We start from the raw sequence: 72,089 nt of genomic DNA, 5'->3' as shown, positions 1-72,089 counted from the left end.
TGAATAATGTTCTAATGTTGGGAGTTCAAAAAATCATTAGTAGATGTTGATTATTGGACAAGAATAATTTCGGCTGGTTAATTGCACATTTTTATACTTGAATTATTGTATTATTAGTTAGATAGTATTGACATTAAGTGGAGACATTTCAGTGGATTAATGTCTTATTTAAATTCTTTTGGCCCATGACAAACGTTGGAGTTGTATCTCTGTTAACAACTTAAACTGATGATACAGTAGTAAGTGCTTGATCCTTTCTGGTAGATATTAGCGGATTATTGGTATTGGGGGAGGATAGCTCAGCGGATCAACATTCCGCCTAGATCCCTTCAGCTCATAGTGTTTAACTTAGTTATAAAAAGTTAGAATTACACCTCTATTATAATAGCTTAAATTTTTGATACAATGATAAGCAATCTATCCTACGTACATGTCTTATCTTCTATATTTATTCTTTTATTTGTTAATTAATAATCTTATATATCTAGTTTTCAAACATGGTCATCACTAGTTTTCAAACATGGTCATCACTTCTAAGTTCATTAAGAGTACAAGCAAAGTAATTATAAAACATCCAGTAAGCTGAAATCGTATCTAAAATTATATATAAAATCTTAAATTGAAATTTTAATCGAAATTAATTATAAAAAATAATAATTAAAAAAAAACATAAATAAATAATTTAATGTCCAGCAATCATGCTACGACCTCACCTCTAACTCAAGTAGTTTGGCTAAATTTATTCTTTATTATAACAATACAATGGAAGGTAAAATATTTCAAATCTAATAATTCTTAATATAAGCAATAAATAGAATTTTCATATTTTCAATAAAATTCATAAAAAAATCTTCAAAACAAAAGTGAAATGAAAATATATGAAAAAAAAAGTTTCTTAAATTCTTATATAACAAAATAAATATTTAATTATTAAACTACTAATATAATACATAATCATCATTAATATAGATATTTAATCATTCCTCAGTCTTTATTTTTATTTTCTTTTCACTAATTATCAAATTGTGTAATATATATATATATATAAATTTGCAATTGAATTAAATAATAAAAAATAACTTACGTAACTTAATTTGATCTAATAGCTAAAGGTATATAACTAATGTGACAAACATAAATTCGACTAATCTAGTAAACACGTATTTGAGTCTTCAATTCTCTAATTTTCCTATTCAAAATAAAAAAAAAAAAACTTTTCGAATAGCTTTTTACACTTTCCAAATTAATTATAGATTAGTTGTGAAACAATTAGCATAATAAATGATGGATGGTGGTGGAATGCAGTGTCATTATATTCCAAGTTCAACTAACTAATACTATTAGGCAAAGCTCTCAAAATTTAAAAGTGGTCCACCAAAAATTTGCAAGTGACAAACGAGAGATATATTTGGTCAAAATAAACAAAAAGGGAAATGGATATGGCTATAGACATGATGGATATCTATTCCAACAAGAGATAAGATAGGGTTCTTGTCATTATGAGTAGCTTTGGTTGTTAGAGCTTACAAACATTTTAAAAAAAGAAAAAAAAATCATGACCCACTAAGTTAGGTTAAATGGAAATTCCAAAAACTCAGCATTTGATATAATTCAAGATTCAAGCATGTCATAATCTTGTCATTCCTTTGTGTTAGAAATTAGAGAGGAATCATGGGATTTTGCTAAGGGAAGGCAGATCCTCTACCTTGCATAGAAGAAATATATATATATATATATATATAAAACAATGGACTTTATTTTAATTAAATAATACTGAAATTGTTTTTAAGAGAACATTTAAATTTAAATTTAATTAAAATTAAATAAATAAAATAAAAATAAAAAATATATAATTTATATACCTTATATCAATATTTTAAAGAATTTGAAAAAAAATGCAATACTAAAATTATGTTTTATTTTTTTTATAATTCATAAAGTTTAGATGAGAGGAGACTTCCCTATTCAAGTTAAGATATCACTAATATTTTTGAGAGATTATAATTAAATTTATAGATTGCCTATTTAAAAGGACGATTGTTAAGACTCAAACTCTTATCTTAACGGAGCGCTAAATGAATATTATCAATTGATTGGCAAATTATATTTGATTTTAATTTTACTTTTGTATATGATAGGTTGATGATCATAAATTTTCTTATAAAGAAAGAAAAGATAAATGTATATAAAATTGGCAATTTAACACTAATTTGAATGAATGATTAAATTAAGTTTTAATGTATATTAAGATTTAAATGTTAACAAATATTGAAATTATTTTTAAAATTATAAAATTTTGAACTAAAACTTAGTTAAATAAATAAAAAAAAACCTAATCTATTATCTCTTAGCATACCATGAAATGATAAGAAAATTAACTCAATTATGAGTCTAACCCAAGATCATGAATGAATGGCTAATTGTCCAAGAGTTTGTTGGGATAGCACCAACTACAGTCAGAAGATTTGGTGAGACAAGATTGAGATGTTATCAAACTGAGAGAGAAGAAAGCAACAGGTCCAAATTGCTCAAGGATTAACCACTATTCCCAAAAGTCGACCTCAATTATTGCTAAGCTTCAGGTGGGTTTGTCCCCAGGGAGGTTGGTTAGTCCCATCAACAGCTGTAACGGTAAAATAAATATATTAATTAAAAATTAATTAAAGTTTATTTTAATATATATTTTTTACAGAAAAAAAATAATACATAGATTTTTACACCCAGCAATAAATATTATACTTTTTACACACATATTTAAAAATATTTTCACAGTAGTTTGATTTTAACACTGACATTGAAGCTAAAGTTTAAGATGAAATTTGAACATGAAAACTTTCAAATTGAATGAATTTTTTTTATTTAAAATAATTTTTGAAGACAAATTTAATATATTTTAATCATCAAAATATTAGAAAAAATAATTTTTAAATTATTGTGTGACAGTATTTAACGTAATGTTTTTTATAAAAAATATTTTTTTACTCTAAAACTTATTTTCAAACAAAGCTTAAATATAGATTATTTCTTTTTTTTTTCAAAATTTCCACACAATTTTTTTAAACGATCATGTAAAGGCTGAAGAAACTTATTTAGATTCGGATAAAAATCTAAAATATAATTTAAATAGTCTAAAAATCTTTCCAATCAAGATTTTTTAAAAATTTTATTAGAAAATTTATCGCAAGTGATATCTTATGCACCATATATATGCTGCTTGATTTTGCCTTTTAGAACCTCCTACAAAATACTCACTATACGTTTCATTGGAGCCAAGGCTGCAATTTGTCAATTATGAAAGGAAACAAAGCCTATGTATAGGCATATATGTGTTGTTGTTCTCCCATTTATATATACTTATATCAAGTCCAAAACTTCTGTTGGTACTAAAATTTACAAAGATAGAAAGTATATAAAAAAAAAACTGAAAGTATCAAAATTTTTAAGGCCGAAAAAGCCTTTTATATGTAATTGTTAAAGAATTTCCAAACTAAATCTTACTTGGAAAGATATTCTGATCTTACATCTTATCATTTGAATCTTTGAATAATTTAGTTAACATAAATCGAGGAGATATGTCCCTTTTTTTATCTGAATTGAGCCCACATGATCTTATGTGATCTCACAATTTGACTATGAGAGAATTGAGATTGAACCATTTGTCCAATTGAGAACAAGATTTTGTTAAATTTAGAGAGAATTCTCATCAAATTATGTTTTTAATTCATTTTAATTTGAGTTTATATAAGTGATTAAATTACTTTACATAATAAAATAACTAGTCAAATCAATATTTCAATCTAATCGCATATATTTATCCTTTTACGTTTATACTTTCTCAATGTGAGATTTATAATCCCAACATTCCTCCCTCAAGGGCAATCACATGATTGTCACTTGATAATTAGTTTATATTTTTAACCAAATACGGGCTTAATTAAACAGCCTTATGGGCGGCTGAAACCCACGACTCAATTCGGGCTCTGATACCATGTTAAATTTTAGAGAGAATGCTGATTAAATTATAATTTAATTCATTTTATTATATAAGTGATTAGGTTGTGTAACCATTTGTCCAATTGAGAGCAAAATTTTGTTAAATTTTGAGAGAATGCTAGTCAAATTACGTTTTTAATTCATTTTAATTTGAGTTTATATAAGTGATTAAATTGCTTTATTCAATAAAATAACTAGTCAAATCAATGTTTCAATCAACCACATATATTTACCCTTTTACGTTTATACTTTTCCAATGTGGAATTTATAATCCCAACATTCCTCCCTCAAGTGCAATCACATGGTTATCACTTGATAATTTGTTTATATTTTTAACCCAATATGGGCTTAATTAAACAGCCTTATTAGCGGCTGAAACCACAATCCAGTTCGGACTCTGATACCATGTTAAATTTTAGAGAGAATGCTGATTAAATTATAATTTAATTCATTTTATTATATAAGTGATTAGGCTGTTTAAATTATAATTTAATTCATTTTATTATATAAGTGATTATGTTGTTTAATATCAAAATGGCTAATCAAGTCATTGTTGTAATCTAATCATTTATATTTACCATTTTATGTTAATATTTTTTCGATGTGAGATTTATAATCCAAACAGATTTCAGCTTGACAAGATTGATTGTAGTGGCAAAATATAATGACAAAAGTAAAAATAAAATAAAAAAATTGGTTAAACGTTTGAATTGTATGCAATTAAATGGTCCAATGATATGAGGTTTAGATGAATGTAGCTATACTGATTCAATCTCAAGGTTATTTTTCTCTCTCAGCATGCATGTCTTACGACCAACTATTGCTAAAGGATTATAACTAATTGATGCTATCGTCAGCTTCAAGAGTTCAGTTCAATTGTCACATAGATCTATAAAATAAAAGAAGAATGAGGTTGGTAGCCCTTTGGCCAGCCGCTTCAACACTCAAGTTAGCAATGTTAATCGTGAGAGAAAATAATTGAACAATTTTATATTGATTTAGATAAAATGAATGTGTACCTTATTTCTTGTTCTTCTCTGATATTCACAAGCTCTAAAAAATAGTCGTTGCTTTAATCACGAAGGTAATCTCAGATTGATGTTCCAAGATTACCTTTTAATAATTCAGCTTTCCCATCTTTGATGTTGTTTCTTTTTTGTATAGGTTTTGCTTAGCTAACTGGGCAAGCAATAAAATTGTTCTCCTGTCTGGGCCTAGACTGGCTTACCTTTTATTCGGATCGAAGCTATTCGATTTAGGTGGTTAAGCAGCCTTTCGCTCAGTTTTAACTCTTTGAACGAGCGTTGACATTTTGACTGCCGCGTTGGATAATTTGACTCGAGCGTTGACTATCTGACTCGGGCAGTATCACTAACCAATTAGGTAACTAGCTATTCACTTTTATAAGCCCTTTAAATTTCTTGTAATCTTTTGATATGAGATGACTCTTGATAATATATATGTATATATAACTTTAAGTTTTTATATATTTTTATATAATAAATTAAAATAAATAATTTAAAATATATTTTCTATAAGCAAGAGTGATTTTATTAATAAATCGCCAAGAGAACTGAATGAGCAAGTCCAATAACCTAAGGTCAGTGGTGGTATCTAAAAGAATTCATCCTAAAATTTGTACAATTAAGTCTATGAGGTATTGCAAAATCCATTGGTTAGTCTTTATTTTGTTTATGAGTAACAATTGGTTTTTAAATTTCAATTCCGTTAACAAATTAATTCCTGCTGATAACTACTTTTCAATTTGAAACAATTTAGTTCCTAAAATTTTATAAATTTTAGATTCCTTAACTTAATCCATTCCTTCATAAGTGACTTCAAGTTTACCTCATATATCTTCTTTCTTATTTGACAACCTGAAACACGATTATGTTCGGTTATATCAAGAGCATAATGAATAATATTAATAACTTTTGCATTAGCTTGAACTTTTTTCCAATCAGATTCAGTATATTCATGTTCTTCCTTTGGTACTCTTCTATCACCAACAAGTTTGGTGGGAAATTCAAGGCCATACTTAACTATGACCCATGCTTCTATGTCTAGGGATTAAGTGAAGTTTCTCATCCTATTCCAAAAAGAATAATTTGTGCCATTAAAAAGTGATGGTCTAGAGATAGAATAGCATTTAGCCAAGGTTGTAGGCTAAAAATTTATTTGGTATTGTTGCTGGAACTGCTGTTAAGAAAAACACTTTTCAAATATATTAGTGAAAGAGTATAAAAAAATTATTTAAAATTAAATTTGATAAATTTTATAGCCATAAGAATATTTAAATAACAAAATAATTTTTTTTCACTCTTTTTTTCAACAGCATCTGAAATATTTTTTTTACCTGAAAAGTAGTTTTAGCCCTCTAACCTTAATGTTAAACAGACACTAAGTTGTTAGATGAACAAGCCATGAAAGATCTCTCCAAGGTTCTTAAGCCTTAAGCATGAAAAGACAAGCTCTAATATCAATTTGTTGTCTCAAATAAGAGTTAAAAAGGAGAGTGAATTTGGACTTTTCAACTTTTTGGCCCTTACTTGTAGCCTCATAAAAAGTTATGGCTAAGTTCTTTTAAAAATACAATTGATGTAAAAGTTCAAGCTGAATTTAAGAAAAAAACTAAAGCACTTTAATATGCAAAAAAGTACTTGATAATAAAAACAAGCAAGACAACAGTAAGATTATAATAAAATATAGCAATGCAAATAAGTAAAATAAAGTTGCTCAAATAAGAAGAGAGAAAGATAGAGAAGATTGAACACTAGTGATTTTACAGTGCTTCGACTTTTACTAGCCTACATCCACTTCTCAAAGATCCTCTTTTAAAATTACACTCTACCATTTTCTCTTTGCAATGGATAAAGAATAGCTTTTGTAAATCCATAAGATTCACTAGGTACTTGCAACCTTTTGTAAATATTTTTTCAAACACTTCATTGAACACAAGTTTCATAAGGTGCTTGTAACCTCTTGAATGATATAGGAAGAATGTCACTCAATCTTACTCAATTATAATTATAAGCTATAAAGATGACAGAGAGTATATTTGCTAATGAAGATCAATGAAAAATGATTAAGTACAAGAATGAAACCCAATAAATGTTTCTCAGGACATAAGGAATTTTTTACAGGCTTTTTATTGAGTGCAGTGGTAAGGTCCACTGCGCTCCCAAGGAGAGAACTCAGGTTCGATCCTTAAAGAAGACATTGTTGAGAGGAGCAGCTACAAATCTGAAGGGATTAATCTTATATGGACCGTAAAACAGACATAGAGGATACCCTGATGTACCAAAAATAGCCTATAACTCAATTTGACCGTTTGAAGGTCAAGCAAAACTCTCTTTCGCCTTTGTCATCTTACCTAAAATAAAAGATCTTAGCCTTTTGACTTCAATAAGCTTCTAATACTGTCACACCTTACCCCTCTGTAAGGCATAATATGATCCCGTAGTATACCTAATGAATTACCGACTTCGTCTATTGATAACCCATTAAATATACTATAAAGGATTTTAAAAATAATTTTCTTACTTTTTGAAAGTGGTGAGCTTTTATAGCAGGTATTAAAAACATATATTTGAAGTTTAAGAACTAGTTAAAACTTTTGTCCATTTTTATTTTTACGCAAATTTTGAAAAAATTTCGACAGAGTACCGTCTATATTTGGGAAAAACAGTTCTTCAAATACCTGTAAAAATACTTCCAATAATTCATTTCATCAAATCCACCACTACTACAACACAAATCAACATTATTTTCCCAACTCCATAATTCAACACAATTCTCAATTCAATTGTCTTCAAAATAATACTAAATAATTTCATTCATATTTCATTAAAGTAAAATCAATTTACATTCATCAACCCAAAATATACTTGAGAAAATCCAAACTAATATTATTACAAAATCTATACAATTGCTGATGACCAGTTTATACATGTACATACAGTTACATACACAAATATAAATATTACAATCAAGGTATAAAATTATACCCGACAAAATCTCAGGGATGTAGCTCCAAGATCCTCAGTAGTTCACTCTGCTGCTCCTCCAGTCTCTATATCTGCGACAGCAATAACAGCCATCGCTGAGTACTATGACTCAGTAGTGCACAATATACTAAAATAACATTTTATGCATAATTCAAATCACATTTATTCAAATACAGTATTGAAAATGAAAGACAGATACAAAACATGATTTATAAACTTTTAGTCCAAACAATTTCATTTAGGAAGTTTCAAAACGAATTTCATAAAAACACACAGTTATATCATGCCATTCAGAACAATATTCATCTCAATAGCCGAAGGCTTATGAGAAATCACAAGGCTAGCTAGCTCAAACTATGGGTACCCATTCAAATTTCTTCCTCTACTGGCACACACCTCAACACTTCAGCCAGAGAGGGAATCAAAATTCAAAACTAATTCCTCACACTAGTCATGCTAGTGAGGCATTCAAATATATGGTCATGACACTGTGGTTTCAAAACTATCTTAACAATTTATCAAACATTTATTGCCATTTCAAACAAATACAAGTAAACTTTCAACAAATTAAGTCAAAAGCATAATATACATTTCAATCACCATTTTGCAATATAAGTAAATCACAATTCATTTCATGCACTATGCAAACAAATTTTAAAGAATATTTATGTTGTGCACACACCTTATGCGAGTCGCCTCTTGGCCTTGACTCGATGCCTCGGGTTCTTTTTCGGTATTCTTTTCAACTGAAACACACAGTTTTACAGTGTTTCAGTATCATAATTTATCATAAGTCCAAAAATAAATTCAAATCTATCTATTTCTAGCTTTATTATTCTTAACCTGATGTTCTTTAAAATTTGTATTTCTGGGTTACTATTCACAATACTATTCAAGTCAAATTGTTGACTTTCTCATGCTTAATAGGTATAGGGATTTCAATTTCACCCACATACCATATTTTAGTTACCTAATTTGTTGGTTTTGGTTGTTTCCTCAAATTTTAAGTCTCTTAGGTGAAATTTCCAAATTTCAGATTTGGTGTCCTGTTTTACACTATTCCATTAGTCAAGTTGCTATTTAAATTTGACTAAGTTTTTTTCATAGAAGTTGTTCTTTATTGTCTTAACTTTATTTCCCTTTTTGAATCACTCCATTTGGAGTTTTGTAGCCTATGTTATGACCATTTGAACATAGCTGGCTAGATTTGGTGTTACCAAGAATTCTAGACATTTACTGGATAATGGCAGTTTTTGTACACTGACTGCAGGTGAGTTTTTAGACAGGTTATGGTCAAAGTTTGGGTTTATTTTTTTCATGAAAGTTGTAGGGCTATGTCTCAGCTATCGGTATAAAATTCAGATCATTTGGACCTTCCTGGACCATGTTATGGCCATTTACGTAACTACTATTCATTTGGTCATTTTTATACAAGTCAGTGTGCCCAATTCCAGATTTGGCCTAATTTTTCACTAAGTTATGGTCACTTTCTAGGCATGATTCCTAAATAAAAAATGGTCCATTTTGTGTCTAGTTTTATTCTCAATTGCCTCACACCAATTAGGTTGGTAAATTTTTAGTTTTGATCCTTGAAAGGGACCTAGGTCAAGCTGTCTATAGACTGACCCTAACCAATCCGAATTGAAACTTATTTCTAATAATTCACACACATCACAAATGGTTACAATTAACCATTTCTCAACTCAAATAAGGTCAACTAAATCAATTGACCAATTCTCAAATTTTTTCACATGCTCAAAACCCTAATTACATAAAGTTCAATCTAATGCATTCAAAGTGCACATTCATGATCTATACAGCTAATGCACCTCAAATAACCATTCAAATCCACCAAATTCATTCAATCCCAACCCCACCTACTACTGGCTGAATTCCATATTACTCCCCCAATAATTGTTTTGTTTTGATTTTAAGTTAATTTATAAGTTAATTAAACTAGAACATAAACATTTAACTACAATTTCCAAGTTTAGATTACTAACCTTGTTTAGACAAAATTTTCTCTTCTCAAATCTTTAATTCCTTTCTTCTTTTTTTTCTCCTAAGTTACTTAGCAAGGTCCAAAAACAAGATTTAATGGAGGAATTTATGGATTTAGTGATTGGATTTAGGGTTTCTCAAGCTCAAAGTGGGGCTTCAATGGAGTTTGAGAGAGAGAAATGAGAGAGAGATGGGGCGGCTGATATGAGGAAGAAGAAATGAATTTTTTTTCTTCTTATTTTTGTCTTTTAAGTATTAGGATTTATTCCCAAAATTTTAATTTTTTTAAATATTAGATTTATTGCATCATGCTTATGTCATGCATGATGTAAATAAACTTTTTTTTTCTTTTCCTTTTATTTTTTCATTAGTTCTTTAATTTAATTCTTGATCCCGAAATTTTCTTTTCTCCAATTTTATTAGACAGTTAGGACAGAAGTCAGCTCTAGGGGTGAATTGACCAAATTGCCCCTTGCTGGTTTAATCCGATTTGCAAGTTATTCGATATTTCTTTCGGATCCCTGACTTAATTATTTGATTTGCTTAATAATTCTTTTATGTGATTTTCTCTTTTCCACTGTGTTTGCAATAGTCCTGAGGACCGCGGTGTCACATTTTTCGGTTCAAAATTTGAGTTTAGATTGACCTCGCAGTCATTTCCCGAGAAGGTCACCCATCGCTGTGACTCCAGGCTCATTTAACATCTTATACTCTGTTTTTCTTCTTATACTCTGTTTTTCTTCTTTATACTTAACTATTTGGTAATTACTAATTATTTGTGTTCAGGGCTTATCTAGGTGTCTTAGATGTGGTTCTAATCCTCTTACTTGTCCGGACCGACACCGGTCACCGGAACAGTAAAATGTATCAGGCTATGACAATAGGGGTGTTACAATTCTCCCCCCCTTAAAATAAATTTCGTCTCGAAATTTTTACCTGGTATCAGTCTCTGAACAGTTGTGGGTGCTATCTCCTCATGTCCTCCTCTCGTTCCTAAGTAGCCTCCTGGCCCGAATGATGGTTCCACAGCACTTTTACTAACAGTATCTGCTTGTTCTGTAGCTGCTTCACCTCATAAGCCAGAATCTCTATGGGTTCTTCCTCATATGTGAGGTCTGGATTCATTTCAATTTCCTCCACTGGTAGTACATGAGATGGGTCTAATCGATACCTCCTCAACATAGACACATGGAAGACATTATGTATCTTCTCCAACTCTGAAGGTAGTGCCAAACGATATGCCAAAGGACTCACTGTGACACCCTTTGCCCGTGTACAGTACATCCGAGTAAGCAATGTCACATGGTGTATCGGCACACTCTATTTTACCTTAATCAATTTTTGTCATATTTATGAATATAATTTATGAAATATAATTTATTTAAGCCTTTTGTCGAAATTATAATTTATTTGAGGTTCCGAAAATTTTATAGAAAATCGGCTAAAAATGGAGAAAACAGTTCTTCGGAACCTGTGAAAAACACTTCCAACATTCATATCCCATCACTCTCAAACTCCAATATCAAGATCTCAATATTTTTCAACCATTCGTTTCTCAATCATTCATCTCATTTGTTAATCATGTACAAGTCATAAATAGACATTCACTCTTCCATTCACAAATACAATTTTCATTATTTACATGAACATCAAAATATGTTACATACGTTCAATTACATATGAGAAAATAAAACATTAGTTACAAAATACCAAAATGAAACTTAGTGTCTTACCAATGCACTGTAGACGGTGAGGTGACACGGACACTATGCAGAACTGTGAACGGCCTTGCCCAATCTGTGGTCTACTGGGCCCTCTGTCCAAATCTTCAGTACCTACGCGTTGCAAAAGTGACGCGCTAAGCATAAAGCTTAGTGGTGCAATAATAAAATAAAAGAAAATAGCAGAAAATAAATGTGTATTTAATGTATATGCCTTATTTGTTTTGCATTTGTATATCCCTTTTTTTCGTTTTTTTTTCTTTTCGTTAACTTTGTCCACTTTCATTCATTTGGTTGCCCAAGTAACCTATACTGGATGTGGATAACGGTCGTTGGTCATACCATGGGACGAGCGTCAACCACGATGGCTAAAAAGCCATGATATCACATAATCGGGCATAAAAGCCATGAATACGGGCATAAAAGCCATAAATACAGGCACAAAGCCTTTCGCCTTTCGCAGTACTGCTAAAACAATACCCTATTGGCATGCCAAACTATCCAAACCAATCTTGTTAGGTATACTAGGGCATTTGATACTTTAAAATTCTTCAATTTGTAAATTTCAACTTTTGATGTCACTATTCACTTCATTGGTCAACAAAAAGTTGACTTTTGCATAGAAAATAGGTGCATTGGTTTTAACACTCTCAATGTACCACATTTTGCATTTAAAACTTGTTGGAATAAGTCACCAAATCCATTTCCAAGTTTAAACTAAGGGAAGCAGAATTTTCAGTTTTTGTAGCCCAACTTTACTGTTCCATTGGGCACTGTTGCAGTGGGAATTTGAGGAAATGGTAAACATGAAAGTTGTTCCTTATTTTGTCTAGTTGAATTTCTTTTTTTGAATCACTCCATTTGGAGTTTTGTAGCTCCAGTTATGGTCCAAAAACCACAGCTGGCCGGATTTCCATTATGCAGAAATTACCATATCTACAGTAACATAAACAGTGACTGTGATTGCATATTTGAATAGGTTCTGGCCATAATTTGGAGTAGGTTCCTTCATGAAAGTTGTTTGTCTATGTCTTAAATTTTTTCTGTAAAAATTTCAGGTCAATTGACCATATCTACAGTGAGTTATGGCCAAATGAACAGTTACTGTTCATTTGGTCATTGGTATCCAGATTGGGGCCAACTTTTGGTCCTCTTGCTTTGGTCTTTTGGGCATGGTTTCTTCAGAAAAAATGTGCCATTATAAGCCTAGTTTCATGTACAATTGGCCAAACACCAATTGGACCTACACAGCCAAAGATATGGCAGTCCAAGTGGACTGAAATTTTAGTCACTCTACTGTTGTCCTTAGGCAGCCTACACATTCACTTTGCCATGCTATATTTCAGTCCAAATTGTGGTCAACTTACCTAAAATGGTCACTAATTGACCATTAAAATGTTCTCTAACAATTTCCTAAGCCAAGTCAAATTTTCACTCTTAAAACCCTAGCTCAAATTCAAGGGTTACACCAATTACCTTAGTTAGCATACCAATTCATTATACTTGTGTATGTGTACCTTAAACATCATTTCTAATCCACTCTAAGTCCAACAAAACACTCATTTCTATTTCTTCAATAGGGCTGCCGAAATTCATGGCATTCATACACATAATTTTTATTCATTTTAGTTACAATTCCTTACTTATTTCAAGTTCCTTAACATAGAAATAAAGAGCTTTAGGTGTATATATGCACTAACCTCTTATAGGCAGATTTTTCCAAGCCCCAAACTTCACTTTCTTTCTTCTTCTTGGCTGCCAAAAGGTTTTGCAAGGTGCAAGGATAAATTTTTGTGAAAGGTCTCTAGGGTTTTAGGGTGAAATGGAGAGGGAATTTGAGCTTTGGATTGAAAATCAATGGAGGGAGATGGGGAGAGGTCACGTTTTTGAGGATGAAGAAGAAGAAGAGCAGAATTTTTTGGTCTTTCTTTATCTCTGTTATTGATTAATTAAAGGGTTGTTTACATGTGATTGGTGGTGGCTTTTTAAATGACATAATCATATGTCATAAATGAGCCTTTTTCCTCATTTTCTTTTCTTTTCATCACTACTCAATTTCAATTTAATTTTTGGTAATGTTTCTTCATATTTTATGTCATATTAATTATTTACTTAACTGGACAAGTCGGCCAAAAATCACCTCTGAAGGCGAAATGACCAAAATGCCCTCCGTTTGGCTTAACGGGTCAAAATTGTCTGTACCGATTGAAAAATTTTTCTAAATATTTTCTTGGCATTCTAATGTCATAGGAACCTCAATGACCCTTCTCTGGAGTCCCAAAAATTATTTTATGAATTTTTACCCGGGTCTAGGGTTCAAATTCTACCCATCGCATTTGACTTAGTTGTATTTTATTTCTAAAATTTTTACTATATTTTTCTTATTAATATGTGAGTTAATAATGGTCACTCACTTTAGTTTAAATATTTTAGAATGTACGGAGTTGCTACCGGGAGGGTGTTACACTCACTCTCTCCAGAACCTCATATGACCCGATAAAACGAGGACTCAGTTTCCCCTTTCTGCAGAATCTCATAATTTTCTTTCAAGGAAAAACCTTGAGGAATACTTTGTCACCCACTGCATACTCAATATCCCTTCTCTTCAGATCAATATAGGACTTCTGACAGTCTGATGCAGCTTTGAGTCGATCTCTAACCAATCTGATTTTCTCTTCAGTTTGTTGAACAATTTCTGGCCCAATCATCTTTCTTTCACCCACTTCATCCCAACACAATAGAGTTTTACATTTTTAGCCATACAAAGCTTCATATGGAGGCATCCCAATGCTTGATTGGTAGCTGTTATTATAAGCAAACTCAATCAAAGGCAAGTGTGTGTCCCAACTGCCCTCAAACTCAATCACACAAGCCCGTAGCATGTCCTCCAAGATCTGAATTACCCTCTTAGACTGGCTATCTATCTGTGGGTGGAATGTCGTGCTGAAGTTCAATCTAGTTCCTAGAGCTCTCTGAAGACTACCCAGAATCTAGAAGTGAACCTAGGATCTCTGTCTGATACAATGGATACTGGCACTCCATGCAGTCTTACTATCTCATCAATGTATAACTTGGCCAATCTTTCTAAACTTTATTCCATCCTGACAGGCAGAAAATGAGCAGACTTGGTCAGTCTGTCAACAATGACCCATACTGCACCATGGCTCTTCTGTGTCCTCGGAAGTCCCATCACAAAATCCATAGTTATTCTCTCCCAATTCCATTCCGGTACTGGTAGTGGATGTAACAAACCAGCTGGTACTTGATGCTTTGCCTTCACTTGTTGACAAGTTAGGCATTTGAAAACAAATTCTGCTACATTTTTTTTCATACCCATCTACTAGTAGTGCTCTTTCAGCCCTCTATACATTTTTGTTCCACTAGGGTGCATAGCAAAAGGAGACTCATGTGCTTCCTTCAAAATGATCTGTCTCAAGTCAACGTCATTAGGAATGCACATTCTACCCTAGTGTAGTAATAGGCCATCATCTCTCACTGAGAATTTAGGTTTTTTGCCCTGCCGGACTTCTTCTAACAGCTTCTAATACTTCTAATCATTCTGAGCAGCCATTCTGATCTGATCAATCAACACTGGCTGTACATGCCATGCAATTGCTGTCTGCCCCTCATCATTAATCTCTAAGCTGGCATGCAATACTCTCAACTCATGTACCATAGACAAAGGAAAAACCCGTAGACTTACCATAGTCTTGCGACTTAAGGCATTAGCCACCATATTAGCTTTCCCTGGCTGATAGTCTATCAGAAAATCATAGTCTTTAATCAACTCTAACCATCTCCTCTGTCTCAAATTCAACTCCTTCTGAGTGCCCAGATACTTCAAACTCTTATGATCTGTGTAGATGTAACACTTCTCCCCATATAAATAGTGTCTCCAGATCTTAAGAGCGAACACAATAGCTGCTACCTCCAAGTCATTTGTCGGATAATTCCTCTCATGTGATTTTAGCTGGCGTGATGCATAGGCAATGACATTCTGCTCTTGCATCAGTACACAGCCTAACCCATTGTGAGAAGCATCCTTGTAAATAGTATACTCTTTACCCGGAGTAGGTAAAGTGAGGACTGGAGCCTCAGTCAAACATCTCTTCAACTCATCAAAACTCTGTTGGCATTTATCTGTCCACTAAAATTTCACATCTTTTCGAAGTAATTTGGTCAATGGAAATGCCAACATGGAGAACCCTTTCACAAAATGGCGGTAGTATCCAGCTAAACAGAAAATTGTGAATCTTCGTGATATTTCTGGGTGGTCTCTAATTAAGAACAGCTTCTATCTTACTTGGATCTACCTTGATGCCCTCTGTCGATACTATGTGCCTCAAGAAGGATATTTCTTTTAGCCAAAATTCATACTTCGATAATTTGGCATATAGCTGTTTCTCCCTCAAAGTCTGCAGTACAATCCGCAAATGTCTATCATGCTCCTTTGCACTCCTCGAGTAGACCAATATATCATCTATGAATACCACAACAAACTGGTTGAGGTATGGTCTAAAGATAGTGTTCATCAGATCCATAAAAGCAGCCGGAGCATTAGTTAACCCGAATGGCATGACCAAGAACTCATAATGGCCATAGCGGGTTCCAAAGGCAGTTTTAGGAATACTCTACTCTTGTACTTTCAGCTGATAATAACCCGATCTCAGGTCAATTTTGGAGAACACAGCTGCACTTCTTAACTGATCAAACAAGTCATCAATGCGGGGCAATGAGTATCTGTTCTTTATTGTCAACTTATTCAACTACAGATAGTCAATACATAAATAAAGAGCGCCATCTTTCTTCTTAACAAATAACACTAGCGCTCCCCAAGGTGACACACTAGGGCGGATAAAGCCTTTATCAAGCAACTCTTGCAACTGCACTTTCAACTCTTTTAATTCTGCTAGTGCCATTCTATATGGTGTTATAGAAATTGGGTCCACACCAGGCATAACATCAATCTCAAACTGCACCTGTCTTTCCGGAGATAATCCTGGAAACTCATTAGGGAACACATCCGGAAAGTCACATACGGTAGGGATGTCCCTCAGTGCTGGACTCCCCACTTGGGTGTCTATCACATGTGCCAAGTATGCTTCACACCCCTTTCAAATCATCATTCTGCCTAGTGCAGCCGAAATGATGTTTGATGGCAGTAACTGCCTCTCCCCATGTATTACCACATCACCTTACAGAGGGAGACTAAAAGTGACTGTCTTCAGTTTACAGTCAATCATGGCATGATGCTTGGCTAACCAATCCATGCTCAAGATGATATCATAATTTCTGAAGGGCATTTTAATCAAATCTGACAGAAAAACATGTCCTTGGATCACCAAAGGACAATCTCTATCCATTCTATTGACTCGGACCTCTTGTCCTAATGGACTAGTTACTAGCACTTCAAAATCCATTTTGGCACACGGAACCGCAAGAGAACTAACTATGCAAGCACTAACATATGAGTGGGTTGAACCCGGATCAAACAACACAAAGACATCCTGATCAGAGATAGAGAAAGTACCGGCTACAATATCGAAAGTCTCAGTGTAACACTCTCATTGTAGCAATTCCGTACATTCTACTGTTCAGGTGACCGGTGTCGGTCCGGACAGCTAGAACGTCTGGAAAAAAATATTTAAACTAAAGTGAGGAACCATAATTAACTCAAATATTAATAAGAAAAATTTAGAAAAAATTGTAGAAATAAAATACAACCAAGTTAAATGAGCCGGTGCCTTAGCGATGGGTAACCCAACGGGAAGTTGCGGTCTTTGCAGCTAGAGGCCCTAAACCCGGGAGAAAATTCATGAAATAATTTTTGAGGCTTCAGAGAAGAGTCATTGAGGTTTCTATGGCATTAGAATGCCAAGAAAATGTTTAGAAAAATTTTTAGATCGGTACAGACAATTTTGGCTCAATAAGCCAAATGGAGGGCATTTTAGTCATTTCGTCTTCAGAGGTGATTTTTGACCGACTTGTCCAGTTAAGTAAATAATTATTATGATATAAAATATGAATAAATATTGCTAAGACTTAAATTGAAAATGAGTAGAAAAGAAAAGAAAATGAAATGAAATAAAAATAACCTTTATGACATCATGCACATGTAAAGATGATGCAATAAAAGCTTACTAACCAATTACCATAAGACACACACATTTAAAGAGATAAAATGGGATTAAAAGAGACAAATTTTGGTCTTCTTTTTCCACTTTCATCTCATGGCCGAACCACTTCTTGAAATTTTCCTCCATTGATGTTTCTTTAAGCTTCATTTTCCCATCAAAATCTTCCATATTTTCCCAACCTCCAAACACAAAAACTTGATATCTAACCTAGCTAAAGTGACTAGAGGCAAAAAGAAGAGGAGGAGTTGAAGAATTAGAAGGCTTAGAATCTTGCCATTTGAGGTTAGTGCTTATTTTCATATCTCTCACTCTTTATTCCATATTAGAGGCTAAAATTGAGTAAGAAATTGTAAGGAATTGAAATAAAATACATGAGTATGAACACCAAGAATTTTGGCAGCCATGGGAGGAGTTTGGAAATTATTGATTTGTTTGAATTAAATTGCTTAGAAATGGTTTTTTATAAGGATATTTGAGCTAGATGTTGATTTGTGTATGTTAGATAAAGTGATGGATTGTTAGGGTTAGGGTTTTGAGATTTAATTGAGGGTTTAATGCTTAGATGTTTAAATTAAATTCTAATGGTCAATTAGTGACCATTTGATGAATTTTGACCTTAAATTGGAGACCATTGTGGTATTGGAATTGAAATGGTATGCTGCCCTTGGTGACCTGCAGGACTGGTTGTGAGTCCAGTAGGTTTGGGCAGCCATTAATGGAGTTGTATAGGTTCAATTGGTGCATGGTCAATTGAAAATGAAACTAGACACATAATGGCACAACTTTAGTGAAGAAACCCTGCCCAGAAAACCAAATTAAGTTAACTTAAAAATTACTCTACTCTAGGTGACCAACATGCTGTCCCTAAAAAATGACCAAATGAACAGTGTTTGTTTAAATGGTCATAATACAGTGTAGAAGAGTTCAATTGATCTGAAATTTTATCAGAAGAAAGCTGAGACATAGCCCTACAACTTTTATGAAGAACACAAATCCAAATTCTGACCATAACCTAGTCAAATTGCCAACCAAACTTAGGTCACCAAATCTGGCAGAACCAAATTGCCCAGAAATTCTGGGTACAAGTCAATCCTGCCAGTTATGGTAAAATGACCATAACTTGAGCTACAAAACTCCAATTGGACTGATTCAAAAAGGAAATTAGAGAAGACACATAAAGGAACAACTTTGAAGAAGAAAATTTTGCCAAATTTCCACTATAACAATGATCAATGGAACAGTAAAGTTAGGGTATAAAATCTGAAAATTTTGAATAACATAAAATAAGCTTTGTAATAGTATTGGAAATCAATACCAATAAAAATAAAATGCAAAATGTGGTATCTTGGTGAACTTAGGTTTAATAAATTTATTATGTATTAAAAAGTCAACAATTTGAGTGAATAGTAATGTGAATAGTAGTACAAAGACACAAAGTGTAAGAACTAAATTGGTAGAGAAAATTAAGGTATGAAATTTGGAATCCATGAAATGTTCATGGATTACTTGGAATAGAAATAGTAATTTACCTAAATGACTTAATGAACATTTAAGTTACGTGAATATATAATTAAGATTTGTATTCTCATTACTAGTAGGTCTAATAAAACATGAGTGATACCACTTGAATATGAAATTAAATTTACCTAGATAGATTGTTGAGACTTATACTCCCAACACCAATGGAGTTCATAATATATTAGCAATACAACTTGAAGTATGAAATGTACTTTACATTAATAGATTGTTGAATGGATAAATGTGATAAAAGTGTCATTCGGGATTTAGGTTCCCATCAAGAGAGAAAGGAAAGATGTTTTGAATGTGAATTGTAATTAGTATGAATATTATGATGAATGTATAAATTATGGAATTTGTCATGAAATAATGAAGTCATAAAATACAATATATTAATATTTAATGATATTATGTGCCCTTGTATTGCCTAGACATGTGTGTCAGATTAAATAGTTTGGCATGCCAATAGGGTATTGTTTTAGCAGTACTGCGAAAGGTTTTATACCTGTATTCATTGTTTTATGCTCGTATTCATGGCTATGTCCGCACTCATGGCTTAATGCCCGATTATGTGTTATCATGGCTTTTTAGCTATACTGACTACATACGTGGTTGACGTTCTGCATCCCATGATATGATGGCCTGAGGCACCGCGATGTCCAGTGCCAATAACCCATTATCCAGTTTAGTCAGCCTGTCGTAGGTTACTTGGGCAGTCTAATTTATTAAAATAAGGTACGAATATTAGTAATTAAAAATGTTAGAAAGTAAATAAATAAGAAGAAGTTCTGAAATAAATTAGATTAGCTCCAAAAATTTGTTCCTTAGAATGATCTGAAATAAATTAAATTAGTTCTAAAAATTTTAAATATTACGAAATGATTGTAAACAACTTAGAAAGTATCAAGGAAGAAATAAAAAGACTAGTAGAAGAATTATAACTTAAATAACATTACAAATGTGACTTTCATAAGAATATAAGTATAAGTTTAAATTTTAGATTTATTTGTACATTATATATAAATGATTATAGTAAACTTATGACAAAAGAGATTCTAGAGAGCAACACAAATGGCGAAAAATATATTGTATGATAAATTTCATATGAACCTAGTAAAATTCTTGAGTATAAAAAAATATGCTCCAATTATTTTTATTTGTATACATTATTTCTTGTCATATTATTGCACCACTAAGCAGCAATGCTTAGCGCGATGGAATTGTTTCCTTTGCACAGGTACTGAAACTAGAACCCGATGGACGTTTGACTGGGAATTTTTAAAGTTCAGATCTGTAGAGTGTCAAAGGTTGTCACCTCCTCAGCAATGCATGTAGATAGGGCTCACATATAGATCATATTATGTATTTTGTACATTATAATTAGTTATTATTTGTAATGTAAACTATGAATTGTATGTTGAAATATAGATTATGGAAATGTAATTAATTTATAAATCATGTAAATTATGAAATTATGTAATTATTTTGTAAATTATGTAAATTAAGAAAATTTGAAAATTTTGCTATAAGAATGGAGCATGAATAAATTTGTACAAAGGAGTATGGATTTGAATTACATAATGATTTCTGAAATGATGATATGAGTATGGATGAGATTATTATTGAAAATTATTGTTGAAATTTTCAACAGGTAAATAGTGAAATACGCCAAACGTTAATAAAATAGGGGAAACTCCATTAGTTTCTCCGTAAAAAAAAAAAAATTGACATTAAAGGAAACGAATTCAAAATTACTAAAATGATAAAGTAAGATAAGATAGGGTGCTCCGACACCGAATGTGTAACACCCCAAAATTTTATTAATTATGAGTATTTTTGATATTTAAATTTTATTTAAATTTTAGGAATTTTTTTGAGATTTTTCGGATTTTAAAAATCGGGTTCGATTTTCCGAAAATATAAACTTTGATGATTTTTAAAAATTAATTTAAAGACCACGTGGCAAAACTAAAAATATATTTGGAGTCTACGTATTTTTCTGAATTTTACGAAATTTTTGAATTTTGGACCTCGTTTTGAGGTCAGTGATAAAAATTCAAAATTTTGTATTCGAATCGAACCGGCCGAATCGAACCGGACCGGATCGGACCGGTCGAATCGAACCGGCTCCCTTTCCTTTTTCTTCTCCGCGTCTCTCTCTTTCTCTTTCTTTTCTCTCTCCTCCTCCCTGCGCTGCGTCGCTCTAGTTTCTCCGGCCAAATCCGTGATCCGCCACCGATTGGACCGGGTCTTGTGTCTAAAATCATCTACTCGTGAGAGCTTTCCATAGACACCAAGAACGCCGAAATCCATCGAGCGGATTGTCCGATTTTTGCTCGGGAAGATTTTCGCCCATTTCGACTTTTGGGCTAGATTTCGAAACCGTGAATCACGAGAAAACCGAGGCTACCAGCACGCTCCACTCGACGAGAGCTTCGCGGGATATTAATTTCAAAATTTTCCGACAACGTTTTTCGGTGGGTCCCACGGAATTTCGCAGTGTTTTTCCGAGCATTAAATGAGCTTAGAAAATTCTGAAAAATTTATGTACTAACCCCCGTGTTATGGGCTTCGTGTAGGTATTCTCAATTCGCGGAAATTCGACAGTTGACCGGGTCTGCGAAATTCGGCGAATGGACCGTTCTGGAAAAGTCTCGAATTGGGCGAGATTTTGCCTACCCCCATTGTCGACGTCGGCGCGTCCCAGGGTCGGAATCGGCAAAGGTAAACCCGAACCTTGTTTTTTCGTAATTTTCTAGTGCTTAAATAGGATTAAAAATTCGTAAAATATTCGTGGTAGCTTAGAAAATTACGATTCTTTTTGAAATAGCTTAGTAATATTGCTAAGGACCGCGGGGCAAAGTTTTATAATTTTTAGAGCTTGTTTGGGCAGTTTTTGCAAAAATGATCAATAATAAGGACTAAATTGAAATTTTGCGTATTGTGATGGATAATTGATTTGATGGGCGGGAGGGGCTGTGTGATATGATTGAACTGTTGATATATGGATTGTGAATATAGAAGTGCGTTTTTAGCCCTTTTGCGAGTTGGGTAGGTCCTAGGTATAGGGAGACTCTGGGATTTTCTACGACTTAGGGCGTAATTGGTGTTTTTCTTTGTTTTTATTTAGTAAGTTTGTTTTTATTAGATGTTATGTAATTGTCGGTGAGCGACCTTCTTCCTCCGCCCGCCACGGTAATTTGTCGTCAAGTCCGTGAGTAAAATATTAATTTTAATTATAATTTCGATATTATTATATGTTCACATGCCCATGCATCACTTATATGAATATATTTATGTAGTTAAACTCTAGGCACGATTTATGTTGCATTCATAGCGTTAATGTGCCATGAGTGTTGTTGTGGTAATTTGGAGGCGGTGTGCGTGCGTTGGCGTGCGTGTGATGTGGTGTGGACTATGGATAGGGCGGGGTAGTCACGGCTTGAGTTCTTCGGGACCCGTTCCTTGAGGGGTAGTCACGGCTTGAGTTCTTATTTGGGACCCTCGATTTGGTTTATTAGCGAAAGTCCGGCTTGAGTTCTTGGCACCAAAGTTGGATTTAAGAGAGCTGTACAGGGGATCAGCTCCCAATATATTATGATTGATGCTACAGGGTGCGTGAGTGCTCCAAATTACCTTTTTGATGCTATGATGTGAATATGATGTTAATGTTGCATTTCACTCTACAAAGTTGCATTAGTTTGAGATAGTTATAGAGATTATAGTTAAGATTGATATTTTACTCTCGAGTCGACGCTCACTCTGTTCAAAAATTTTACAGCCACGGGAGGATATTTTATTCTGGGTTAACCTGCTTTTATCCTTCGCAGGTTGTTTATCCATGTTTGTGTAATTTTAATTACTCCTAGAATTTTCGCATGTGTTAGCAGTATTTATTTGAATTTGGTCTGTAATATTTTTATCATGTTGGACTGTAAACTTAAATATGTTATGCATGTTGATGGATTGGATGAGGAGTGAGCTCCCATTTATTTTATGTTGATGAGTATGTGGAGGGTGGTGAGCTCCCCAATTGAGTATTTATTGTGTTTACAGTCGGGTGAGTCAAAACTCCCGTTGGAAAGTCAATTTTATGGCCGGACTCTGTACGTGTGGATTATTGAATTTGGGACCAAAGGGCCTTACAATTGGGTAAATGACCAGTTAAGGCTTACTACGGGCCTCGGGGCTTTAGGGTGGCCAGTCCTAGTGAGTCCGGCTCATAGGTTGGGTCGTGACAAATGTGGTATCGAGCTTAGGCTCCAGTTCTTAGGAAAATATGTCTAAGTGTTGGGAAAAGTCTACTAGGAGTCACATGCGGAAAATTAGGGTCCACATTCGTCTTGCATTGTCGTCTTTGCTTCTAGTTTCTGCTTCATATATTGTGTGTAAATATGAGTCTATAGAGCTATGTAATGTGCAGTTTTGAATTTTGTGGGCTAATGCTGCTGAATTTCAGGAAAATGCGTAGAAGCAGGAGAGCTGCCACTGCACCAGAACCAAATGTGCCTGACGAGGTGTCAGCACAGGATGAGGCACCTGTCCCAAGGAGGCGGGGTAGGAGGCGTAGAGCTACTCAAGTAGAGGAGCAGCCACCACCAGTTCAGGAATAGTTTTTTATGGCACAGGGTCCCATGGACCCAATGGCAGTTACTCTAGCTGGTTACTGAAGAACCATCGACATGATGGCTCAATATATGGTCCGCCCCCCACAGCAGCAGCAGTTCACCGCACCAAGAGAAGAACCTTACAAACAGATTGTAAACTTCAAGAAGTTGGTGCCTGGTATTTTTGATGTGTCAGATGACGCATATCGGTTTTTGGATTCCTGCAGAGAGCAGAACTCTGATTGGTGATAGAAGGCGATAGAGTGTGTACAAGATGTCATGGGGCCTATGCCTAGGCAATGGATGAATGACTATGTGTTACCGGATGGAGGGTTTGTCATGGGCTCGGTTGTAGAACTTTTCATCAATCGATTTGTGCGAGCTTCAGAGATCAGAAGCAGTGGGCCTTTGAGGCCTTAAGACAGAATGGCCGGTCTGTAGATGAATATGCTACAGAGTTTCTGGAATTGAGCAGATATGCCCCTACAGCTGTTGCTACAGAAACTATGAAAGTGAAGAGGTTCTTAAAGGGGCTGGACAGGAGGTATGCGAACCTGGCCATGATGTCTGATCAGTCTTTTGACGTGGTGGTTGACCGAGCCAGACAGATAGAGATCAGTTACGCTGCGGATGACAGCGGAAGAGCAAAGAAGAACAAAGCAGAAGGTTCCTCAGGTGTCCCTCCCATGGGTACTCAGGACAGTGGTGGCCAGAGTAATTACAGAGGAAAGAGTAGAAATAAGAAAAGTGGATTTAGGCATAAACCTCGAGGATTCAGACCAGGGTACGGATCCAGCAGTGGTCAGAGTTCAGGGTACAGTAGTTCTGGGTCTGGATCAGGATCCTCTTTGGCACCTTGTGCACAATGTGGAAGAGGGCATTCAGGACCTTGTTTGATGGGATCAGGAGTGTGCTTCAGGTGTGGCCAACCAGGTCACTTTGCTAGGGAATGCCCCGTTTTCAGTGAGCCACAGATGGGGTCACAGGTTACATTGCCAACGTTCCTCGCCGGTATCCGGTGCTTCCCACATGGCGGCGATCGATTCAGGCCGAGGACAAGGGGGACGTGGATATGGAGGCAGATCAGGAGGTAGGAGTCAGTACCAGGGTTCTGCCACTCAGGGTAGGGGTCAAGCTCGGGTTTTCACCCTGACCCACCAGGATGCTCAGGCCTCAAACGCAGTTGTGGCAGGTATTCTTCTGGTCTGTTCTTATGAGGCTCGTGTTTTAATAGATCCGGGTGCTACGCACTCATTTGTCTCCCCTGTATTTGCCATGAGATTGGGTAGAAACCCTGCCACTTTAGAATGCCCTTTGTCTGTAGCTACCCCACTTAGTGACAACATAGAGGTAGATATGGTTTTTCCGGGTAGCCCAGTAGTAGTGGATGGAAAGATCCTCCCAGCAGACTTGGTTCCTTTACCAGTAATGGATTTTGATGTAATTTTGGGGATGGATTGGTTGGCAACTCATTACGCCACCTTAGACTGCAGGAACAAAAAGGTGTACTTCCACATACCTGGTGTGGAAGAGTTTAGCTTTGATGGTGACAGGAGCGTGGCTCCATATAACTTGGTGTCGGCAATTAGTGCTAGGAAAATGTTGAGGCGTGGATGCCAAGGGTATTTGGCATTGGTGAGAGATACATCTGTAGAAGGTGTCAGCATGGAAAATGTTCCTGTTGTCAGAGAATATATGGATGTCTTCCCAGAGGAGCTTCCAGGGTTGCCACCAGGAAGGGAAATAGAGTTTTGCATCGATGTTGTGCCGGGTACAAACCCCATTTCAATGCCACCTTACAGGATGGCACCAGCAGAACTGAAAGAGCTGAAGGAGCAACTACAGGAGCTTTTGGACAAGGGTTTCATACGTCCGAGCACTTCACCCTGGGGTGCTCCTGTTCTATTCGTGAGAAAGAAGGATGGGTCGTTGAGGTTGTGTATTGACTATAGACAGCTGAACAAAGTGACTGAGAAGAACAAGTATCCACTTCCTCGGATCGATGATCTATTTGATCAGCTCCAAGGGGCTAGATTCTTTTCCAAGATAGACCTGCGATCAGGCTACCATCAGTTGAGAATCAGGGATGAGGACGTGTCCAAAACGGCTTTCAGGACAAGGTATGGTCATTATGAGTTCTTGGTGATGTCTTTTGGACTCACTAATGCACCAGCAGCCTTCATGGACTTGATGAACAGGGTGTTCAAGCCATTTTTGGACCGTTTTGTCATCGTATTCATTGATGACATTCTGGTATACTCTCGGACCGAGGAAGAACACGTGTGGCACTTGAGAAAAGTGTTGCAGACTTTGAGGGAGCACCAGCTATATGCCAAATTTTCAAAATGTGAATTTTGGCTAGAAAGCATCTCATTCTTGGGACATGTGGTTTCTAGTGACGGCATTCAAGTGGATCCCAAGAAAATTGAAGTCAGAATCGATTGGCTTAAGCCTACATGATCAACGAGGTGCGAAGTTTTAGGTTTAGTAGCTACTACAGCGTTTTTTGCTAGATTTCTCCAGGATAGCGGCTCCCCTAACTAAATTGACTAGGAAGAATGTTCCATTCATTTGGACGGATAGTGTGAGGAGAGTTTCAGCTCAAGGAGTGTCTAACCACCGCCTCGTGTTGACACTACCTGTGAGTGGTGAAGGATACACCGTGTATTGTGACGCCTCCAGAGTTGGCCTAGGGTGTGTTTTGATGCAGAATGGAAAGGTAGTGGCTTATGCTTCAAGGCAGCTGAAGAGGCATGAGCAGAACTACCCCACCCATGATTTGGAAATGGCGGCTGTAGTCTTTGCACTAAAAATCTGGAGACACTACCTGTATGGTGAAGTGTGCGAGATATACACCGACCACAAGAGTTTGAAGTACATCTTCCAACAGAGGGATTTAAATTTGAGACAGAGGAGATGGATGGAGCTTACGAAGACTATGATTGCACCATCGGTACCACCACAGGAAGGCCAATGTTGTAGCAGATGCTTTGAGCGAGAAAATCTTACGGTAGTTTGGCGCACATTTGTCAGTAAAAGAGACCACCGATTCGGGAGGTACATGAGTTGATGGATCAAGGTTTAATCCTAGATTTGTCAGATGAGGGGGTATTGTTGGCTCACTTTTCAGTGAGGCCAGACTTGAGGGACAGAGTTAGAGTTTCCCAGCACAGAGACCAACAATTGATGAAGATCGTAGAAAAAGTACAGCAAGGTGAAGGTGGTGAGTTTGGATTTGCCAATGATGGCGCCCTAGTGCAAGGTTCTAGAATATGTGTGCCCGATGTGGACAATCTCAGGAATGAAATCATGCAAGAGGCACACTACACACTGTACAGTATCCACCCAGGTTCCACCAAGATGTACCATGATGTGAAAGATAGCTATTGGTGGAATGGCATGAAGAGAGACATAGCAGACTTTGTGTCCAAGTGCTTGACTTGTCAGAAGGTGAAGTTTGAACACCAGAGACCGTCAGGGAAGCTGCAAGAGCTCCCTATCCCAGAATGGAAGTGGGAAATGATCACTATGGATTTTGTGGTAGGTTGCCTCGTACCACGCGAGGATATGATTCGATATGGGTAATTGTGGACCTCTTGACGATATCATCTCACTTCTTACCTGTAAAGACTACATACTATGTGGCACGTATGCCCGCTCTACATTCGAGAAATAGTCGGATTGCATGGAATTGGCTTCCATAATATCCGATAGAGGGCCCCGATTCACTTCTCGGTTTTGGAGAAAGTTGCGAGAGGCACTTGGCACCTGATTGAACTTGATGCGGCTTTCCACCCTCAGACAGACGGGCAGTCCGAAAGGACAATCCAAACACTGGAAGACATGCTCCGCATGAGTGTCTTGGATTTTGGAGGTCAATGGGATGAGCAGCTAGCTTTGGTGGAGTTTGCCTACAACAACAGTTATCACTCCAGCATAGGGATGGCACCCTATGAGGCATTATATGGAAGAAAGTGTAGGTCTCCTCTGTGTTGGACAGAAATGGGGGAAGCGAAAGTGCATGATGTAGACCTAGTGCAGTACACCTCAGAGGTAGTTCCTTTAATCAGGATCAAGACTTTCGATGGCGAGAAGAGTTATGCGGACCCAGACGGAGGGATGTGGAGTTTGCGATGGCGACTATGTATTCCTGAAGGTATCTCCAATGAAGGGAGTCATGAGATTTGGAAAGAAGGGCAAGTTGGCACCTCGGTATATCGGACCTTTTGAGGTTACTGATAGAGTTGGAGCAGTTGCCTACCGGTTGGAGCTACCACCCAACCTTTCTCACGTTCATCCCGTGTTTCACATCTCCATGCTCAGGAAATACATTCCCGATCCTTCTCATGTACTTAGCATAGGATGTGATAGAGCTAAAGAGAACTTGACATTTGAGGAGCGACTGTAGCCATAGTGGACTACCAAGTGAGACAGTGAGATCCAAAGCAGATCCCTATGGTCAAGGTTTTGTGGAGGAGTCGATCGGTGGAAGAGTGCACTGGAGTCGAGGCGGGACATGCGTAGCAAGTACCCTTACTTGTTCAATGTATAATCATGTACTTTATTCTGCCTTGTGTAAAAAATTCGAGGACGAATTTTCTGTAAGGGGGGAAGAATGTAACACCCCAAAATTTTATTAATTATGAGTATTTTTGATATTTAAATTTTATTTAAATTTTAGGAATTTTTTTGAGATTTTTCGGATTTTAAAAATCGGGTTCGATTTTCCGAAAATATAAACTTTGATGATTTTTAAAAATTAATTTAAAGACCACGTGGCAAAACTAAAAATATATTTGGAGTCTACGTATTTTTCCGAATTTTCGAATTTTTGAATTTTGGACCTCGTTTGGTCCGAGGCGATAAAAATTCAAAATTTTGTATTTCGAATCGAACCGGCCGAATCGAACCGGACCGGATCGGACCGGTCGAATCGAACCGGCTCCCTTTCCTTTTTCTTCTCCCGCGCGCGTCTCTCTCTTTTCTCTTTCTTTTCTCTCTCCTCCCCTCCCCTGCGCGCGCGCGTCGCTCTAGTTTCTCCGGCCAAATCCGGCCGATCCGGCCACCGATTGGACCGGGTCTTGTGTCTAAAATCATCTACTCGGCGAGAGCTTTCCATAGACACCAAGAACGCCGAAATCCATCGAGCGGATTGTCCGATTTTTGCTCGGGAAGATTTTCGCCCATTTCGACTTTTGGGCTAGATTTCTCGAAAACCGTGAATCCCATGAGAAAACCGAGGCTACCAGCACGCTCCACTCGACGAGAGCTTCGCGGGATATTAATTTCAAAATTTTCTGACAACGTTTTTCGGTGGGTCCCACGGAACTTCGTAGTGTTTTTCCGAGCATTAAATGAGCTTAGAAAATTCTGAAAAATTTATGTACTAACCCCCGTGTTATGGGCTTCGTGTAGGTATTCTCAATTCGCGGAAATTCGACGATTGGCTCTGCGAAATTCGCCGCATTCACGGAAAAGTCTCCGAATTGGGCCGAGATTTTGCCTACCCCCCCATGGTCAGACGTCCCGAGCGCGTCCCCGAGGTCGGAATCGGCAAAGGTAAACCCGAACCTTATTTTTCGTAATTTTCTAGTGCTTAAATAGGATTAAAAATCAGTAAAATATTCGTGGTAGCTTAGAAAATTACTATTCTTTTTGCAATAGCTTAGTAATTTTGCTAAGGACAGCGGTGCAAAGTTTTATTATTTTTAGAGCTTGTTTGGGCATTTTTTGCAAAAATGATCAATAATAAAGATTAAATTGAAATTTTGCGTATTGTGATGGATAATTGATTTGATGGGCGGGAGGGCTGTGTGATATGATTGAACTGTTGATATATGGATTGTGAATATAGAAGTGCGTTTTTAGCCCTTTTGCGGGTTGGGTAGGTCCTAGGTATAGGGAGACTCACGGATTTTCGGCACGACTTAGGGCGTAATTGGTCTTTTCTTTGTTTGTATTGAGTCGATTGTATTAATTAGATGTAATGTAATTGTCGTGAGCCGATGACCTTCTTCCTCCGCCGCCCACGGTAATTTGTCGTCAAGTCCGTGAGTAAAATATTAATTTTAATTATAATTTCGATATTATTATATGTTCGGATGCCCATGCATCACTTATATGAATATATTTATGTAGTTAAACTCTAGGCACGATTTATGTTGCATTCATAATCGTTAATGTGCCATGAGTGTTGTTGTGGTAATTTGGAGCGGTGTGCGTGCGTTGGCGTGCGTGTGATGTGGTGTGGACTATGGATAGGGCGGGGTAGTCACGGCTTGAGTTCTTCTGGGACCTGCCTTCGAGGGGTAGTCACGGCTTGAGTTCTTCGGGACCCTCGATTTGGTTTATTAAGCGAAAGTCCGGCTTGAGTTCTTCGCTGGCACCAGGTTGGATTTAAGAGAGCTGTACAGGGGATCAGCTCCCAATATATTATGATTAATGCTACAGGGTGCGTGAGTGCTCCAAATTACCTTTTTGATGCTATGATGTGAATATGATGTTAATGTTGCATTTCACTCTACAGGTTGCATTAGTTTCAGATAGTTATAGAGATTATAGTTAATATTGATATTTTACTCTCCGAGTCGAACGCTCACTCTGTTCAAAAATTTTTACAGCCACGGGAGGATATTTTATTCTGGGTTAACCTGCTTTTATCCTTCGCAGGTTGTTTATCCATGTTTGTGTAATTTTAATTACTCCTAGAATTTCCGCATGTGTTAGCAGTATTTCTTTGAATTTGGTCTGTAATATTTTTATCATGTTGGAACTGTAAACTTCAATAAGTTATCCATGTTGATGGATTGGATGAGGGAGCTGAGCTCCCATTTATTTTATGTTGATGAGTATGTGGAGGGTGAGCTGAGCTCCCCAATTGAGTATTTATTGTGTTTACAGGTCGGGTGAGTCAAAAACTCCTCGTTGGAAAGTCCATTTTATGGCCGGACTCTGTCCGTTTGGTTTCTTGAATTTGGGCCCAATGGGCCTTAGAATTGGGTAAATGAACAGTTAAGGCTTACTACGGGCCTCGGGGGCTTTAGGCTGGCCCAGGTCCTAGTGCCGATCCGGCCCATAGGTTGGGTCGTGACAAATGTAGCACACTTTGCTCGGCTACACTGTAATCGGGTGAGGGGTGTTACACTCAGCCTCTTCCCGTTGTCTCATTGTGTAAACTCTGGCCGGAGCACTCCCTTGTCAGGCCGAGCTAAGCACTCGATCGCTGAAGCATTGCCTCTACCTCTGCCTCTTCCTCTGCTAACTGGTTGTGAACCATTGGTAGCAGAAGTCTGAATAGATCCCTCAGCAGTGTAGGAGTTGGCCCAAATTTATGGGCACTGGTGCAGTCCTTAGCAAGATGGCTCGTACCTCCACAGTTAAAGCAAGCTCCTGTTGCCCAATAGCATTCTCCCTCATGAGTCTTGCCATAGGTCTCACAGGGGCGGGGAGGATATGAACCCCTAGTCGACTGCTGACCAAACCTAGGTGGTCTCTGTCTGGAGAATCTATCCCTTCCGAACCTTCCACCTCTGCCAGATCCCCTAAATTTCTTCCTCTTTCCAGATGTACCACTGGGACTTTGCTTTACTGATTTTTCCCCTTTATCTTTCTCTGATTTTTCAGTCTTCTCAGATTTCTCTTTCACTGGTGTCGCTTCTAATTCAATTCTTTCTAGTTCAAGTGCCTGAGAGATGAGCTCAGAGAAGTTACTGTGTTTAAATCCCACTACTTGCATCCTCAGACTGGGCTTCAAACCGATCTTAAATCTTTTGCACCTTTCTTTGCTGGTAGACAGGAGACTCCCAGTATAGTGGCTTAAGTGGGAGAACTCCCTTTCATACTCTACCACAGATTTATTCCCTTGCTTTAGACTTAAAAATTCTTGTAGTTTTTGATCCACATATGCATCTGGGACATATTTCTGTCTGAACTCTTTGATAAAGTCGTCCCACGTCAATACTGGCGGTTTTCCCTAACTGTGGAGGATGGTCTTCCACCAATCATAAGCATCCCCATGTAGTCGCGATACCGAATACTCAAATTTCAGTTCATCTGGGCAGTACAGCTTCTTAAACACTCGGTCCATTCTCTCCAGCCACTGCTCTACCTCTAAAGGGTCTACTGTACCCTTGAATTTTGTTGCCCCATATTTCAACAGTTTGTCATATTGTCTGATTGGAGCTTGAGGTTGCACCATAAAAGTCTGGGGTGGAGCTTGAGTAGGCATACTCCCAACCTTCTGTTGAAACATAGCAGCCATCTGCTGGGGGAATTGTGCCGAAAATTGTGACATTTGTGGGACTGGTGCCACTAACCCACTAATATTTTAGAGAGCTGGGGCTTCCCCTTGGGCCTCAGCCTCTACCGACTGCTCAACAAAGCGATCCCCTTCTTCCATTTTAGTCTGGAGTTAGGATATCTCCTGAACAAATAACACAAGGAGATTTCCCTACGTTAGTTCATATTTATGATGTAATGCACTGTATCTAACAAATAAGGGCGTTGAGCAATTGTACTTATCAAAGAAAAGACACAAATTCACAAATCAAAACATATTTCAAAAATTCGCTCTAATACCACTAAAACATGTCACATCTTACCCCTCTGTAAGGCATAACATGATCCCATAGTATACCTAATGAATTATCGACTCCGTCTACCGATAACCCATTAAATATACTACAAAGGATTTTAAAAACAATTTTCTTACTTTTGGAAAGTGGTGAGCTTTTATAGCAGGTATTAAAAACATTTATTTGAAGTTTAAGAACTAGTTAAAACTTTTGTTTATTTTTATTTTTACGCAAATTTTAAAAAAAATTCAGCAGAGTGCCATCTATATTTGGGAAAAACAGTTCTTCAAATACCTGTAAAAATACTTCCAATAATTCATTTCATCAAATCCACCACTATCACAACACAAATCAATATTATTTACCCAAGTCCATAATTCAACACAATTCTCAATTCAATTGTCTTCAAAATAATACTAAATAATTTTATTCATATTTCATTAAAGTAAAATCAATTTACATTCATCAACCCAAAATATACTTGAGAAAATCCAAACTAATATTATTACAAAATCTATACAACTGCTCGTGACCAGTTTATACATGTACATACAGTTACATACACAAATATAAACATTACAATTCGGGTATAAAATTATACCTGGCAAAATCTCAGGGATGTAGCTCTAAGATCCTCAGCAGTTCAATCTGCTGCTCCTCTAGTCTCTATATCTACGACAGCAATAATAGCCATCGCTAAGTATTATGACTCAGTGGTGCACAACATACTAAAATAACATTTTATGCATAATTCAAATCACATTTATTCAAGTACAGTACTGAAAATGAAAGACAGATACAAAACATGATTTATAAACTTTTAGTCCAAACAATTTCATTTAGAAGTCTCAAAACAAATTTCATAAAAACACACAGTTATATCATGCCATTCAGAACATTATTCATCTCAATAGCCGGAAGCTTATGAGAAATCACAAGGCTAGCTAGCTCAAACTATGGGTACCCATTCAAATTTCTTCCTCTACTAGCACACACCTCAACACTTCAGCTAGAGAGGGAATCAAAATCCAAAACTAATTCCTCCCACTAGTCATGCTAGTGAGGCAACACTGTGGTTTCAAAACTATCTTAACAATTTACCAAACATTTGTTGCCATTTCAAACAAATACAAGTAAACTTTCAACAAATTAAGTCAAAAGCATAACATACATTTCAATCACCATTTTGCAATATAAGTAAATCACAATTCATTTCATGCACTTTGCAAACAAATTTTAAAGAATATTTATGTTGTGCACAAACCTTATGTGAGTCGCCTCTTGGCCTTGACTCGATGCCTCAGATTCTTTCCCGGTATTCTTTTCAACTGAAACACACAGTTTTACAGTATTTCAGTATCATAATTTATCATAAGTTCAAAAATAAATTCAAATCTATTTATATTTAGCTTTATTATGCTTAACCTGACTTTCTTTAAAATTTGTATTTCGGGATTACTATTCACGATACTATTCAAGTCAAATTGTAAACTTTCTCATGCTTAATAGGTATAGGGATTTCAATTTCACCCACATACCACATTTTGGTTACCTAATTTGTTGGTTTTGGTTATTTTCTCAAATTTTAAGTCTCTTAGGTGAAATTTCCAAATTTCAGATTTGGTGTCCTGTTTTACACTGTTCCATTGGTCATTTTTGTACAGGTTAGTGTGCCCAATTCCGGATTTGGCCTAATTGTTCACTAAGTTATGGTCACTTTCTGGGCATGATTCCTAAATGAAAAATGGTCCATTTTGTGTCTAGTTTGATTCCCAATTGGCCTCACACCAATTGGGTTGGTAAATTTTCAGTTTTAGTCCCTGAAAGTGACCTAGATCAAGCTGCCTGCAGACTGATCCTAACCAATCTGAATTAAAACTTATTTCTAACAATTCACACACACCACAAATGGTCACAATTGACCATTTCTCAACTCAAATAAGGTCAACTACATCAATTGACCAATTCTTAATTTTTTTTTTCCAATTTTTTTCACATGCTCAAAACCCTAATTACATAAAGTTCAATCTAATGCATTCAAAGTGCACATTCATGATCTATATACCTAATTCACCTCAAATAGCCATTCAAATCCACCAAATTCATTCAATCCCAACCCCACCTACTGCTGGCCGAATTCCATATTACTCCCCCAATAATTGTTTTGTTTTGATTTTAAGTTAATTTCTAAGTTAATTAAACTAGAACATAAACATTTAACTACAATTTCCAAGTTTAGATTACTAACCTTGTTTAGACAAAATTTCCTCTTCTCAAATCTTTAATTCCTTTCTTCTTCTTTTTTTCTCCTAAGTTGCTTAGCAAGGTCCAAAGACAAGATGTAATGGAGGAATTTATGGATTTAATGATTGGATTTAGGGTTTCTCAAGCTCAAAGTGGGGCTTCAATGGAGTTTGAGAGAGAGAAATGAGAGAGAGATGGGGCGGCTGATATGAGGAAGAAGAAATGAATTTTTTTCTTCTTTTTATTTTTGTCTTTTAAGTATTAGGATTTATTCCCAAAATTTCAATTTTTTTAAATATTAGATTTATTGCATCATGCTTATGTCATGCATGATGTAAATAAACTTTTTTTTTTCTTTTCCTTTTTCTTTTTCATTTATTTTTCATTAGTTCTTTAATTTAATTTTTGATCCCAAAATTTTCTTTTCTCTAAATTTATTGGACAGTTAGGTCAGGAGTCAGCTCTAGGGCAGAATTGACCAAATTGCCCCTTGCTGGTTTAATCCGGTTTGCAAGTTATTTGATATTTCTTTCGGATCCCTGACCTAATTATTTGATCTGCTTAACAATTCTTTTATGTGATTTTCTCTTTTTCACTGTGTTCGCAATAGTCCTAAGGACCGCAGAGTCACATTTTCCGGTTCGAAATTTGAGTTTAGTCTGACCTCACAGTCATTTCCCGAAAAGGTCACCCATCGCTGTGACTCCTGGGTCATTCAACTTCTTATACTTTGTTTTTCTTTTTTATACTTAACTATTTGGCAATTACTAATTATTTGTATTCAGGGCTTATCTAGGTGTCTTAGATGTGGTTCTAATCATCTTACTTGTCCGGATCGACACCGGTCACCGGAACAGTAAAATGTATCAGGCTATGACAATAGGGGTGTTACAAATACACTTGGATAGCTACTTTCTATCTTCTTTTGATTTTAATTCATCTTGTTTTAGCCTTAAATAACAATCATCAAATGGTTTCAACACATATTTCCTCTTTTACATTAAACTTAAGAAGATACTTAATACAACTTGAGTACAAAATTAGTTAGGTTGATTCTATTTGAATTTTATTATCATCAAAATGAACCTCACTATATGCTAATGAGTCAATACAAACGATAACCTTTCTCTTTTCATAATGTGCTCACCATGTTAGTAGACAGATAGAGAATTCCAATGCTCACATCTTATATACTGCACTTTCACTTTTCAGACTTGATTAGGAGTACTTTGGAGTAATGAATTGACTGCATTAATTTTTTTTTTCATAGGTGTAGTTATCAATTAGATTATGGCTAAACCACTTTGACCATTGAAAATTTTAGTCAGAATAATGGTGTATTTTGCAACAATAGAGACTTATCAGATAAGAAAAATTGATCATGCCAAGTCATATGTAGGCAATAGTACTGCAAATTCTATGAATTCAAAAGATGAACAAGATTGCAAGAATTTCACCAATTGTTTAAATATGACAATACCATAGATGGATTGAATCAACATAGACAAGATATAATCTCAGCAATAGCAAGTAGCTTTAATGAAAAGGTTAATAGTTTTAATAAAAAAAATTGAATGTCAACCCCTGCAACAAGCAAGAGAGAAAAGATAAGCAACTTCAACCATTTTTATATTCACTTGTACATTTTGAAGGTCCCCGTTTGCACAAGGTAGGAGAAATCCTTAGGACAAATTATGTAGTATAGTCATTGCATTAAAAATAATGCATCAGACACTCACATCAAAATAATTATAGTTTCAATTTAGGAGGAGGAAACTCACAATTTTACGAGTGATGGTGCACATGTATCAGAAGCAAACAATAATTTGCCAGTAGATTGGATAGAAAGGAGAAAAAAGTGATGGCTATATTAATTCAATCACTATTGAATTCCTTTGTTTCAGTAGCGAAATTTATCATAATGTTAAAATTAATGTTATCAAATTTATCAATGATCTTTGGAATCATTTTTAGAATTGTGAGATCCCTAGTTTGAATTCTAATTAGAGTCAATTATAAAATAAAAAAGTTGTTAAATTTAATATTTATTGTAGTGCTTGTTTCGTCTTGTCATCTTCATCTTCATCTTGTGAATTATGGGACTCATTTCTTCTTGTACACCCACTGATGGATTCTTAAATTTGAGAAGGATGAAACAAATCTAGACTCTTAAATTTGTATAAAATAATTAACATGAAATGTAACTAAAATATTCACATTAGAGAAATAACAAACCTTTTATTTATTAGAAATAAATATTTATAATTACAAATAAAACAAAATATATACCTACAATCCATCTATTAGACATTTTAAATTCTTATCGAGCTCTTTTTTATATATTTGAATGATATCAAATTGAATGTAAGTTATCAATAAGTTGTAGGAATCATAGTCTTCCAACCAACTAAAGAAATTATATTTTTTTATTGTGAGGATGTGTGAAATTTAAATATATATATATATATATATATATATATATATATATATATATATATATAAATCATAGAATTTTTTAATAATATATAATAAGCGAAATTATCTGCATGATGTTGTCAACTGTTACTATTTTCTTTTATAAAATTTAATTAATTAATGATAAATTAAAATTTTTATTTCTATCATTTTTAAAAATAAAAATTTTCATTTGTCTTAAATTATAATTCACTTTTAAAAGGTAGTTAATTTATTAATTTTCCAATGTATATTTTTATTGATAAAAAAATAATTTTAAATATTGCTGAAAAAATAAATTTGAAAAAAAAGTTGTTTGATTAATTTAGAGTTCAATTTTAAAAAATATAAAACAAAAATTAAAAAAAAAATTGTTTCATACAGTGCCAGAGAATTGAGGAAAAAGAAGCTTAAAGGAGAGTCATACTTACTATTAAACTAAAAATTAAAAAAAAAAACTATGATATCACGTATGAGGTAATAAATTTTATTATGGCTTAATATCTAAAATTAATTCAATTGATAGATGAACTGATACTCTTGTAAATAAATAAATAAATAATTTTTACAAAAAGTATAAATATGATGGAACAGTGCGAATCCTAAAATTAAAGTGTTTTGAATCTGAATGCATTTATTTGATTTTAAAAATATGCTGGGCAGTCCTGCGCCCTCAGGTATCCGCCACATTGTATGCCTCATCCTGTTTAGATGTGATGCGCTGGATGAGGGGAATAGGAAACATGTAAGATTAGATAACTATCATATGTCGCTATCCAAGCTACTTCGTAACTCTTTAAAGTGACTCTGTTGTTCACCAATAATGTACAAATACTTAATGGGATTAGGAGAGTTCAAAGGAGAATTGGCCCCCCAAACCCTACCAAGATTGTTAGTATTTGAGTTGGCGTGAAGGAAACTGATAAAATGTGTATTGTTTCCTCATTGCCTCCCTTCAAGATTGGTAATTGTTGTTCCCCCTGGTTAGCTTGATGCTTACATTGACCCGTCACAGTTGAAAACTGTGTCTACTAACTGTTTGTCTCCTTTTGCCTTAAAACAGGACAACATGTTCATTAACTAGTCCATTAAGTTTCACATCTTAGTTTATCAGTGTTGCCAATATCAAATTGGCAAGGCTAGAAGCTGTGGGACTCGTTCCCACAGGCCATTAAGTTTCACACCTTAATTTTCTTGTACGCTGCCAATGTGGGAATTGTTCCCATAAGCCATATTCCAACAGTCAGATGCTAACAATTGCCTCATGAGTCCCTTTTAATTCTATCATCTTTTGCATACCCCACTTTATGAAAAGCATATCAACCAGCCTTTCAGTACCAACAAACAAATCCTATCCAAGGCTTGGACCTAGTTTAATACAGATTTTGCAGGGATCAGGAGTTCAACTGATAATGTCCCAGAAGGAGCTTAATTTTCTACTAGTGATTCACCAATATTGAAAGTGAAACTTTCCTGTTAATTATTATCTAAATGCTAGTGTTAGACATAGCTCTCAAGGGCCAAGCAGAAAATGGTATTCATTAAAGTATTACCAACTTGCTCAAAAGTGCAGCAAGAAAATGACATTGGAGATATTTTCACAAAAGACAAATGGTGGTGCCAGTCAGCATGAAAAGGGCCTGACATTCTCTTATCAAAATTTGGAGATCAAAGCATACACAAGCTCAGATTCTTGACTAGCCATTTCCTTTGTTAACTCTGGTTAGAAATCAAAAGAGAAGGATAGTGGGTTATCTTTCTAATACCACAAAAGGGAAGGTTTGACAGACATGATAGAGACACAAAATCCACTTCGCTCTCTTGAGTAATCAGGACAGGTCGTTTTTCAACAGCAGCATGAGCCTAAAGATTATTGCAGACTAAAGATTCGCAAGCACTCGATAGAAAGAAAATTGTGTTTCAACTAAATTTTCTTAATATGTGTGTAATGTTAGTAAGCAGTTTGTGAGGCAAGCGTTTTGATGTCTTGGTGATCAAATCAGCAATGCTTCTCACATCTACGTCCTTGAAGATTAAAACAATCGCTTGTATTTTAATTTTTAACTCATTCTTTAAGAGATATTAAGACCTCAATCAGTATATATATATATAAAGAGGTCAATCAGACAGAACCTGAGAAGGCTTTCTAACAGACAACACATTATATTAGACTCACTAGATTAAGGGCAAACAACATAATTACTAATGCATGAGCATACATTAGTGGGAGTGTTCCAGGAGTATATCATCAAATTCTAGGCCTCGTTTGGTTTTAAATTTTAGGAAGTTAAGATCCCTTTAGTTTATTTCATATTTCTTCTCTTGAAAAGTAATCCCACAAAAAAAAAAAAAAAAAAAAAAAAAAAAAAAAAAACCCCAATATCCCATTGATATTTATATTATTTGTTAAATTAAAAGCTAATTTTCAACAACCATCAATAAGAGATGAAAATTTTGATTATAAAACAAAAGCACTAATGAAATTTTTTGAACTGATATAGGGATATGGCCAGATAAATAGAGATTTAAAATAATATAATAACAACTTTAGGTTGTTAATACAAATAATTCTTTTAAGTACATTAATACATTTATTATAAACTTGAAAAGACAACCTAAGGCATATCTAATATTTTCGAATAGGTTTAGGATTCAATATTTTTTATCATTCAATTTGTTTTGGGTGTTAAAGGATAATTTATCTGTCTCAACTCCTCAAAGCATCATTAAGCTGAAAATAATAATAATAATAATAATAGAATCAGCACCCACTTGACGCAATTGGTAAGAGACAAATGAAATGAGATTTTCAATGACATAACATTTGCACTAAAATGGTAACTTAAATAATCTAGCCTTATGATCAAGGAATCCCTTCAAATAGTTGTCTTCATTAATCTTATATGTCAACAGTTGAAATGTGATCTATGATCTCATAGCTCAAATAAGAATTTCAGAACCAAATCACAAAAATAGGGCAAAGATTACAGATATCACCTTATACACAAATTTGATACAGGCAAGTAGGTTTCCATAACATTAGAGAAGCCATCTTAATTGATCCAGTTGCAAAATTCAGCAATCATGATGGTGAAGGACGAGGAAGTCGCTTAGCAATTTCCTGCCAAATTGGAGAAATTGTTAGCTTCTCTAAATTAGAATTTCAATCTGTAAAACAAGTGAAGAAAAATTCTGCCCTTCCTATCGCTCCCCTTCCAAGCCACTTTTATCACAAGAAAATAAAATATATAAGCAGATGAACCGCTGAAAATGTTGGGCAATCATCCAACTCAAATGAGCATCTCAATGATCAACAAGTTGAGTAGCGAGTACCATATGCTGAGATTGTTCAAATTTAAAACTGGGCTATTTATCCATACATCAATCAATCAGGTTTAAATTTAATAACTTTTTATTGTCATTTTAGTCCTAACTCCATCCTGATGAGGCCAAATGCCCAAATTTCATAAGCAGCACACTCAGACATTAGATAATCAACTCACTTATGGAGAACCTCAAGCTTAATCTAAGCTAGGTGACTCAAACATCATGTCTTTAACCTATTGCTGCCAGCCTGCTAGAGATGACTACTGATGTACAAAATACAATATCATTAACTCAACCCAATTATATGGCCCGAGCCTGATCACGTAATGCAAGTCTCTTCAGGGAGCTTCCTAGCTTAATAGTCTAGTCACCCTTCCTAGTCCTACTGAAAGGAAGCAGAAAGGCAGTGCAATACAACTAAGCAAGAAGGTCATTCTGCAAGTGAATTACTAATAGTTGAAAATAACCCCATTATAGATTGATAATAATAATTTTAAGTTTTTTTCATCAATAAAAACTATTATAGTATGGTTGCTACGTATATACTTATCCAAAGATGGTAATAACACCTGATTCTGAAGAAACATTCTACAATATCAACATTATACTCCAAGGAAAGGCAGGAGAGAGAGATTTTAAGGGTGGTGATGATTACATACAAATGGGAGGAGAGATTTTTTTTTTTTTTCTTTTAACTCAATTAACTATGTAAAGTGAGGGAATGTTTTTTCTAAACTCAATTACCTATGTAAAGTGACCAAAATCATAGTCCAAATAAGGTAAATTCTACTGGGGCCACTTAACTGCACCCAGCATGGAGGGAAAGTATCACTAGTTTAATGCTCTTTTACCATAGGCGTGGAATCCAATAAATCCTTCCTCCCCTCCCAACCCCCACAACCCTCTTTTTTTTTTGGGTGGGTGATGGGGGCTACATTTGTGGTGGAGAGAAAGTAATAAGGCAATTAATCAAAGTCTCATAAGAAATTTACAAGCCATTGCAGTCATGATTGTCACAAACAGAACTACGCTATAAAAAATTTCAAAAGCATCAGAGGTACCTCAAACAGTTGATTTATGTTGTCTGCAGTCTTGGCAGAAGTCTCAATAAAGAACATTCCATTCTTCTCAGCATAGTCCATACCATCCTCCAAGAATGAAACAAAGTGTTAAATCATAATAACAAAGCACTTCATACTGATCATTCACAATGAATTTCCGCACTCACTTGAACAGGTACTTCTCGATTCTCATGAAGATCAGCCTTGTTCCCAACTAAAGCAAGGACTATGTCAGGGCTTCCGTGTTTCTGTAGTTCCTGTTACATGACAATTTATAACCAAATAAAAATTTTCATCTACAAAGAAACATTCACCATAAAAATAAAATATAATCAAACACATTAATAATACATTCAAATCGTTCAGGAGAAAAACAGGAAGTTTAATCAACTAGGAAGAAAAATAATCTTATACAAGGACCTTAATGGAATCCAACTAGAGAACACACATGTTATATTGCAAAACTTAATGTCAATTTTCCTCTCCTTCCCTTATAGATACCTTTGTACCATGAATCAATTGTGAATCAGAGTCTGCTAAAATTTAAGAACTTTCCTCATCTACAAGGTTGTCATGACTCTCCCACAACCCAATATATGTCTATAGCATGCACGTACAATATTGAACCAATGTCCTTTATGTTATGATTGGATTGAAGAGTTTCAAATGAGAGGATTTTGACACAATTTTGTTTTAAATTGTTTGGATGAAATTAAGTAAATTTTTCAATAATTAGATTCATGAATTGAAAATTAAATTCATAAATGTAGAGAAAATTTTGTTTTTGGTGAACTTAAAACAACACATTTTTCTAGGTATTTCAAATTCACAATCAAATAAGATTTTTATCCATATTCGTCAGCCTAACTTACATTAATAAATCTAAAAAATAAAGAATCTAAGAATTAGTAAATTCAAATCTCTCCATTTAAATTCCTCATTCAAAGACAATGTTAGAAGACAATACACATAAAGCAAAAGTTTTGGCCATTGACCAATTTGTCATTTCAAGCAAGCCTGTAAACCAAAATGTGCAAAAAAAAGTACAATTTTTTTTACCATGGAAAAATTAGCAGGCTCAAATTACCTCAATCAAAGCTTCCCACTTTTATATAGACAATAAGAATGATAAACCGAAACCAATTGGTGCTTCATCAACAATGATACCAAAACACTTATCTTCTAATCAACTGGCATAGTGGCCACACTATTCTTATTAACAAATACAAATTTGGCTTTATTTTCTTGAGTCTTAAATAATTGTTAACATCTCAAAATATTTAGAAGTTCCAACCTTAAATGGAGAATCATTACACCTTGAAGCATGGATATTTGAGTATAACTTCTGTTTGACCAATTCCAACTAGAAACTATGTTGTGGATACATTTGTGGGCAGATTAAATTGTTTGAAATTTAAAATTGTGGTAAATCCATTTCAGTTAGAGGTTGTTTTGAAAATGAAGGGACCAGACCAGAATCTTCATCTGCAACTTTGATTTTAGATTTTTATTTCAAGTTTAAAAAATAATTAGTTATGATGTAACTTTTATAGAAGTCTTGTTCCTTTATTCTACTGTAGCCTTTCTACATAAGGCATCAATTATGATTAATGAAATAAGCAGCATTTTATCCAAAAGTATTTATGAGATTGGAAGGTTCTCTCTAACAAGCCTTCACATTAAGTTTCAAATATAGGTTCTTCAAGGAAGAACAGGAACGTGAACAAAGGAAAGACAGCAAGACTTGAGAAGGATTTCCGAGTTTATCGACCTGTGATGAGATCCTATTCAAGGGAATATAACAACTTGGTATCAGAGCCAGTCATCATGGGTGAACTAGCAAGTCTAGAAGAGAAGCCAAATACTTTCATGCAACAATTCAAAGCTCTATACAATGACTTGGCTCAGCAACTATCCGAGCTGGTGTGAACCTTTAACAAAGGAACAAATCAGAACCAAGATGGAATGAGGAGTAGCTAACAAAATTTTGGTCAACAGGCTGACGAGCGAATGGAAGGACGTGTGGTGCCTAGATACGCAAAACTCCATTTTCCGTCATTTGACGGCTCCGATGATCCACTTGGATGGCTTAACGCCTTAACCGATGTGAACAATTTTTCCATAATCAACGTACTGCAGAAGAAGATAAAGTCAATTTAGCTGCCTTTCACATGACTGGTGAGGCTTAGCTATGGTATTACAAACTTGATTGAAAAGAGCGGGGGGGTTGACATGGCAAGCATTTAAGGAATAATGTAACTTGCAATTTGGGCCACCTTTGTGCAGCATTCCTTTGAGCTAACTGCTTAACTTAAAACAGACTGGGACCGTAGATGAATACCAACGGCAATTCCAATCGTTGTTGGCAAGGGCAACTTCTGTCCAAACAAACCAACAAGTTGACCTGTTAATAGTAGGGTTATAGGAAAATATTTGGCTAGAAGTTAGAGTTACAGAATCCTTCAAATTTGATTACTGCAATGAATTTTGCTCGTGCTTTTGAGAAGCAGCAGCTCTTGATTCAATTTGACACTAAACGAACAACTTGGCGGTGTAGTGACTTCAAGTGTGGGTAGTGCTGCAACTCCATTTGATAAATGGCTCAGCAGGGAGGAGATGGCCAAATGTCATGCAAAGGGATTATGTTACAACTGTGATGAGCCGTATACACTCAACCATCACTGCATGAAATTATTTTTGCTAGAGTTAAAGGATCCTGGACCACTGGTTGCTGTGTGGGACAGTGTAGAAGTTGGTGGGAACCATTGAATGAATTTCATGCTACTTATTTAGATTTCAAGCATGAGAACTAGCTTAATCTTCAGGAGGGGAGTAATGTTGTGGATGCATTTGTGGGCATATTGAATTGTTTGAAATTTATAATTGCAGTAAATCCATTTCAAGGTTATTTCAAAAATCAAGGGACCAGACCAGAATCTTCATCTGCAACTTTGATTTTAAATTTTTATTTCAACCTAAATCTTCCTCTGCAACTTTGATTTTATATTTTTATTTCAAGTTTCAAAAATAATTAGTTATGATGTAATTTTTTTTTAGAAGTCTTGTTCCTCTATTCTGTTGTAGCCTTTTTATATAAGGCATCAATTATGATTAATAAAATAAGCAGCATTTTATCCAAAAGTATCGATGAAATTGGAGGGTTCTCTTTAATGAGACTTCAAGTTAAGTTTCCAACATAGGTACTTCAAGGAAGAACAGGAACGTGAACAAAGAAAAGACAGCAGGAGCGCAGGACTTGAGGAGGATTGCTAAGTTCATCGACCTGTGACGAGATCTTATTCCTAGGAACATAACAAACTAGGATTGTCTTATATCCTTAGAATAAAAATTTACCATTTTGATCATGTTCTGACCTCAAAGAAATTCAAAAGAAGAGCAGAGAGAAAGAATAGGTAGGCCAAAAAGAAGTACTATAGTAATCCAAGGAAACTACCTTAACCCAATACTGCGCTTTGTTGAATGACTCTGGGCTTGTTATATCGTACACAATAACTGCAACTGCAGCACCTCTGTAGTATAGTGGCGCCAATGCAGCATATCTAGAAAGATGCAGGAAGCAATTAAAATTTTACAGCTAGGGATCTGTGGAGGAAAGATGAAGTGAAGCAGGTGGAGAATTCCACCATAAGAAACAACATTATAAAATTAACTTCACCAAAAATTACCTTTCTTGTCCTGCAGTGTCCCATATTTCAAATTTAACTGTTGTAGAATCTTGCAAAGCGATTGTCTGTGACAAAAATGAAGCTCCAATAGTTACCTGAAATAATAAAAACGAACATGTATAACTAAATTGTCAAGAATAATTCTATGGCCTTTAAGAGGGAAAGCACTTGCTTATATTTACATGAACTATTATCGACACAATTTCACTTTAACATATAAAAGATAAGCTGTGTTGGAGGAGCACAGAGTGATAACAAGTGCATCACCTTGGATGTTGGATCAAATTGCCCACGTACAAAACGAAGAACAATACAGCTTTTACCCACACCAGAATCACCTAATAATACCAGCTGTTCACAGCAAAGGAATGAAAGATCAGCAGCTGCATTCATTTCCATTAAGGATGCTCAAAAAAAATAATTGGCAAAGCTCTCTAGACAAATGGCATCATTCTTTCTAAATAATATAAATAAAAGGATTGTTCAGCAAACTCATAATCATTCTTTAATAACCCACAAGCATTGGCATAGGTCCATAGGCACATTTCCAAAACTTTTTACAACAATGATAATCAGGTTAGCCCCTAATTGAACATGACAAAAAATTTTGCCTTTCAACACTCTCTTACCCATCCCATATGGCACATACAATTTTAGATTGTTCAAATTATAAAAAGGAACAAAAATAAAAGAAAATCCATAAACTTAAGTCAACATCTAAAGTCTCAAAAGTTACCTTGACTCGTAGGTTTTTGGCATCAGGCACTCCATTGCTCTCAGAATTGTTAAGTCCACTCAACCTCCCAGAACTCCCACCTACAAAAATTACCCCAAAAGGACGAGGGAAAGAAGAAGAAAAAATAAAGAAAGAAAATTAGCAACAACTCTGAAATGGGTCAACAAACACCACACGAGCTCTCATCAACAATTACAAGCTAAGCCAAATTACCAAACATGATCACACACACACAATCCATCAAACTAAGCACTAATCATCAGATTGATCACTAAATTAGAAACAACTTATCAACAACCAAAACCAAATACCACTAAATACAAATCACTCAATCAGACGCCAACTACACAATTCTTTACAAATCCTAAATCTTTTCCAGTTCAAAGAAATTAAACAAAACTTCCATATATCAAACAAATTAATGTAATTGTATTTCAATCGACTAAATTTGCAACAGTAAAACCCCAACCCAGAAATTACAATTGAATAGCTCAAGGTAATGGAAAGATACCTGGAAGAGAAGATGCGCAACCCATGAATTTCTGAATATATAGTGAAACTCAATACAGTATGTATGTATATTAATATTGTTGTGGAATTAGGGTTTAACGTGGATAGCTACAGAAAGTCGTGTGTTCAAAGAGCTTTCATGCGCAGGATGTTGGTGGATATAGCAGAGAGCCCAACGTATCTTATAAACTAGAAGTAACACTTAAGTCCTCTATAAATTTTTGCGCAAAAGGCAAGCCCTCCTAAAAACTCTTAACGGTCAATCATTCTGAGCCATTTAAACCTCTAACTGTGATAGTAATGAAGCCCAAAATTTATTTAAAACAGGGCAATGGAGCCCAAAATGAGTCACGTGCATGACATATGACTAAACGACATTAACCTGACGCTTACTTTAGCTACCAGAGATGAACATCATCGCATTTTTTTGCCTCCCTGAGGACCTAGCTCGAATGGCCTTGGCAAGCATCAAAGAACTCCTTAGCTAGTCGATGAGTTTGAGCTTAGAAACAATCACTACCCAGCATATGATCGATCAAAAGGTCAACTTCTTGAGAGTGAGATCTCAAAGGCAGTTTAGGATGATATAGCTTCCAAGAGTTAGCTGTCAACTGCGAATGCTCGGATCTTGGAGCTTGAGGAACAAGTGAGGTCTTCTGAAGAACAAACAGCTCTACTATAGAAAGAACTCGAGGATGCGCAGGCTAGTCGAGTTACTGACCTAGCTAAATTTTTTGAGGAGATCGAGGCAAAAGAGAACGAGGCCTTGGAGAAGGAAGCTGGTGCTTATGTGTAGGCCGAGGCGATCTCCTAGTCGAGCTGGTCAAACGTTATCCTGAGGAGGATTTCACTTGGCTCGAGAAGCTTGCTCCAGGTGTTGATGATGGGAGCGATAGTGAACCAAGGGAAGAGGGGGGGAATGTAAATGTATCTGATGATTGGGCTGGGGAGGACCCGTCCACCATGTGACCCTTGTAAAATTTTGAATGATTAATAAAATATTTTTTCTTTAAGATCAATCTTCTAGTGCTGTTCTTATTGAGATCGGGCTATCATGAGACCGTCATTTAATTACAAGTTCAATACATCCAAAAGCTTTAGAGATCGGACTAACCAAACCTAACACAACTAAAGCAGGCACGTGCTATCAAAGTTTGTTGAGATTGGATAACCTTAAGACCGGACTTTGAAACTTAAAGCCAAATAAGCAAAACATTGTTGAAGTCGGATAATATGAATGCGGGAATTGAACTTTGAACTTGCAGATCGAGAAAATAAGCATTCAAAAACTGCGATTAACATTAAAACTGGAACAAGTATATGGGATCAAGTTTGAGATCGAATAATCTTATGATCGAGCATTAAACAATTTTAAACTTTGAATTTTTGGAAACATTTAATTGTTCAGGAGACAATTTGAAAACATTGAGTTCAGGAAACAATCTGAACAATTAGTTCGGCCAACCATCTGAACATCATTGAGTTCAGCCAACCATCCAATCATCTTTGAGTTCGATCAGTCTTGAGATTGGTCTGTCTTAAGAGCAATTTATTGAGATTGGGTAATATTGAGATCAGACCTCAATTCAAAAAAAAAAATTTTTGAAATTTTCATGACATAACTTCATAGCTTGTGGGAAGAAAACAATTACATGATTAAAGTACAAAGCATGGATTTATTGTCAAGCCAAAATATGGTATATACACACATGTTTACATTTTCTCAGCAAATAATTTACTCTTTCAATCAAGTACAAATTTTATCTTTTTTGCACAGATTTACTTTTCGAAACAATCAATGTAACAACCTTACATTGGACAGTTCCATACATTTTACTGTTCCGGTGACTAGTATCTGTCCGGACAGTCAAGATATTTAGAACCATATTTAAGCCATCTAGAAAATCCATAAATAAAAATTAATAGAGATTATATGAAGGTAAAATGGAAATAAGAAAAACAAAGCATAATCAGTTAAATGAGTCGAGGTCCCGGTGATGGGTGACCAAAATGAAAAGTGACTGCGAGCTCAATTATTACTCTAATTTCGTATGGAAATCTATGACACCTCAGGTCTAAGGAAAATTGTGAAGCTAATGGTATTGTGAAAACCATAGAAAAGAAAAGAAAACAAGTTCAAATAATTGATTCAGCATTCAAAAAGTTACTAAACACTATTGGAAAAATGGATTGAACCGGCGAGGGGTATTTTGGTTAATTTACCCCTAGAGGTGATTTTTGACCTACATGTCCATTAAAATGTAGAAAATTAAAATTATGAAATGGATTAAAAGTGGAGAGGTGTGTGGAAGAAAGAAAAAAAGGAAAAGAAAATTCAAAATTTAAGTGATTATGACATCATCAATGAGGTAAGCATGACATAATAAAGATTTATAAATTAATTAAATTAATTTTGGATAAGGATAAAAAGGGATAAATATAAATTAAAAAGAAAAACAAATCGGTCTTCTTCCACCAAGAAATGCCGTCCCTCTCTCTCTCTTGTTCTCTCTCAAACTTTCACAATTAATAATCAACTCCAAGCTTCCAAACTCCCCAAATTTAACCCTAATTTTTATAGTTTCTCCACTAAAAATCCTTAATTAGACTTTGGTAAGAATAATTGAAGGGAGAAATTGAAGAAATTGGGAGAGAAAATTGAAGATTCAAAAGCTCCATATAAGGTAAGTCTCTCTCTCTACATTTAAATTGGTTTATATTTGAAATAAGGTTGAACAAGTAGAATTGACTTGAGAAAATTGAAAAATCATGCATGTTGGAGGGAGATGAATTTTCGGCCAGCCATGAACTTCTAGGGTTTTGAAGTGTTTCAATTTAATTGAATATGAATTTGAACTTGTTTGGAGTAGTAAACATGATTGAGATGATTAGTATGCATGATTTGTGATAATTGGAAAATTATGGTTCTTGGTGATTAGGGTTTTGAATGAAATTTGGGATTTTTGAGAATTGATGACCAATTGATGTTTTGATGCTCAATTTTGGTTATTTAGTATGTTTTGAATTGTGAATTGATGATTGGAATTGAGTTGAGTTGTGGATATGGAATTGTGGAATTCTAGACTAATGAGTCCAGCTAGGTTAAAATGCCATAAGTCAAATTGTGTTGCTCTAGTTGGTGTGGGACCAAATGGAGATGAAATTAGGGTCATAATGCTACATTTTTTATGAAGGAACCTTACTCAAAAATTGACCATAAGTTAGTCTAAAATTAGGTTGAATCTGGAATTGGTGCCCTGATTCTGGGAAGAATTGACCAAATGAATATTACATGTTCAAATGGTCATAACTTTGTGTAGAGAGGTCCAAATGACATGATATTTAAACCATTGAAAAGCTTAGATATAGTAGAACAACTTTTATGAAGAACACAAACCCAAATTCTGACCATAACCTAGTCAAATTACTAACAAAAATTAGGTCATCAAAACTACCAGAACCAAAATTTGTCCAGAAAATCTGGAAATGACTAATCCAGCCAATTATGGTAAAAAAGTCATAACTTGAGTTACAAAACTCCAAATGAAGTGATTCAAAAAGGAAATTAAATTAGACACATTAAGGAAAAATTTTGATGAAGAAAGTTTAGCTAAATTTTCACTGTAGATTGGTCCAATAGAACAGTAAACATTGGTGACCAAATCTGAAATTTTGGGATTAATTCTAATAGGACTTGAAATTCAATTGGAAACCAATGCCAAAAAAATTGTGATCCAAAATGTGGTTTTACCATGTGTTTAGAAATGATATATCTATTAATTATGAAAAAGTCAACATGTTGCATGAATAGTAAAGTAAATAGTAACCACAAATACACTAAATGCAAAGAACTCAAACCTTATAAGTCTTTATGAGTAAATTAAGTATGCAAAAAAATTTAATTGTTGGATTAATTAGTAGAAATGATTTGGATGGGTATTAAAACACTTTAATTATGTGTTTCAGTTGGAAAGGAGTGTAACGCCCTCACTTTAGGTAGTCCGTACATTCTACTGTTTCGATGACTAATGTCTGTTCGGACAGCCAGAATGTCTGAAACTACACTCAAATTAGAGTGAGGAGTCATGAGATGACTAAATAAATGTGATGCCCCTCACCCGTCTACAGTGTAGCCGAGCGAGGAGTGCCACATTTGGTGCCAGAGCACCCTATCTTGTTTTATTATATCTATTGTAAACTTTTAATGTCATTTAAAACATGTATTCTATGTGTAAATTTTTTTTTTATATCTTATTTCTGTGGAGACCCAGACAGAGCCTCTCTTATTTTATTAGCATCTGGCGGATTTCCACTAATCACTTGTTAACATGTCCATATTTATTTCACACATTTCCATATCATATTCTCTTTTATCATATCATTCACAACTATCTATGAGATCTCAAAATGAAGTATAATCTATTGCATTCATATGGAAATTTATAGATAATAAATTACAAGTTTTTATTTCAATCTCAAGTTTAATTACAAGTCCAAAATGAAATACATCATGACTAGACATAATGAATCAAAATACTAGTTTATACATAGGCCCTACCAAAATATAAAAGACTGGTGAGGTGACTCTGGTCGGTGGCAGATCTGGTCGGAACTCTGTCCGAACACTACTGTGGCGGCTGCTGCTCTTCAGCACCTACGCGATGGAAAACCAACGCGCTAAGCATAACTCTTAGTAGTGTATAATTTATAATAACAATAATTAAACAATTGAATTTATATATGCAAATCATAATTTCTAAGTCTTTTACATTTTTATTGCTCTTTGGAAATAATTAACATTATCAGGATCTTTTATGATTACTTATTGTATTTTAAGTTTTAATTAATTTTTATCAGTGCCCAAGAAACCTATAACAAATTATAAAAGCTGGATGCACGGGTGTATACTAGTTAGACAGCCATATGTCTATCCAGTATACGTCTGTCAGGCACGAGGCCAGTTGTTGGGCACGAGACCCGCTGTTAGGCTTGTAAAGCCAGAAATAAAGTTAGGCACAATAGCCAATGGGTAGGCATATAGCCTGTAGAACAATCATATCAGACATATATTGTCAATTCATAATTTGCTCAATAAGCAGTACTGCTATCTATGGTCCCTAATTGGTATACCAATCGATCCAACTATATACATATAAACCTAGGCATACTTTGGGCAAATTAGTACTATTAAGCACTTATAGTTTTATTATTTTATGCTATGTACTATTAAGGGTTCATAACATATTTTTATTTCACTTCATGTACTACCTATGCTTTATACCATTTCCATGTTATTATAATGGGAACATAGGTACCAAGCACTTATTTATATAACTTATGTATTTATCACTCTCATTATTTTACGTCATGTACTATACATATTTATGGTATTGTTATTTTATATATGATGGAAACATATTTTTCAAGTGTATTTTCCTATGACTTATGTGTTTAGCAAACCATTTAGGTAAATTTACATTTTATGTATCAACTAATTTGATATCACCTTATAGTGAGAAAGTAGGCCCCACATGCCTATTTCATGTAATTTAGTATGTAGTGACTTATCAAGGATAAGTCCTTACTAAAAAAATTTAATTCAAGAACCTTTCTTTAGGTTTAGTTTCACTGTTTTGACTTTACATAATACATTGAGCAATTACACATTATTACTTATTTCTTTGAAATATACATATCACTTTATAATGGGAAAATAGGTCCCACATATCCTTTCATGTGGTTTAGTGTTTAATGGCTTGTTAGGGTTAAATTCCTACCATAAGATAATTTTATCTCATGAACCTTTCTTTGGTTTCAGTTTTTGTGTCTTACTTTTACCTATCCATATGATTAGTTTGTAGCCACTGTTTGGCCACTGTTCCTTCATGGAAGTTGTTCCTCTATGTCTTATCTTTATTTTTCCTTTTGAATCATGTCAATTTGATTTTTAGAACTCAAGTTATGATCGGATAACCATAACAGACTCATTCTCAGATTCTGACTCCTTAACTAGGCAGCTTTTGGACTTAAATTTTACCTAATTAATGGAACAGGTTGTAGTCACTTTTAGGCATGATGATCTTCATAAAAATTGTTGCCCTATGTCTTATGATCATTGAGAAATTTGTATCATAAATTTTCAAGTTTTGTGAAATTATTTATGGCCAATTAACTGACCTGGGTTCATGTACCCTGTGCCAACAAGGGCTCAGTTTAGGACAGTGACTGCAGGTCACTTTTTGAGATTCTTAAGTTCATAATTTGAAGAAGGTTCCTAAAACAAAGTTGTAGCCCTATTTATTAGGTTTCTGGAAAGGTATAGCTCATCTCAATTGGATTTTTCTAGTGGGAGTTATGACTAAAAGACTGTTCTGGGGTCAAGTAAAGTTTGGTCAGATTGCAGGTTTTGATGCAGTATTCTAATTGTTTGACCTAGTTCTCTTATTTTCTGGGTTCTGGTCAAAACACCAATTTTGTAGTTCTGTGTCTTGTGGACATTTTGCCACTAGTTTCATTACATTTGAGTTCTTGTAGACCAAGTTATGGTCATTTTGCCAAAACTGGTCTGGTAAGTTTATGTTCAGCAATTTTTGGACAACCTAATTCTGGGTAGTTTTATGACCCAACTTGGGCAAGCAATTTGGTTTGGTTTTTGGAATTTATGAATTTAGTGGTCTTCATAAAAATTGTAGCCCTATATCTAAGCTTTCCAATGGTATCAAATTCAGGTCATTTGGACCAGTGTAGAGGGAGTTATGACCAAATGAACATGTACTGTTCATTTTGTCATTTTCTGGGTTTAGTGCAGGGTAATCCATATTTGGGCAGTATTTAGGTCAAGTTTTGTATAGAATTTAGACATGGTTTCTTCATAAAAAAATGGGCTATTTTGGGTTTAGTTTCATCTCCAATTGGCCTCATACCAATTGGAGTCACATATTTTCAGTTATGGTTCAAAACTCATGCTGGACTCATTGAGTTTCAACCTGCAGAAAATTGACACTTTCAAAACTCAATCTCCTCTAACTTCCTTACTTCAATTTGCATGCAATACACTTCTATAAGCAACAATCTCATCCCAATTAGGTCAATTTCAAGCATTTACACAAAATCTCTAAGTCATGTACACAAACCCTAATTTCCAAGTTTCAAACTCAATCAATCCAATCCCTTTTTCACTTCTCATACATATAACCATATCAATCATCATCCCTAAACTCATTTACATTAGTTGAACACAACAAAGCCCAACACATTTCATGGCTGCCAAAATTTGGGGACATCATAGGTTCATGAATTTCTTGTTAATTTCTTGAAATTTCCACTTATCTCAAGTCACTTTCAAGTATTAAAAGAAGAAGGAAGGGAGAAAAGCACTAACCTCTTGTGACCCAACTTGAAAATTTTTCCAAAACTTCAATTTTCCTTCTCCCTATAGGTACCTAAAGCTTCCTTATAATGCGGGCTAAATTTTTAATGAAGGGGACCATGGGTTTTGGTGGATGGATAAAAAGGAATTCAAGCTTGAAGCTTGAAAGAAAATAGTGGAAGAGGGAATCAATGTGCCAGCCAAAAAGAGAAAGAGAAGAGGAAGAAGAAGACTTGGTTGGTGGAGTTTGTCTTATTGTGTCTATTTATATACATATTTTTATTGTACTTTATTATTTTATTTTATGTCGTAAGCTTTTTCTTTTCTTTTCTTTTCTTTTCTTTTTCTTTCTCTTCTCATTTTCCTAATTAAATCCATAATTTTAACTTATGTTAATTATTTTATTTCCTAATTTTAATTTGACATTTAGGTCAAAATTCACCTTTAGGGGTGAAATGACCAAAATGCCCTTCATAGTACTCATCGGGTTATTTTTATTATTTTATATCAATTAATAAATTCTCTAAATTTTATTTAATTTTTCAAAATTTTTTCTATATTTTTTTAATATTTATTTCATTAATTTATGCCTCCTCACTATAGTTTAAGTGTAGTTCTAGACATCCTGACTGTCCGAACAAACATTAGTCATCGAAACAGTAAATGTATGGACTACCTACGGTGAGGGCGTTACAATAAAGACCAAGAAAAAAATTGAGAAAAAATAAAAGAAATAAATTGTAAATCAGTTAAATGAGCCGAAGTCACGGCAATAGGTGACCATACTGGGAAGCGACTGTGAAGACAATTGCTGATCCCAAACTCGTAAGAAATCTTGTGACATAAATATTTGAGACTAAATTAGAGGATTTATGAAGATTAAATGATATTAAAATGCCAAAGAAAATTCAAAAAATTAGTCAATCGATAAAGGGAATTTATAATCCGACAAGCATAACGAATGGCATTTTTGTCATTTCAACCCAAGAGTTGAATTTTGTCCTAAATGTCAATTAAAATAAGAGAGGTTAAAACACATAAAATGAATTAAAATCATGATATATGGAATGGAAATGGGAAAAGAAAAGAAAAGAAAAAGAAATAGAATTATGACATAAGCATGATGTTATAATGACATCATTAAAAATTTTAACCAATAAAATTTGAACAACCATATAAGAGATAAGAAGAGGGATTAAAAGAGACAAAATTTCATTTAACAAAATTCATCTTCTTCCTCCTTGGGCATTTAGCTGAACCACCATGGAAGACTCCTTCCATTTTTCAAGCTTCCAAGCTTGAAATCCTCCCCCTTTCTCACCATAGAAACCCTAGATCCTTTCATGAAAAATCACTCCCACACCATAAGGAAAATAGTGGTTGCTAAGGAAGTGAAGGAAATTGGAGTTTTAACAAAGCGAAGAAGTGGTCCATAAGGTTAGTGCACTAAAACTTTTCCTTCAACTTCTAGGTGTAATATACATATCAAATTAAGTGTGAATTGCATGTAATTAAAAGAAATTGTTAAGGGAATGAATACTTCAAATTTCAGCAGCTTTGAAATCTTTAAGGGTTTGATGAATTCTTGACCATAATAATGATTAATGATATTGAGTGGTGAAATTATATGGATTAGAAATTGGATTGCATGATTACACTTGATCATTGCCATTTTGAGTTAGGGTTTGGCCTAACAATTAGGGATTTTGAGTAATTGTTGGAATTTTACCAAATTGAGATTGATTGTTGCTATTTAGAAGTGCTATGTATGCCAAATTGGAGTTTTGGAGTTGGAGGAAAATAAAATTGGGAGTGCTCTCTTGTGCAGGTTGTGGGACTCAATGAGTCTAGTTTGGTTTTTGACATATAACTGAAATTGTGTGGCTCCAATTGGTATAATGCCAATTTGAGGTGAAACTAGACCCAAAACACTCCATTTTTTATGAAGAAACTATGCCTAAATTCTGTCCACAAATTGACCTAAATCCTATGTCACGACCCAACCTATGGGCCGGACCGGCACTAGGACCTGGGCCAGCCTAAAGCCCCCGAGGCCCGTAGTAAGCCTAACTGTTCATTAACCCAACTCTAAGGCCCATTTGGGCCCATTTCAAGAAACCAAACGGACAGAATCCGGCCATAAAATGAACTTTCCAACGGGGAGTTTTCGACTCACCCGACCTGTAAACATAATAAATACTCAATTGGGGAGCTCAGCTCACTCTCCACATACTCATATCCTCATAAAAATAAATGGGAGCTCAGCTCCCTCATCCAATCCATCAAACATACATATCATTATACGTTTACAGGTCCAACATGATAATAATATTACAGACCATAATCAAATAAATACTTCTAACACATGCGAAAATTCTAGGAGTAAATAAAATTACACAAATATTGATAAACAACCTGCGAAGGAGAAAAGCAGGTTAACCAAAAATAAAATCCTCCTAGCTTTGAAAAAAATATTGAGCAGAGTGAGCGTTCGACTCGAGAGAGTAAAATATCAATTTTAACCATAATCTCTATAACTATCTAAAACTAATGCACCCTGTAGAGTGAAATGCAACATCAACATCATTTTCACATCATAACATCAAAAAGGTAATTTGGAGCACTCACGCACCCTGTAGCATCAATCATAACATATGGGAGCCGATCCTATCTGACTCTCTTAAATCCAACCCGTGCAGTGAAGAACTCAATCAGGACTTTCTCTTAATAAACCAAATCGAGGTTCCCAACGAAGAACTCAAGCCGTGAATACCCCTAGAAGGATCGGGTCCCAGCGAAGAACTCAAGCCGTGACTACCCGTCCTATCCATAGTCCACACCACATCACACGCACGCCAACGCACGCTGCTGCTCCAAATTACCACAACAACATCATGGCACTTTAACAGATTATCAATGCATCATAAATCGTGCCTAGAGTTTAACTACATAAATATATGCATATAAGTGATGCATGGGCATCTTTGAATATATAATAATATCGAAATTACAATTAAAATTAATATTTTACTCACAGACTTGTGGTGGTCACCGAGGCGGAGGAAGAAGGTCATCGGCTCACTGACAATTTTATTACAATCATTTAATACAAATGACTCAATACAAATCAAGAAAAGACCCAATACGTCCTAAGTCATGCCGAAAATCCGGCAGAGTCTCCCCTATACCTAGGACCTACCCAACCTGTAAAAGGGCTCAAAACACACTTCTATATCCACAATCCATATATCCACAACTCAATCACATCACACACCCTCCTGGGCCCATCAAATCAATCATCCATCACAATATGTAAAATTTCAATTTAGTCCTTATAATTGATCATTTTTGCAAAAAGCCTCAAATAAGCTCTAAAAATTATAAAACTTTGCTCATGTCCTTAGAAATATTACTAAGCTATTGCAAAAAGAATCGTAATTTTCTAAGCTACCACGAATATTTTATGGATTTTTAATCCTATTTAAGCACTAGAAAATTACGAAAAAGCAAGGTTCGGGTTTACCTTTGCCGATTCCGACTTCGGGAACGTGCTCGGGATGCCTAAAAATGGTGGGGTAGCCAAAATCTCGATCCAATTCGGAGACTTTTCCGGTAGCTGTGCGCCGGAATTCACGCAGATCGGACAAGCATTTCCGATTCCGAATTGAGGATACCTACGAAGCCCAATAATAATATATAAAAATCAGGGGTGTTACATTCTTCCCCCCTTACAGAAAATTCGTCCTCGAATTTTACACAAGGCAGAATAAAGTACATTATTACACATTGAACAGATAAGGGTACTTGCTACGCATGTCCCGTTCTGACTCCCAGGTGCACTCTTCCACTGACTGGCTCCTCTACAAAACCTTAACCATAGGGATCTGTTTTGATCTTAGCTGTCTCACTTGGTAGTCCACTATGGCTACAGGTTGCTCCTCAAATGTCAAGTTCTCTTTTAGCTTTATTACATTCGGCTGTAGTACATGAGAAAGATCAGGAATGTATTTCCTGAGCATGGAGATGTGAAACACAGGATGAACATGAGAAAGGCTGGATGGTAGCTCCAACCGGTAGGCAACTGCTCCAACTCTATCAGTAACCTCAAAAGGTCCAATATACGGAGGTGCCAACTTGCCCTTCTTTCCAAATCTCATGACTCCCTTCATCGGAGAAACCTTCAGGAATACATAGTCGCCTACTGCAAACTCCATATCCCTCCGTCTGGGGTCTGCATAACTCTTATGCCTCTTGAAAAGTTTCAATCGTTCACGATTAAAGGAACTATCTCTGAAGTGTACTGCACTAGGTCTACATCATGCACCTTCGCTTCTCCCATTTCTGTCCAACATAGAGGAGACCTACACTTTCTTCCATATAGTGCCTCATAGGGTACCATCCCTATGCTGGAATGGTAACTGTTGTTGTAGGCAAACTCCACCAAAGCTAGCTGCTCATCCCATTGACCTCCAAAATCCAAGACACTCATGCGAAGCATGTCTTCCAGTGTCTGGATTGTCCTTTCAATTTGTCCGTGCATGCGAGGGTGGAAGGCCGTACTGAAGTTCAACTATGTGCCAAGTGCCTCCTGCAACTTTCTCCAAAACCGAGGAGTGAACTGGGGCCCTCTATCAGATATTATGGAAGCCGAAACTCCATGCAATCTGACTATTTCTCGAATGTAGAGCCAGGCGTACTGTGCCACAGAATGTGTAGTCTTCACAGGCAAGAAGTGAGCTGATTTGGTTAGGCGGTCTACAATTACCCATATCGAATCATATCCTCGCGTGGTACGAGGCAACCTTGATCCACAAAATCCATAGAAATCATTTCCCACTTCCATTCTGGGATAGGGAGCTCTTACAACTTCCCTGACGGTCTCTGGTGTTCAAACTTCACCTTCTGACAAGTCAAGCACTTGGACACAAAGTCTGCTATGCCTCTCTTCATGCCATTCCACCAATAGCTATCTCTCACATCATGGTACATCTTGGTGGAACCTGGGTGGACACTGTACAGTGTATAGTGTGCCTCTCGCATGATTTCATTCCTGAGGTTGTCCACATTGGGCACACATATCCTAGAACCTTGCACTAGGGCGCCATCATTGGCAAATCCAAACTCACCACCTTCACCCTGCTGTACTCTTTCTATGATCTTCATTAATTGTTGGTCTCTGTGTTGGGAAACTCTAACTCTATCTCGCAAGTCTGGCCTCACTGAAAAATGAGCCAACAAGACCCCCTCATCTGAAAGATCTAGGATTAAACCTTGATCCATCAACTCATGTACTTTCTGAATCAACGGTCTCTTCTCTGCTGAAATGTGCGCCAAACTGCCAGAAGATTTTCTGCTTAAAGCATCTGCTACTACATTGGCCTTCCCATGGTGGTACTAGATGGTGCAATCATAGTTTTCCAGAAGCTCCATCCATCTCCTCTGTCTCAAGTTTAAATCCCTCTGTTGGAAGATGTACTTCAAACTCTTATGGTCGGTGTATATCTCGCACACTTCACCATACAGGTAGTGTCTCCAGATTTTTAGTGCAAAGACTACAACCGCCATTTCCAAATCATGGGTGGGATAGTTCTGCCCATGCCTCTTCAGCTGCCTTGAAGCATAAGCCACTACTTTTCCATTCCGCATCAAAACACACCCTAGGCCAACTCTGGAGGCGTCACAGTACACGGTGTATCCTTCACCGCTCATAGGTAGTGTTAACACAGGGGCAGTGGTTAGACACTCCTTATCCTCGTCATTATAACTGACTCTATCGAGCTCTCTTCCTGTCCTTTGCATCTTATCCACTTCCCTTTTCCTATTTTTGGTATTGTTGGTATCTTTTCAACCTGCTGTAATTATTCCTTAATTTTAGTCCTATCTCATCCTTACACCTTTTCCTTCAAAGATGTCTATCCCATCATCAACTTTAACTTTCTTTTTATTTCTTAGTCTTATCTTGATTACTAGTTTCATTACTGAGAGAATTCTAACCCTATGATTTACTCCTACCAGCACATTCTTCACCTTATGTAACACTTATAATTACCCATAGAAAATTTTTCTTGTATCCCCTTTTTTCCAACTTAACTATCAGAACATTATCATTCCCTACCAGCCTTAGTAGGAAATTGCTTATCCTGGATGAATATGAGCCCCATAAACTATAAGTTCCATCTGAACTAACACGGCTGTAGGAAATATGTGTCATGCCTTAATTCCAAACAAGATACTTCACGTGTTCATTCTCCTTAATATAATCATATATACTGCCCATAGCTTTCTAAACTTCAACCTCAAATTACCCATCAACAAAAATTTCATCTATTGAAACTCATCCATAAATAGTACTTCATCTAGCTCATAGTTTAAAGCGATGCAAGCCTTAGTAGCTAACTCAATTTAACTCCTGTCATTACTCGATCGTCCTTTCATACTTAACACTAGGTATGTACTTACTGTCATTCTCATATCAGGAAATTGTATATGAATTGGTGCCTATCAAAATCTCAAATAACTAGGTCTCCTTGCCTCAGTCTCTGCTCCTTATATAACGCTCTGGAATCAAAAACACGAGCTAAACTTGAAAAGAAAGAAAAATATCCTCTATATTCAACTACGCCCGATTGTCCATATAATAACGTTTAACCTATGTTTCTTAGTCTCTCTTCAAATTTCATCATCTCCTAGCACAATTGTGCTCTACCTATAAGGTATCATCTGCATGAACCCTTTACTGTACCATCGTCCTTCCTGACATAATATTTTATAATTTATTAACTTTACTTATACTCGACCTATGATTCATATCTATCATCGTTTATATTGTGCCCTTAACCCTTGTTGAATCCTGAAAGATTTCTCTCGCTAATAGATTCTTTCAACACTAATTCCACCCTTATCTATGGTCATTAATTTGATCCTTAAACTTTCTAGTGATTTATTACCATCCATACTTGTTACTTTTTATTCTACCCCTCCTGTTGCTCTGTTGTTATTGCTTCACCGCAAAGTGATTACATTGATCACACTAAAAATGTTTGCTCGACATTCATAACGAACCTCTAACTACCTTCTCACTATCTCAAAAGTCTAACCTAAAACCTATGTGTCATTATCTATCATTCTTTTTCTCTCATCATACCTATTTGATCCCTTAGTGACTTTTATTCAACTTATCGCTTACTAACTTCTCTTTCTCTACCTATTTAGGTAGTCCGCAATACCATCGCACACCTTCTAACATTTACTCATTATTATTGTATTCCATACCTCCATCATTTTTCTCACTAATGTGGTCCCATTTTGGGTTTTCCATCCTTGTCATTCTCCTTGCCAAGAATAACACTTAGCCTATCCTATATCTTAACTTTGTTCCTTTTATTATGCGCTCTTTAGGTTGTCCTTTCATTTATTTCCTTTGTCTTACCCAAAATAGAACTTGACTATTCTATCCTCTGGTTCCATTTTTTCCTAACATAATAAATTGTACTTGCTAACTATATCTTTGAGTCTCTATCGCGTTATCATATGTCCGTGCTACTCAGTTTGGTCATTTGACCACTCTAGCTAGTACTTCCACTAGCATTTAGATTATATTGCATGCAATCAATTGTCCAAACTTTCATTCTGCACTTTCTTTATCCATTGGCCTTACATGATTTATCTTCGCTAATTTATTACTCTTAACACTATTATAATTAGATTATACTATTGTTTTGAATAATTTGAAATTAGAAAGGAACTCAAAGAAATTACGATCATACTTTTATTGTATGATCTCTATTCTTATCCTTTAGCTTACATAATACCCTTACCACCTCGAGAACTGATTCTGTAGTAATTTTATTTATTTGTTATTATTATTATTATCCATGTTTACTCAATTAGCCAAAACTTAAGGTTCCGGGCACCCAAACCCGTCATCCAATTCAAAGGATTTACATCCATCGTGATCTGATTATATATGATTCCTATAATGGAACTTGTATCCTCTCCAGGATACCCGAGCCAACTACTCTCTACCACACTCTACAGTCCCATCTGGGGCACTATTTTGTGGGTCACCATTATTAGTAATAACTTTCGATCCCTTCTGAAAAGATAGAACTATACCCTAACTTGCTGCAACAAAGGTACAACATTTACCACCTTGCCCAAAACCATGTCAAACTAATGTCTCTCTTATCATATCATAGCTCTGTAAATCATATATTCATAGTTTTGACCTTCTCTAGGTAGTAGGGTTGTACTTTTATTCCATACTGATACACACAAGGTATACTATTCTCACTAAGCTCTAAGCAAAATGTTTGTCATACTGCAAAAACCATCCAAAATTCCATACCGAAGACTAGATGGTCTCACTCTATAGGTGTCACCTTTACTTTGCAACTAGTCCAAACCTGCAGTCCGATAGCAACTCTTCTGTAACTCTAGCTCATGCTAGGTAATCGGTCACCGACTCTAGTTACCACCCAACCGTGACCTTCGATATTCTAGCTCTAGATCCTAACCAAGAGTTCCCAACTCCTTTGCGGATATAGAACTCTTTTACGGCATTCTTGTACCAAAGCAGTATGCGCAACATCCTCATCATAAGCACTACAGTGGAAGTACGCGACTCTACACAATAATCTCATGTCGATCTTATGTCTTACTGAGCAGGACATCGAGAATATTGTATAGTTACTACGATACGTCTGGCGGACTAGGTCTCTTAATCTCTTATCTCTCTTGAATCTTCTATTATCATAAACTTATTACATGCGGGTCATCCACCGATGATGCCGGCAATGGTATCCTCATCCTTATCTAGGGCAACTGTACTTTCAAGACTCACTTTTATGTACTCGTGCCTTGCACGAAATGGGCACACCATTTAACCCATACTGACGAAAATATAGTATTTATTGGAGTACGTGTTTCCAAGGTAGATCTCAATAAGTTTGCTAAATCTATTTCATGTTTCTATGTACTCCACGAAAATCAAGACACTAACTGAGGTAATCTTATATTTCCCGAGGTATAACGTAGAATCTAGAAACAAAGAATTACAGGAAAAGACGAAACAGAATCCTATACTCCGCATGTGACTCCTAGTAGACTCTTCCCAACACTTTAGATGAACATTCCCTAAGAATCTGGAGCCTAAGCTCTGATACCACATTTGTCATGACCCAACCTATGGGCGGGCCAGCACTAGGACACAGGCGACCTAAAGCCCCCGAGGCCCGTAGTAAGCCTAACTGTTCATTAACCCAACTCTAAGGCCCATTTGGGCCCAATTTCAAGAAACCAAACGGACAGAATCTGGCCATAAAATGGACTTTCCAACGGAGAGTTTTCGACTCACCCGACCTGTAAACATAATAAATACTCAATTGAGGAGCTCAGCTCACTCTCCACATACTCATATCCTCATAAAAATAAATGGGAGCTCAGCTCCCTCATCCAATCCATCAAACATACATATCATTATACGTTTACAGGTCCAACATGATAATAATATTACAGACCATAATCAAATAAATACTTCTAACACATGCGGAAATTCTAGGAGTAAATAAAATTACACAAATATTGATAAACAACCTGCGAAGGAGAAAAGCAGGTTAACAAAAAATAAAATACTCCTGTAAGCCTGAAAAAAATATTGAGCGAGGAGTGGCGTTCGACTCAGAGTAAAATATCAATTTTAACCATAATCTCTATAACTATCTAAAACTAATGCACCCTGTAGAGTGAAATGCAACATCAACATCATTTTCACATCATAACATCAAAAAGGTAATTTGGAGCACTCACGCACCCTGTAGCATCAATCATAACATATGGGAGCTGATCCCCTATACAGCTCTCTTAAATCCAACCTGGTGCCAGCGAAGAACTCAAGCCGGACTTTCGCTTAATAAACCAAATCGAGGGTCCCAGCGAAGAACTCAAGCCGTGACTACCCCTCGAAGGATCGGGTCCCAGCGAAGAACTCAAGCCGTGACTACCCGTCCTATCCATAGTCCACACCTCATCACACGCACGCCAACGCACGCACACTGCTCCAAATTACCACAACAACATCATGGCACTTTAACAGTTATCAATGCATCATAAATCGTGCCTAGAGTTTAACTACATAAATATATGCATATAAGTGATGCATGGGCATGCTGAATATATAATAATATCGAAATTACAATTAAAATTAATATTTTACTCACAGACTTGACGGTGGTCACTGAGGCGGCTGGGCGGAGGAAGAAGGCTGTCCCGGCTCACCTGACAATTTTATTACAATCATTTAATACAAATGACTCAATACAAATCAAGAAAAGACCCAATACATCCTAAGTCATGCCGAAAATCCGGCAGAGTCTCCCCTATACCTAGGACCTACCCAACCTGTAAAAGGGCTCAAAACACACTTCTATATCCACAATCCATATATCCACAACTCAATCACATCACACAGCCCCTCCTGGGCCCATCAAATCAATCATCCATCACAATATGTAAAATTTCAATTTAGTCCTTATAATTGATCATTTTTGCAAAAACTGCTCAAATAAGCTCTAAAAATTATAAAACTTTGCTCCGCGGTCCTTAGAAATATTACTAAGCTATTGCAAAAAGAATCGTAATTTTCTAAGCTACCACGAATATTTTATGGATTTTTAATCCTATTTAAGCACTAGAAAATTACGAAAAAGCAAGGTTCGGGTTTACCTTTGCCGATTCCGACTTCGGGAACGTGCTCGGGATGCCTAAAAATGGTGGGGTAGCCAAAATCTCGATCCAATTCGGAGACTTTTCCGGTAGCTGGTCTGTCTGGCCGGAAATTCACAGATCCGGACAACTGTCGAATTTCCGCGAATTGAGGATACCTACACGAAGCCCAATAATAATATATAAAAATCAGGGGTGTTACATCCTACTTGAATCTGATTGTCCATACCCTAAACCCATAAAAATGATTAAATACATGTTCATTTAGCCATAACTTCCTCTAGAAAGGTCAGAATGACCTGATTTTTATACCATTGAAAAGGTTAGATATAAGAGCACAACTTTCATGAAGAACATAGAACCCAGAATTGCTTCTAGCCAAATCAAATTGTCAATATAAGTTAGGTCAACAAAACTACCCACGAATTCTGAACTTAGGCATTCCCGACCAGTTTTGGCAAAAAAGCCATAACTTGATCCAAAAAATTTCAAATGAAATGAAACTAATGCCAAAATTTCCATAAGACATAAATCTACAATATTAATATTTTGACTAAAACTCAGAAACCAAGGAAACTAGGTCAATTGACAAGGTCAATTCAGCATATAAATTCTGAAAATTGCCTAAGTGACCACTTGATCCCTGAACAGTCTTTTAGTGATATCTCCCACCAGGAACACCAATTGGGATGAACCAAACTATTATGAAAACCTAAGAAATAGGGCTCTAACTTTGTTTTAGAAACCTTCCTCAAATTGTGAATGTAAGAACCCTAAAAGTTGAGTCAAAACCACTGACTTGAACTGGAATCCTATTGGCACAGGGTATATGAGTCTAGGCCAATTAATTGGCTATAAATAATTCTACAAAACTTGAAAAATTGTGATTCAAAATTTTGAGTGATCATAATACATAGGGTAACAATTTTCGTGAAGAACACTAGACCTAAAAGTGGCTGCAACATATCCAATTAATTAGACAAAGATGGACTCCAAAATCTGCCTGAATCTAGACCCAGAAAGAGACTATGGACCAGTTGTGGTTATTTGACCATAACTTGAGTTCTAAAACTCCAAATGACATGATTCAAAAGGGAAAACAAAGACAAGACATAGTAGAGCAACTTCCATTGAAGGGAGTGTGGCCAAACAGTGGCCACATCTTAACCAATTTGGTAGGTGAATTTAAGATACCAAATCTGGACCTTAAGAAAGGATTATAAAATGACTTGGCACATGACATGAAATGAACTAAAATAATTTGTTAAACATAAGGATAACATGAATAGGCATGTAGTGACATGAAAATGCTATGAAACGTCACTAGTATATATATATATATATAATGAATTAATGAAACTATAAATACTATTTTGCCCAAAGTATACATAGACTTATTTATATTGCATGGATTGATTGGTATAACAATTAGATACTATAGATTGCAGTACTGTCCACATGAATGATCATTGATAGACAACATATATCTGAGATGATTGTTTTACTAGCTTTATACCTGTCTGTTGGCCATAGTGCCTATTATCATTACTGGCTTATGCTTGCCCGCTGGCCTCGCGCTTGACATGACCGTTGTATACTTGATAGACATACGGATGTTTAATAAGTATACTCCCGTGTATCCAGTCTTTATAGTCTGTCATAGGTTACTTGGGCACAGATATGTATAATACACTTTAAATTTAAATAAGTACATGAAAAAAGTACTAATATGGGTATAATAAGATTGAAAATGTAATATATGAATAAAAAGATCCCGATAAATTTATTGCTCCCAAAGTTTCATAAATATGTAATTACTTCAAAAAAATTTAGTAAATTTTATATGAAATAATTATTTCAATTATTAGTTATTTTTATTTTAATTATTGCACCACTAAGCAGAAATGCTAAGCGCGATGGATTGTTTCCTCACGTAGGTACAGGAGACTACCACCAGCAGTAACAGTAGACTCTAACTAGGATCTTAACCATATCTGCTACAGTACTAGTGTCACCTCAGCAGTCTGTTTTGATAGGGCTCATGTGTATTTAGATTTTGCATTTTGATCACTGTACATAAGTAACGTTGTAAATCACTTCGAGATATGTAATTAAATTTTTAGATTGTATATAATTTATACATTATTGTATGTAAATTTTATACAAATGAAATGAAATGTATTTTCTTGAAAATTTATATGAGCAATGATGTGATGTATGGACATATAAAATGGATATAAATCGGTTTTAACAGGTAAATAAGGAAACCCGCCATGCACTAATAAAACAAAGGAGACCCTGTATAGGTCTCTATAAAAATAAAATGAGATAAAAAAAATTCTACACGTAAGATAATATAATTAAATAGACATTAAATTAATATTGTACATAACAAGACAGGATATGGCACTCCGACACCGAATGCAGCACACCTTGCTCGACTACAATGTAGATGGGTGATGGGTGTTATAAGGAGCCTCCCAAGGAAGGGAAGGATTAAGTCAAGAATAGAGAAGTCAAATAAGGTTTGTGCACAACTAACTCTTTTAATTGTTTTTCACTTTGAAATAGATTTGAATAAGTTTATATAAATGTTTTATGATTCTTATTGCATTGAGAGCTTTAAATTGTTGAATGAAATTTGTATGAACCAAATATGATTTTTCTATGCATCTAAAGAATTATTTACATTGTTTCGAAAATTGTAATTTATGAAATGACTTTATATTATGGAAAGGCGGATGTTAGCCCTTGGTTTCATTGTAGTAAGGGGGTGGGCCGGTATTTGAATGTTCTTAGAAGTATTTTGTGAACTTGATGTGTTGCCAACCTTGTGCATGAATTTACTATAATTGAATGTGTTTATTTATTTTTATAAATGTATTTTGTGAATGAAATTTCTTTAAATATGTTTTAAAACCACAATTGACATGGCAATATGCTTTGTGTTTCTCATTAGCTTGTCTAGTGAGATATCTCCTCCACTTGTTTGGGGTTGAGTTCCTTCCTCTTTGGCATGCCAGTTGAAGAAGAGTTTGGATGAGTACTCTTATATATTAGCTAGTCTTTGTTCCTCCCTTTAGCCTCAGTTATTGGGAGAGTTTGCTTTGTCATAGTGTACAATACGGCATTGATTGTAAAATTTTGTGTCATTGGTCTAACTGTGTGAACTGTGGGCAACACCCTTAAATTATGCATACTTTGATAAAACGTGATTGAAATAAAAATTTGTTAGTGATTGAAAAATATTATATTATTTTCATGGTTAAAGAGAAATGTGGATAAATTGTTATTATTTGATCAAAATGTCATTCAAATGAATAATTTGCATGGTTGAAAATATTGATTTTGGACGTTATTAATTTTGAAGAATTTAAAGATTCAAGCTTTTCTTTTTGTTATGATTTGTCAAAGCATTATTTGTATTAAGTTTTAAATTATTAGTTTGTGCACCATTGAGTTCACCGCTCAGTGATAGCTTTGTATGTTATCGCATGTGAAAGAAAATATAGAGCAGCTAAGTAAGATCACTCGAAGTTGTGACTTGAAGACGTGTTGGGACTATCTTCGTGTATATGATAGGTATACTCTTGTACATTAAGTTTTAGTGTAATCATGTAATTATATATATGTAATTGTATTCGAGCAGTTGTACAGAATCACTTGTAATATTATTTTGAGATTATAATTAAATATAAATTTTTGTAATATTAATTTTGTTATCTCAATGAATGCAAACATTTAACTTTCTTCCTTAGTATTATAAATAATGAATTATTTTCTTTATGATGAGATTTATTGAGAATGAGTTGATTGAGTTCCAATTGGACATGATATATTTTTGTAAATTATTTTTTTTAACAGGTTATAAAGAACTGTTTTTATATAATTTTAGCCGTAACCACGCAAATTTTCTGTAAAATTTTAAAAATGCTTAATTATTTCTAAATAAAATTTATGACATATAATTGATTTAAAAACACTTAGTTTAAATTTTTATCACCACGCCAGATTATTAAATAGAATTGTTTTGTCAAAATCCCTTGTAATATATTTAATATATTATTGATAGTTGAAGTACGATAATTTATTAGGTTTACTACGGGATCATGTCATATCTTACGGAGGGGTAGGGTGTGACAATCAATCATGAACAATCTTTACTTTTTAAGCACAATATTTACTCTTTCATGCAAAAGCGATCTTTTAATTTTTCAATAGTCAATTTCAATTCTTAGATTATTCAAGTTGATCAAGCAGAGATTTTAACGAAACACATCTTAGTAGGGTTAAGAAACCAAAGAGAAAATTTGGTCCTTTATTTTCCGCCAATCGCTCTGATTAGATATCAGACTGGCATAAATACATTTACAAATGGAATCATACACATCCCTAACATACCCGCAATCCAACTCTCACGCCTGCAATCTAATTATCAAGAGTGAAAAAGGCTATATCTGCTTTTAACACTTATAAATTAAGTAAATCAATTTCATGCAAAACACATATGTTCCTCATGTGCCAAGGAAGTGGGAAATGTATACAACATCACATGCCTATGAATTTTGGGTAAATTTCAATAACTATTCCTGAACTTATATGGTTATAACACTATAGTCCTCAAACTTTAAAACGTAATATAAACCCCCCTAAACTTTCAAATTTTACACAATAAAATCCCTCTAACTTTTAATTACTGATTTTTCAGTTGAAAACTGATGTGAACATATCCTGCATGACTCTTAGTCAACATTTCTCTCTCCTCTCTTATTCAAATTATAAAATTATTCTCTCTGCACTTAAAAAATCATTCTGTTTACAATGGGAAAAATGATTCAATTTATACATAACTTGAAAGAGAAAAGAGAAATATTGACTAAGATCTACACTAGAACTGTTCAGGTCAGCATCTAACTGAAAAACCGATAATTATAAGTTAAAGGGATTTTACTGTGCAAAATTTAAAAGTTGAAGGGGTTTTATGTTATATTTTTAAGTTGAGAGACTATAATATTATACTAGATAAGTTCAGGGATGGTTGTCAAAATTTATCCCATGAATTTCACAAAAGCCAATATTTAAATGAATGTAGGTCATTATTATTCAAATTGAATTTGATGCACTTAATGTTAATACAACATATGAATTATTAATTTTAATATTTTATTAATTATTAATTACCTTTACGTCTAATTTTGATGAATGAAAATATTTTTTATTTAAAAAAGTTATCATTAGAGTCGACACATTTGATTATAATCGAAAATAAAATAAAATTATTAATTTAATTTTTCAATTTAATTTTTATCTAAATAATCCGATTTGATTAATTATTGTTTAAAAAATTCAATTTGTTCCTTTGAGGTAGTATAGATATTAGTGAAGAATAAATATAAGATTGAAACAAGAGTAAAATGTAAAAGAAAGTACAAATATTTAAACATATAATAAATGGTATTGCCAGATAATTTGGATTAAGTTAGCATTTTAAGCATAATTTTCAAAATCAAACTGGATCGATCAATCGGACTAAGTTAAAGAGGACTTAGACCACTAGTTGGTTCAATCTAGTTAAAAATCACGGCCTTCTTCATTTGGTGAAAAAGAAAATAATAAAGTGTATCGACTAAGCCAAGATATCTCGACCTTACGCAATATTAGCAAGTAGAGGAAAATACCTTGATGTTATAAAAAAATTTATAATAAATTATAATTTAGTCTCTAAAATTTAATAAAATTTATATATTAGTCCATATATTTTAAAACATACATATTTAGTTACTGATATTTTAGTAAACCTACATTAGTCTCTCCATATAATTTTTCATTTAATTTGCCGCTGATTATACCAATAATGTCTAAAATATATTTAACTCTATTTTTAATATGAAACAATTTACTGCTTCAAGTTTTGTTTTATTAATAAAATAGTTCTTTGGATTTAATTTATTATTTTATTTACAATAAAATAATATTAAAAATTGATAATATAAATTTTATTATAAAATAATCTATATATTTTATAATATTTATTATTTTACCTATAACAATATCATCTTATTTTATCAACATTCTATGTATATTATATATTTAAATTAGAAGAATTTAATTCAAAATTTAATAATAATTATATTATTTTATAAGTAATAAAAAAATTTTTAAAAAATGAATCTGAACACTTTCTCATCCATATACGTTTAAGCAACGACTAATTTATAAATTTATTAAAATATTAATGACAAAATAGGCGAGCTTTAAAAATAGGGAATATAAATTTTACTAAAATTTAGATACTAAATTATAATTTATCTTGGCTTTTTTTTTAAATATAGGGAGTATAGCTTTAATCAAATGTTATAAAATTTTAATAAATTAAATTTATTCTTCATTGATATTAAAATGATTATTTAAATTTTTATGCTAAATAATTCTTTTATTATAAAATAATAATTATTTACAAAATATATCAACTGATTAATTATAATAACAATATATTATTGTTTTTGAAAGATTATTAATTTTGTAACATATATTAATATTTATTTAATAGCATATCAGCTAAATCAGGTTCAATTCAGATTAAACCTTAAACTTTTAATTTTCTTTCTTTACTGGTTGAATGATTGGATCGGATTTAAAAATTTTGATTTTATGTGTGAAATGTACAAAAATTTGAAATATATTAATAAATAGGAAGGAAATTAGGAAAGGGATAAACATTTGCTGATAAATAATGTATTGTCATAGATTTTTGTATATTAATATTTTATTAATAAAAAATTAAAATAATTTAATGTTGTTAATGGCTGTTAATAATAATAAAAAAAAGTTATATAAACAGTGATTGAAAAATTTTTTAAAGTGCTTTTTCATTTTATGTATGATTCTATTTTTTTTTCTTTTCAATTTGTAATATTATATTATAATATATAAGAAAAATAAAATATTATTACATATAAAAAAGTAAATAATGAATATATATATAATGAGTACAAATATATATATATATATATATATATATATAATTTTGATTTAATTTTAATTTGATACGAATTCAATATGTTTCTAATATAGTTCTACTTTGATTTTAATTTGATTCTTATAAAAAGTTAAATTAATAAAATAAATTTGACTTAATATAATTCAATCTTGGCAAAACTTTTTAATTTTATTAGTTTAGTTCTGAATTTTCACATTATTTTCAATTTTAGAGATTAACTTAATTAGATGATGTAATTGAAAAAAATAATTCAGATATTTGTCAACATTATTAATATTAGCCAATCATTTTAATTTTTTTATTTTAACAATTAAGTCTCAAATAAATTAAATAAAATTATTAGTTTATTGAATCAAATATTTATTGTTTTGGAAATTATCATAGATATTAATGTTTTATATTTAAATATTTAAAATTTTGACA

At 34.7% G+C, this 72,089-nt stretch overlaps 1 protein-coding gene across 1 annotated transcript; it reads right to left on the bottom strand.

Moving 5' to 3' along the window:
* Window positions 1-40,118: 40,118 nt before the first annotated feature.
* On the bottom strand, window positions 40,119-46,809 carry LOC110647905 (ras-related protein RABF1). Its single transcript, XM_021801943.2, has 8 exons — window positions 46,577-46,809; window positions 46,066-46,145; window positions 45,597-45,680; window positions 45,330-45,424; window positions 45,098-45,203; window positions 41,811-41,900; window positions 41,644-41,730; window positions 40,119-40,376 (listed from the first exon to the last, which is right to left on the bottom strand). The coding sequence occupies exons 1-8, from the start codon at window positions 46,599-46,601 to the stop codon at window positions 40,338-40,340; spliced, it is 606 nt and encodes a 201-aa protein (XP_021657635.1). The 5' UTR covers window positions 46,602-46,809; the 3' UTR covers window positions 40,119-40,337.
* Between the last annotated feature and the right edge of the window lie 25,280 nt (window positions 46,810-72,089).

The sequence above is a fragment of the Hevea brasiliensis genome, chromosome 8 (assembly GCF_030052815.1).
Source record: "Hevea brasiliensis isolate MT/VB/25A 57/8 chromosome 8, ASM3005281v1, whole genome shotgun sequence".
NCBI classification, from domain to species: Eukaryota; Viridiplantae; Streptophyta; class Magnoliopsida; order Malpighiales; family Euphorbiaceae; genus Hevea; species Hevea brasiliensis.
The sequence above is the reverse complement of the archived record's forward strand: the minus strand, read 5'-3'. Positions and strand labels throughout refer to the sequence as shown.

What these genes read in the sequence shown, in the direction of transcription:
- LOC110647905 (XM_021801943.2), bottom strand. Translation starts at nt 46,601, where the DNA reads ATGGGTTGCGCATCTTCTCTTCCAG. An exon ending in TTGCGCATCTTCTCTTCCAG is followed by an intron (nt 46,146 to 46,576) that starts GTATCTTTCCAT and finishes TAATTTTTGTAG; the next exon opens with GTGGGAGTTCTGGGAGGTTG. An exon ending in ATCGAGAAGTACCTGTTCAA is followed by an intron (nt 41,731 to 41,810) that starts GTGAGTGCGGAA and finishes TCATTCTTGGAG; the next exon opens with GATGGTATGGACTATGCTGA.